General features: G+C 36.5%; 2 protein-coding genes across 3 annotated transcripts in view; both read right to left on the bottom strand.

Annotated features, from left to right (window-relative positions):
• Positions 1-5,460: 5,460 nt before the first annotated feature.
• On the bottom strand, positions 5,461-40,547 carry gch1 (GTP cyclohydrolase 1). 2 transcript variants are annotated; one of them, XM_039741303.1, is made up of 6 exons: positions 39,967-40,547; positions 22,068-22,177; positions 19,132-19,187; positions 16,540-16,571; positions 11,424-11,515; positions 5,461-7,088 (listed from the first exon to the last, which is right to left on the bottom strand). In XM_039741303.1, the coding sequence occupies exons 1-6, from the start codon at positions 40,316-40,318 to the stop codon at positions 7,008-7,010; spliced, it is 723 nt and encodes a 240-aa protein (XP_039597237.1). In that variant the 5' UTR covers positions 40,319-40,547; the 3' UTR covers positions 5,461-7,007. The 2 variants fall into 2 exon arrangements, with proteins under 2 accessions (XP_039597237.1, XP_039597236.1); XM_039741302.1 differs by having other exon boundaries at positions 11,431-11,515.
• Positions 40,548-46,286: 5,739 nt separating this feature from the next.
• Positions 46,287-55,000, bottom strand: part of wdhd1 (WD repeat and HMG-box DNA binding protein 1) — an 87,061-nt gene continuing 78,347 nt past the window's right edge. The window contains exon 26 of the mRNA XM_039741940.1: positions 46,287-46,833. Coding sequence (XP_039597874.1) covers positions 46,651-46,833 — 183 coding nt within the window. The 3' untranslated portion in view covers positions 46,287-46,650. The remainder of the gene's footprint in view (positions 46,834-55,000) is intronic.

The following is a 55,000-nucleotide window of genomic DNA, read 5'->3' as shown; positions in this document are numbered from 1 at the left end:
CGATGATATTCAAGTCAGGGGACTGTGACGGCCATTCCAGAACATTGTACTTCTCCCTCTCCATGAATGCTTTTGTAGATTTCAAACTGTGTTTTGGGTCATTGTCTTGTTGGAATATCCAACCCTGTGTAACTTCAACTTTGTGACTGATGCTTGAACATTATCCTGAAGAATTTGTTGATATTGGGTTGAATTCATCTGACCCTCGACTTTAACAAGGGCCCCAGTCCCTGAACTAGCCACACAGCCCCACAGCATGATGGAACCTCCACCAAATTTGACAGTAGGTAGCAGGTGTTTTTCTTGGAATGCAGTGTTCTTCTTCCGCCATGCAAAGCGCTTTTTGTTATGACCAAATAACTCAATTTGTGTCTCATCAGTCCAAAGCACTTTGTTCCAAAATAAATCTGGCTTGTCTACATGAGCATTTGCATACAAGCGACTCTGTTTGTGGTGTGAGTGCAGAAAGGGCTTCTTTATCATCACCCTGCCATACAGATGTTCTTTGTGCAAATTGCGCTGCATTGTAGAATGATGTACAGATACACCATCTGCAGCAAGAGGTTTTAGATGGTCTTTGGAGGTGATCTGTGGGTTGTCTGTAAACATTCTCACAATCTTGCGCTATGCCGCTCCTGTATGTTTCTTGGCCTGCCAGACCTGCGGTTTAACAGCAACTGTGCCTGTGGCCTTCAATTTCCTGATTATATTCCTTACAGTTGAAACTGACAGTTTAAACCTCTGAGATAGCTTTTAGTAGCCTTCCCCTAAACCATGATACTGAACAATCTTTGTTTTCAGATCTTTTGAGAGTTGCTTTGAGGATCCCATGCTGTCACTCTTCAGAGGAGAGTCAAAGGGAAGCACAACTTGCAACTGACCACCTTAAATACCTTTTCTCATGATTGGACACACCTGGCTATGAAGGCTTAACAAGCTAATCCAACCAATTTGGTGTTGAAAGTAATCAGCATTGAGCAGTTACATGCATTCAAATCAGCAAAATGACAAGGGGACTCACATTTTTGCACAGCCAGTTTTTCACATTTGATTTAATTTCATACAACTAAATACTGCTTCACTAAAAATTTTTGTTCGGAAAAACAAAGCAGTACTAAGATATTCCTAGGAAATGAAAGACATACCACTGTTATCTTTTTTGTTGAAAGTAGAGTAAATTATTATGCAGGCTGAGAGGGGTTCCCAAACTTTTTCATATGAATGTATATGTAGGACAGCAGATGTACATAAGGTTTCACAGAAGACTAACAGATGCACCTCCCAAAAGCATCCAAATGGGACCAAAAGATGAGACATAATAACAAGAGTAGATGAAATGTCAGCTTGTCATTTGTAAGTAACATACATCTCCAAACAAATTCAGTAGCATGACATGTCATTATTACATTTCAGATTCAAAGTAAATGGGAATAAACAGCACAAAAAACAGGTAAACACTATATATTTATTTGATTAACTTTATAAACATTTTCATTAAAACAGAAATTAGACAAATTATATGTACATAGCTTCTACAAGTGGAACAGCACTGCAACTCCCTGAGAATTGCTCCTAAAAGAGGGCCACATTTAAAGGACCTTAGCCACTGAATAAGACCACATTACTGCACATTGGTAATACACACATCAACTTGGTCACCATTGCCAAGACAACTGTCAAAATGATTCAAAAATGATCTTTGCAGATCAACAATCTTCAATACTGTTTACTAGAAACACTGAGATTTGAAATAATTGTAAAAATTTGGCTTTCTTTTAAAAACAGATTTAGGATAGAACCACAAACTCAAATTGTCACAGATCTTTTTAAACCTGTGCTCTCAATCTGGTTAGTACATGACTAAAAAAGCAAATAGAAGCAAGAAGAAACATACTGTACATATCACGCTGTGCTCAAAAATCTCCATCATGGAGTAAAATGGCAATAGTTGTGGGGATATCATCATGGTCTGTCAGAATTTCCTTTTCTTGCTCAGAAACGGTTAATCACGACTTTAAAAAAATGATAGCTATGCACATACAATAAAAGTTGTGCAACCTAAATTGGGTGAGTGCAAAGCACAGGTAATAAAAAAGGCAACAATATGGTAAAGTGCATGGCCAAATTCACTTAACTATATATAAAAATTAGTTGTATTCACAATGATGTAGTGCAGGGGTTCTCAGACTCGGTCCTGGGGACCCCCTGTGGCTGCAGGTTTTTGTTCCAACCAGATTCCTAATCAGTGACAACACCTGATAGCACTGATCTCATTTAATTAGCTGGTATTATTTATCTTTTATTCTACATTCAGAAAAGTGCAGCGGCATGATTTTTACATTTATAAAAAACTTATATTTCTGTTTTTGTTATGGATTTAAATGCTTAACTCTCATTTTATTACATTTCACCCTTTCTCTGTGCAGTTTGCTTCCTTCATTGAATCTTAATAATGACAATTAAAACCAAGCAGAGCAGAAACCCAAGCAAACAACACTCAATCGTGAAAGGCTGCAACTACTTTAGCGTCAGCCCAACAAAGTAGTAAATAACGGATTAATTAAACAATTAGAACACCTAGAAAAGTCAGAATGACAAAAAATATAACTACTTAGTACATTTTAATCCTTTTTTTTTAACAAACTTAGTTTTCTAATTTGTATATTGTTCCCAAAACAGGGAATCTGGGAAACAACAGTTCACTTAATTAGCACAAGAGTCCAATTAAAAACAGAGGCTGGTTGGAACAAAAACCTGCAGCCACAGGGGTCCCCCAGGACCGAGTTTGAGAACCCCAGATGTAGTGGATATGTTCTGCTTCGCAGTTGTCTTCTCTTCCTGTCTATGGGGGTTTTTCTTCATGTATTCTAGTTTTTACTACCACAACCAAAAGACATGTTATCGGGAAGCTTAAAATTGGCCCCATGTGGGGATGTGTGTGACTTTGATGGGTGTACCTGTTGATTTGTGCCACTAGTGGATTAAACAAATTGGAAAATGGACAGATGAATGAATGAAGTTTTGTGAACAGAATTAAAGGGCAAGTGTTGCTGAGCACCAGTCCTCGAGTCCAAAATACAAAAAGCAAATCAAACAAAGTAAATTTTAAAAGTGCTTCACTTTGTAAAAAAATGTTATAAGTAACCATGTGTGAGGGATTTTCTTATTTAGGCCTGAAGACATTTCAGTTTTACATTCCAGAACATTTTAGCCAAATACAACATGGTATACTAACTTTAACTCCAATTCCAAATAATATTAAATTACGGTTGGTACTGCCAGGAATACTTAAACTCCTCATTTTTTAAACAGCTCACTAAGAAATCAACTTCAGCTCAAACTTCAAATTATATAAAATAATTTACTAAGCCTACTTCTTCCAATTTCAGAGTCACAGGGAACACACAATCCTTGGAAGTACTGAACACAAGGCAGGAACCAACCATAGACAGGATGTTAATATATCACATGACAAATGAATGCACACACCCAATTGGCAAAAGCTGAGATGCCAGTTAACACTAACAGAATCTTCTTTATAGGCAATATCTCAGAAAGTAATGAAGAGAACATGTAAACTCAATATTACCTTAGACCTGGACTGGAATTCAAACTGTATCTTGGAGCTGTGTGACTGCACCCAGATACTATACTGCCCATGATCTAAATATGTATAATTTAAAACACAGAAGTGAGTGAACGGACCTCCAAACAGAAAATTAATTTTGCATACTGTTCTGCCAATGAAATGAAATTAGTGAATTTAGTTATCAACAATGAAGAGATACATGTAAAAGACTTGTATTATGTCACCATATATAATGATCAAATTGTTAAAGCAGTGGTTTGCATTTACACAGGATTTGGTACAATAAGATCAGATGAGTCCATTTTGAATTAAATCAAATTCATTGACATACAGGTATAGTAACTGAATGTGTAGTTTCAAGTTTGATTGTCACATACAGATAAGAATGGAACATCATTACCAGCAAGAAGAAACTACAACGGAATATTGACCAATATATACTATACTTCACTTTTGAGCCCTACAGTGAGGCCTTCAGTAAGCAAAGACGTGAGTGTTGCAGAGCTCACTGCAACTCGTAAAAAAGAATAATGCAACTGGCCCCCCAGTCCAGACAGGGGAAACACCACTTCAGTTGCAGATGGTTCTTGTTACATATTTGCAGGCTAGTCAGGATTTCCACGAAAGATTAACCACTGAAAAATGTTCCAAATGCAAGCTAAGATATACTGCGCAAGAAGACTGTAAGCCAATCAAATGAGATAAAAAGGAATAAGGATGAGACAGAAACGTATGCAAATTGGAACACAAGTCATTCTGATGAGATATTAGGCAATTTGTGCAACGAGATAAAAAATGGGCAGTGAGTTGGTTAGAGCTGCTGCCTTAGTAATTAAGCCTCATGGGTTGAAATCATACACTCAGGTAGTTGTTTGTGTGGGGTTTATTTGAAAGCCCCATGTCTGCTTAGGTTTTTTCCCAGGTATTAAAGCATGTGCAGGTTAGGTTAACTGTGAAATATAAACCAGCGGCATGCATGAATGGGTTGGTTTCTGTCTTATGCTGCATGGATAGGCCCCTGCCCCATGCAACCCTGAACTGAATTATGCAATTGTGGTAATCTTCCGATATTTTATGATAATGAGAAAAAAAAAACAGGAAATGGAAAAGATTATTAACCAGGTGGACAAGAAAGTTAGCCACACATGCTCTTAGTCTACATATATTCAGACCTGATGTATATATTTATTACAAAAATTCACCAATAAAACTATATTTTCAAGCCAGAATATTTTCATACAATGTAGTGAGTGCAACATTACAATTGTTATGCTTTTATCAATTCAAACCACATTGACCTACTGGTAGTTACCAGAGTCAGAGATGGTTCCACAGACAACCTAGAGCTGAATATGACATCTACAAGTATATATATAGCAGGCACATATTATAACACTTGTTTTCTCTGGACGCTTTCACAAACCCAACCTGAATGAACAATGTCTAAATGTCTAATTTTAATCTAAATTGACAAATTTGTAATAACTGGGCCAGTGTTACAATTAAAGACTTTAATTAATTAAAGGTTAATAACGGAAATGGGTCAGTACACTACTACATCTTAACTTAAACAGAGAAATACAATGAACATATAGGCTCAATGGGTTGAACAGTCGTCTGATAGTAATATCTTTCTTATGTTTAAGCCTACAATGAAATTCCATCCTTTATTGTTTCTGGTCTGTCTACTTGCTGCCTCGGCACTGCTTTGGTAAGTAGATCTAGTATGTTCTGGAAACATTCAGTTTCCTGAGCCTCAAATACATTTCCTGTCTGTAGCACCCGTTTATCAATTCAGAACAGTATAGTAAATGAGCAAGATAGACAAATCTGGTAGTTAAGCTTGGGGGGTCATAATATTGTGGGCTTTCTTTTTTTTTTTTTTTCAGAAAGCAAGGGCAATCTGAATAGTGCCCAAGGGGTTTCCTTGCATATTGGTCATGCTGAGTGTATTGTCCAATTATAAATCTAAAAACTTGTCTTTCCTCTGCATTTTATACAAATCCATCTATATGTTAGATATTACCTGAGTATAAATTTTGGCCACATATGTATTAATGGATGGTGTAATGAACATAGACTCAACAGGAGTGACTATTACTGTTTTTTCTAAAACAAACCAAAAAAAACCAGTGCCCTGATAAAACCAGCAGAATATGAAACATCTGGGTGAAATGTCTCATAGAACTAACAACATCCCAATTAAGCCTGAGGATACACATTGCAAAATGTATCACTATTAGGAAGTGACAGCGTAGTACCCACTGACCTCCAGGTACAACTGTGTCACAATTGTCAAAATTGTTCCTATGACTACTACTACTAACCATCTCACCTCAACATTTTGTTCCTACATAGTCTACTTAAAGGAAATTGCTCTACACAAACAACCCTGACAATTATTTCAAAGACAACAAATTGTAGACTAGTATTTCACATTACAGACAACAGTACAGGATGTTTCAAGAAAGGGGAAAGAGAAACTACATTCAAAGGACTGACACAAGAGACAGCAATTTGAACATTAAAAGTCTAATTTATACAACATATATTCAGAGTAGTTCTGAAACCTTCATAAAAATAAATAAATAAATAAATAGCAGAGATATTAAACACTGTAAAAAGGGTGTGGTAGTTCACAAATCATTGCAAGGTGCACTACTGCAACCCGCAGGAAACTTGAATGAACAAACGCGACCTGAAGAGACCAACAGAGTGGAGCTTGCCAGACTCCAAAATGTACATATAAAAGTACTGTGTCACATGATGAAGGGGATTTCAACATATCCAAAATTAACAAATGCTGGCCCTAAGCCTGGAGATGAACCATCAATTAGACTTCTCAAGTGTTCATAGGTGATATCCTATATGACATGTTTTGGTTGTTCTCTCAGTTAGAGGCATTCAGTTGATTTCCTGTCAGATGTTGTGATGATTCCCATCTGGAGCTGAAGGTCAAATGTAGTAATGCACCATTGAACAAAGTAATGATACCACTCTGCATATGGAATGTATATGTGTAAACAAAATGGCATCCTTTTTGAAGCTGGCTTTTTATGTGCATTAAGTTTTGAATGATATTCTGTGGAGGCTTACTCATTAAAACTGGATTATTTAAATGTAATAGCCTTAAAGATAACATATATGCTCATCTAAAGAACTTGTTTTATGTCAGTTATTAGCATTGTTGTGCCTCTTCTCAGGATTTCTGGATTCCGGGTTAGAATGTGTGTCTGTGGTGAAGCAATGTCTCTTTTCTTGTATTGAATCTGGCAGATGTCCCTCTTGTTCTGCGGATGGTGGTTTTAGAAGATGTATTTGGCAGTGGCGTTGCGTTTCCAAAAAGGCGGTTTGCAGTAGTGCTGCAAGGTCTCAACTCTTGATAAGTGTCAGAAATTCTTCTCTTGTTTTAGGATCCTCACGGAACACTCCAAGCATTGTGCTGGTCACTGTCTTGCTGTTCATCTTCTGAACTCCACGCATAACCATACACATGTGACTGTAAGATCAACACAGGAATACTACAATTACTCATTGGATGATAAAGAAAAATAAAACCAGCTAGTAAGTGTTAATCGTTCTACAACTGCATATTCTAAGGGCCTGTGCTTATGAGTATCACATTCTGTAAGGTTGACCTATAAATTGTTTATACCAAAAATTCTTAGGTTCCCATTAGAATAGTAGTTCATGTTATAGCTTCCAAAGCACTGTCTTAAAGGGGCTTAGATTCTAATGGACAAGAATTTCTAATGGTCACAGGTTTAAGTTGCTGAAGAATTAAAGAGATCACCTAATGTCCAGTTTTTGTGTCAATTGTCTGGTGGATTTGGTAGTCAATGCCTTCATTCACTTCTCAAACAGATGATGAGATTATGTTTGATGAGCAAAAGGCAACAAACCAAACAGGCCTCAATAAGTGCAGGAGTAAGTGTCCATAAGAACACAAAAGAACAGTTCCTGGCAGATGCTTTCACTTTTATAAATGTTTTCATGAAAAAAAATCCAGCATTCTATTTCCTTATACTGTATATATGTTTTTTTTTTAAATATGTTCCTTATTAAATAATTGTTAAATATTAAATATGTTCCTTATTAATACAGTTTAAATTTCAGTAATGGTTAGGATCTGTGGTATCCGGGGTGAACTCCTCCAGGCTGTCCTCCTGACACTGCAAGCAATCTTTGCTTCCATTTGGGTGACTGGTATCATCCCAACTAACTGGAAAGGGAAGAGTGATCACCTGGATTGCAGCAACTACAGGGGGATAACACTGCTCTCGATGCCAGGTAAGGTCCTTGCTAGCATTATCCATGATCACTTGCTCACCTACCAGCGACTGGAGCAGTCTGGTTTTATGCTTAAGAAGTCTATAATCAACCGCATCCTGGCACTGAGGGTTCTCATGGAGCATAAACACGAATAGCGGCAGTTTTTTTGCAGCATTTGTCAATTTCATAAAACGTTCGACTCAGTTGATCGAGCTGCCCTGTGGGACATCTTGAGACTTTGTGGGATCACCTCAAGATTGCTGGATATCATGGCCAGCCCTGTACACTGGTACTGTGAGTGCTGTACAGAGTGAAGGCAGACCTCTGGGCTTTTCCCAGTTAATTCTGGGGTTCGTGAGGAGTGTTTTGCTCTTGCTCTGTTCAATGCTTGCATAGACTTCGTGTTGGGCAAGGTCATGGGGTCCAGTGGCTGAGGGGTATCTGTTTGCTAAGAAGTCAATGGAGGCTCTGATCGGGGCTCTCGAGAGATTGAGTTAGGAGTCTGAGTGTCTAGGCTTACAAGTGTCCTGGATAAAAACCAAGATTCAGGCCTTTAATGACTTCTTAGGCACAGCCATCAACAGTACGTCTGTCTGCGGAGAGTGTCAATCTTTTCGAGAGGTTGACTTACCTCGGCAGTGGCATTCTTGTCTCTGGTGACTCTTCCTATGAAGTCAGTAGTCGGACTGGGAGAGCATGGGGGGTCATGAGGTCGCTGGAAAGGGGTGTGTGGCGCTCCCGATATCTATGCAAAAGGAAGAAGGTCCAAGTCTTTAGAGTCCTGATCCTTCCTGTCTTGCTATATGGTTGTGAGACATGGACATGGACGCTATCCAGTGACATGAGATGAAGACTGGACTGTGTCTCTTCAGAGAATCCTTGGGTACCGCTGGTTTGACTTTGTGTCAAATGAGCGGTTGCTCTTGGAGCCACGAATGTATGGCGTTATTTCAGTGCCACTATTCTGAGCACACGTAAAAAATATTGGCTGCGTAAAAAGATTGCAAGTGCAAGTGTTGCATTTTGAAGAGAAATTTATTTTGAGCGTACAAAAGCTGAATTTGAGTGAACAAAATTCATTGCTGCGTGCAAAAAATGTATTTCAGTGTTTGCACTTATCCATATACACACACACAATAGCACCCCCTCTCGCTCAGTTTTTTCATTTGCGCTTGCTCGCAATGTGTTGCTTGCGCTTGCTCGCAATGTGTTGCTTGCGCTCACAACATTCTCTGCTGCGAGCGCTCAACTCTCTGTACACCGTTATAAGTGTGCCACAAAACCAACCAATCACAGACTTGGTTTCAAAAATTCTGATTGGCTCTTACGGTCTCCAATCAGCTCGCTAGCTGCTGCATTCCGGAAACAGTCAGTTGGCATGGTTGTGTAATGCAACTACATTATACTACACCAACGATAGTCTTAACAAATAATATATTTTAAAATAAAATAATTAAAGATATTATCTGCAAATTGGGGTTTAATTAAGTTTAGCTGGATTTAGCTACATTTCGGACTGTTTCCGGAATGCAGCAGCTAGCGAGCTGATTGGAGACCGTAGAGCCAATCAGAATTTTTGAAACCAAGTCTGTGATTGGTTGGTTTTGTGGCACACTTATAACGGTGTACAGAGAGTTGAGCGCTTGCAGCAGAGAATGTTGTGAGCGCAAGCAACACATTGCGAGCAAGCGCAAATGAAAAAACTGAGCGAGAGGGGGTGCTATTGTGTGTGTGTATATGGATAAGTGCAAACACTGAAATACATTTTTGCGCAGCAATGAATTTTGTTCACTCAAATTCAGCTTTTGTACGCTCAAAATAAATTTCTCCTCAAAATGCAACACTTGCACTTGAAATATTTTTTTACGTGCGCTCAGAATAGTGGCACTGAAATAACGCCATACGAATGAGGCACATTACCTGCATTGTGAGAGAGTGTCAGTTACGATACTACGGCCATGTGGCGCTAGTTCCTGAGGGTGATCCAGCCCATGGGATCCTCACTATTGAGGACCTGAGTGGCTGGACCAGGCCAATGGGACACCCACGTAACACCTAGCTGTGGCAGATACAGGCTCATTTCTGGAGGGTGGGGCTGGACTGTGTGTCTGCCTGGGGGGTTGCCAACCAGGATCCCGAGCTGTTTTGTTGTGTGGGGTGTGCGGCAATGTGCTGTACCAGTGCATGTTCCCCAACCTGACCTGAAGGGTTAGTTGATAAAGCTACTCACACTATGCACAGTACTATGAATGTTTTGTTAATTTTGAAAAGAATGAAGTGAAATGTTGCTGCATGATTGCTTATTCCTCTGATTGGGTTTACAACTCCAATGTAACTATTAAAACATCAATAAAATTAAGAGGGTTTTGTCTGCTTAGCCAAGTTCAATTCAACTCTGATGGGTTATTATTATTTAATCTTCACAGATGCTCTCACACTCATTATTACTATAATGTACTAAATGAACAAAAGAAGGCATTAAATCCTAAAACCACCGTTAACATGAAAGTTATCACAATTTAGGGACTGCCTTTACAGGCAGTTTACAAGGGTAACTGATTCAATGTGTTCTTTTTATAACAATCAAATCATTCAAAGTGGGCAAAGTCAAAGCTGAGTCAGCTATTTCTTCATAGTTGTAGCATAACATTCATTTGCCCCAGAAATTTGAATTGTTAAGTTAAGAAAATACTTACATTCCCCTGCAGATACAATTGTGGTGCCAGAAGAACAGTGAAACAAAACGTTTAACACTTACCAAAAATGTCGATGTCAAAATGGTAAGGGCTCCAATTTCCAATATTCCAGAGCCCCCTGTCGTAGGAGCAGGCTGTAAATTTCCAACTTTTTGTCTAATCAGCTCTTTAATCTTTGGCATGTTATAGCTGCCTAATAGTGATTATGGCACATACATGTACTATGTGTTTCAGCAACAGGCTGAAAGTCTTGTCAGTTTCACAGTCAGACACAAAATCCTATCTTTTTCACACTGCTTCTGGGTAGGGTTTGGCCCACTATTACCCTCCACTGGATTAAATTTATACATTCACATTCATTTAAAAATGCAACTTTCAAGGGCAAATTAATTTATGACACAACAATGGAAAAAAAACTCAACTTCAAAAATACTGAAATTATCTTTTAAAAGTCCAAGAGTCAAAATCTAAAATGGTACAATAGTTTCTAGAGTCCAAGTTCTAAAACTGTCAATCAGAAATACCTAAAAAAAAAACTTTCAAAGATTTTGGGGGTCACAAGTGTTTAAATTAAGTGATTCTATGGTTTAGTCTATAAAGGTCAGAGCACTGACTTTCAAGAATTCGTGAATTCAAATGGTCAGTGTCCAATTAAAGTACCTAATAAGTGTAACCTATAAGGATTACAAATACTTCTGGTTCTTTAAGGTTTTCCTTCTTTAAAGTTAAAGGTCATGAATTAGAAAGATAAATTAGTGAAATAAAAAGACAAAAGACTTTAAAGAAGTTCCTCTAACCACAAGTAAGTAGTGGACATTCACCCTAGTCCTTAAACCGTTAAAAAATAAAAATAAAAGTAAAATCACTAAGTACGTGGCTTCGATGACAACTCCAACTCCAGCCGGCTTCAGTGCTTCAGTTATGGCCACAGCAATCTGCTTGGTGAGCCTCTCCTGGACTGTAGAGTAACAGAAAGGTAAGTTATTAGTGCTTCTTTCTGGAGACTGGTAAGAAGGATGTGGATGGATGGCAGGATGTTTTGTAAAAATGATTTATGCTATAACTGATGATATGGTGCTTGTTCTAGGCAATGGCTACCCCCTTCACCGAGGACACTTTTCAGAATGCTAGGCGGGCGGGGCTTTGCAGCGGCGCAGAGAAAGGAGAGAGACAGAGCTGAGAGAGTATTACAACGAAGTATTTTTATGGTCCCGACAGTTTCCCCATATGACACGAGTCTATAGAAATCTCGTTACTACGAAGTACATTCAGCTGATACTTTCATTACAACAAAGTGACCTTGAAATGCCTGAATTAATCATCCACAGAGCAGTTAGTTCTGTGGTTGCAGCTCAGTTGTGCACAACAATCCCCAAACAGAAACATTGTAAAAAAATTTTTCTTTCTTCGAAATTTACTCTTATTTTTTTTTTTGCTGTTTTTGTTTTCTGTGGTTTTCAGTGATACCGGTTGCTTATTGCTCATGAACATTTGAAAAACATCCATTGGAATTTAACTCTTTGTCCTCTTCCTATAGAAACGGCAGACATGAAAAAACGATAACAGTGTTAATGTTTGTAATGATCTGTTGGAATGACAACAGCAATGCCTATGTCTTTGTTATATGCAAAAAAGAGGAAAAATCTAGGGTTGCAAATGTATGTGAACTGCTGCATTTGAAGATGCAGAAAAAGCAGTTTTTATGTGGTTCACTGATGCTCGTTCAAGAAACATTCCTATTAATGTGGAACTCATTCAAGAAAATGTGAGGCTTCTAAACTCTCTTGGGACCTCTGTCAACGGGACAAACACGCCAGAGAGCGTCCAAAGTGCGATCACCACGTCTGTGGAAGACTGTTTATCCATTGCTGGGGAAACAGCTGGCTCACAGCTCTGCTGCAGCTCTTCACCAAAGCAAACAGAAAAGATCTTGATGAGTGATGCAAGGAACATTGTAAATGCAGGCAACAGGATTACTTGGCCACTAACCTGGTCACAACCCTTGTCTGACTGCTGTATCTATGTATAGGAGAGTGGCAGATCCCGCTACAAAAAATAACCATGCTGTTTCTGTTTCAAGCTAAATACATAAAGCTGGTTTTGCTAAAGTACTGAGACTCAGCCTCGTGTTTTGGGGTGTAAGACAGGGACTTATAGTGCAACCACAATCTTTTAGGATTCGTTTCTGTGGCGCTTCACTGCAGCACTGTAAGCCTGCTGTTGCCCTGCCCCTGAAAAAACGGACAAACAATCTTACACAAATGCGGCAATCACGCTTCGGAACACACTTCCCATGTGTGACATTCCTGTTGGGTGGGGGGGATTGGGGGGAGCGCAAAAGAGTTCAGAAACCTCACTTTATGAAGAAGAAGAAAAAGATAAATTCGGCTTCTGATTGATAACTGTGCTGCCCACAACATGCTTCTGCATTTAGATAATGTTCGCATTGAATTCCTCCCACCCAATTGCACAGCAGTGCTTCAGCGATTGGGTTTGGTCATCATTCACACCCTGAAATTGTATCATCACAAAGAAATGCTGAGAAAAATTCTCGTCAGCATAACTTGTAGACAGGAGAAGATTAAAATTAATGTGAAAACAGCTACTGAAATGATTACAAACGCCTGGACGCAAGTTAAAGAAAGCACTATAGCAACAAATACAGAATCTCATTACAACAAAATAATTTTTAGGTCACTAGCAGTTCGTTGTAATGGAATTTTACCTGTATTTGCACTACAGGCATACAGGCACTATTGGAGACCCCACCTTTACCCACTCTGCAGACTCAGTATCCAGCCAGGCTGGAGGAGTGCTGGAGGAGCCTGAGGAGGAAAATCTGAGGCAGGGGTGAAGCAGCAGCATGTGGGGCAGAGGCAGTAGATACCTGTTGTTTAAATTGGCAGATAAAGTGGCTGCATTCAAAGCCAAACTTAATTTATGGGGCCAACGAGTGAACATTGTGTCATACGTTAGCAGAGGTTGTTAAAGATACCAAGACAGGGCCTTTTTTTCTCCCAGCTGTTGTATTATCACCTATCTCAGCTTTCAACAGAGTTTGAGGATTATTCCCAACCACAAAAGACCCCCGAAATGGGAAGGAATGAATCCGTGATCCATTTGTGAATAAGCTAGGTGAATCAACTTTGTCTGTGCTTGAAGAAGATCAGCTGCTTGAGGCTGCAAATGATGGTCGCCTTAAAAGTATGTTTGAGACAACTTCAAATCTCCATACATTTTGCATTAAAGTCAAGGCAGAATACCCTGAGGTTGCTGCAAAAGCACTGAGAAGTCTGCTTCCATTTCCAACATCCTATCTTTGTGAGGCAGCATTTTCTGCAGTGACAGCAACCAAAACGAGATTATAGAGTAGACTGAAAATAAGCAATACACTTCACGTGTCACTGTCTTCCATCGTCCCCAGATGGGATCGTCATGGTTGCAGGAAAACAAGCTCAGGGCTCCCACTGATTCTGCATTATGACAAGTTGTATAATTTCTATTACGATATCATAACTTAATAATAATAGATATGTAAATGTAAATTGTGTATAAAACTGCCTTGCAAACCTACCCCGAATCCTCTCCCCCCACCGGTCCCTGGAAAAATTTGCTTCTAGTAAAGCAGTCCTTGGGGTCAAAAAGGTTGGGGCCCACTGATTTAAAAGGCCCTCCTCACCTAAACTACATAATTCTTATTCAATGAAAAATGGATGGTTATAACTATCCACTGCTCTTGTCATATTAAAGATAAAAAATTAACACAATCTCCAAAATAAGTAGACATGGGTCTTGATGTGGTCTTAAAGAAGACTATTGTCTGACATGGAAACAAGTATTTGAATTTGAAATAGTTCTGCAAACCCTTTTAAGAAGGATGTGACGGATGGCCAGGACGCCTCTTTGACACTAAATCTGGGGGAGCAGCCATGGGATTTACGCTATGCCCCCTGGAACACTTGCTGCCAGCCCCCTTGGGTTGCATCGGGGCTACAAGTTTGGAACACCAGAACCCATTCCTGTTGGGCTCCGTGGCCACCGCCAGGGGGAGCTGCACAGTTTAATGAGCCTGTCTGGGTGAGAGCGCAGCCATACCCGGAAGTAGAGCCGGAATGAGGTCAATGAGCACCTGCAGCACTACCGGGTGGGCTATAAAAGGAGCCGAAAGTCACCACTCCAGGTGCCAGAGTTGGGAGAACGACAGCCACGACAAAGCTGCCTGGGAGGACTGGAAGAAGAGTATTTTGTTGTGTTTTTGTTTCACTTTGGTGTGCTTGTGCAGGACTGTGTTGAGCTGGTGGGACACGGGGGAAGACGTGCCCCATGGCTGAAAAAAAATAAAAGTCCTTTTATCTTTGATTTTTACACATGCATCCATTGTCAATCTGTGCCAGGTCGGGCACCTATATAGTGCCTTAAATAAATAAGGAAAAAAATGGTGAAGATATCGAAAGGAGGTGACAACAGATATTAATTAAGAAAACAGCAGATGTGGTACTTTGTGCTACATTCAGTGCATAATATCACTAAGTGTTCTGAAAAGGAACTAATATATAGATTTATTCTTCTCACAATACCAGTGACAACAGTTTAATTCCTGGGCTGGTCACAGTCTGTAAGCATGTTTTTCTATTCTTGTTAGCTTTCTTCTAATACTTAATTTTCCTTTCACATCACAAAATTTGCATTGAATCAGAATGTAAATTCAAAATGTGCTATGTAGATATCTAGTGTTCCATATATGGTTGGTTCCTGCCTTAAGCAATATGCTGCCATTAATCACTGAAAGGAATTATAAATTCACTTTTTAGTAATATTCACTGTTATTATATTCTTGAATGGCAATCCCACTGCATGACATTGTGTATTCTGCACATTCTCCCCATGTTTAAATTGAGGTTTTGCCTGGATACTCCAGTATTCCTCTTAGTAGTTAAATATGTGCAGGTTATATGTTGACCGGTGACTCAAAAAAAAGTGCCTCAGTGTGTTTGAGTGTGAATATATACATCAATATTGTCCTGCAATGATCTGGCACCCCAAGGAAGTTGGTTCTTGGCCTCGTTTTAAATGTATTGTAGCAGAGTGAAGAAGTACAACAATTAATTTGGGTTTTGAAGTGTAATGTCCTTCACCAAACTTGACAAGTGGAGGTAGTACTACAATGTTAACCAAAGTACCTTTTGCCTTGAAAGGTGCAGTTAATGTCATTACACCACAATGAAGAAGAGTGACTGGGACTCCCAAAACTACAGGAATATTCCTCTAGCTCAGTAGGGTTTATAAATTGTGATTTCTGATCTGCAGTCAGGCTGATCGTGTCATAATATCATATAATACTTCCGCAGTTGACTAAACTACAGAACACTTGTTAACATTACATTCTTTGTTTATTACATATTATTTAAGTAATTAAATTTTATTATTGGAGTACGTTGGGTGGTTGTAATACACTTTTCAACAAGGAAGTGAATGAAAGCGTTTGGTGTGTGCTTGTGTGGGCTGTTAGCCTTTCGGAGTTTTTTTTTTTGTTAGTTATAGTTATTTTGTGTTTTAACTGTATATGTACATTAGAATATTTCTGCAATATGTACAATGGTAATAATGCACCTTTGAGCTTTCTGCTACATTAAAATGTTGCGTGTACTGTATTAGCTGTGCAAGCACTTAAAAATCATAATGACTAAATTGTTGTAAATTGTTAAACTGACTAAACTAATATCTGACAAAAACAACTTTTTCTTAAAAATAACCTTGAAATTATTATCATCATTATTAATTGATAGTAATTTGATCTGCAAGACTTAATTTAATTTGTGAGGAGTATGTAATACAAGCTATGACCACTAGATGGAGGCAAGCAAACAAATTAGCAAGCAAATAGGAATCCAAGCTAATGGTTTTGAAATGGAGGCATTAGAATGCAGGATGGAGTAGAGCAGTAATTTTGAGTGTTCTTTTAGGTTATAATTAATTACCTACCTTGCAATCGCCGGCTGTAGATTTCAACAATTCTGGGAAGAATGAACACATTCAATTATTCTTTTGTCAATTCCTTTTCACTGCACATCTTATGCACAAATATCCCACAAGCTCCAGAAGGCAGAATAAAGTCTGAATTTATTTTAGAATTTTTTAGCATCACAAACAGACTCTGCCTCTCCCATTAAAAAGTGAGTTTGCAGGTTTTAAAATCTCTGAGACTCAGACATTTTTTTTTCTGTAAAACTGAAGCATATTAAACCACACTAAATGTTACCATTGTAGAAGCAACCTAAATACATCAGTCTTTGCCATACTTCTGCAGGGTCACATATGCTGAACAACTACTAATTCCACATGTTTAAAGAATCCTCCTATATCTTGACTGATACTTTGATCCAATCTGTCTTTATTTTATATACTTTAATTTTACTATGAAGCTGATAAATTGCACAGTATATTTGTATACACACATAATGTTCAAGTTTACAGTATAAAATTGTGGCAAAGGGATGTTTCATGACTCAGAATCAAAAAAAGACTAGGGGTTGGTTTGATTCTGCAATCTGGTAGATTACAGTCCAAAAACTATAAAAAGATAAGAATATCTTTTGTAAATGAAGAGTCACTTGTAAAATAAAAGGGTGATTTTTTTTCAATATGAAGTGGAGAAGAGCTGGGTCGTAGTGACATTACGTCTTAAGAATGGTCAGTTTCAGTAAATCAGAAGAAGGTAATGTCACTGTCTTATAATAGCATAGCAAGTTTCTAGTGCTAGTACGATTAATAGGTGGGAATCTTTCGAATAAAACTGCTCTGAAATGTTCTAAGAAAGTGAGAAGTGTCACCCTAATATCTATGGTTGTTAGCCTAACTTGCAATTTATTGTTTTTTTCAGACAAAGATACAGAGAAGTCTTGTTCACGCCAGTGACGCTGATGGCACAGCAATTGCTGACCTCAGATTCACTTCAGACTTTAGCAACACTCATTCATAAATTGGATTTTCCTCTACGTCTGCTTGTGATTAAATGTCAATCTCCTGCAACAGACCATGATTACACAGAGAAAAGGCATTCAGGGTTTGAGCTGTGGGACACACTTCAACATCATGTTTTATACAAGGAAAAACGAGAATACAGTGGTGGCAATAAAACATTGCAAACGCCTTCCCTTTCTTTTCACAGCTAATACTTTCAGGACCATAGACGTGTACTAATACATAAATCCATCTTTGATCTTGCACATTTACTGAGAAAATAAAATGAAAAAGGCAATAGTACATGCCTCCTGCGCATGTGGGATTAAGTTACATCACAATATTTTATCAGTAGTCTTGTTTCTCTGATGCTCTTGACATCTCTGCATTAGTAAATGTTTCATGTACTAAGTCACGTATTGAGGTCAGAGAGGATTCTTCTCTGCAGGCTGTTACAAAAAATACAAATAATCAGCTCAGACAATTAAGCCTTGTGACTCACCCAGTACGGGTGACTAAGGACAATAGGTTAGTCTTCAGTACCCCAACAGAAAGGTTAGGTAGAAAAGTGCTGCTGCAAAACATTGTTTATAGAGATGAGAGGAGACAAGCACAATAAACATATGCATGGATACCATTTAGCTCTATAAATAAAACAGATGGAGAAGATGACCCTAATTTTACGTGGGGATGGAGGTTTCTAAGAGACCAAATGCACCTATAGGGTATAAAGGAGAGGTATTTAGGTCCATCCCAACCACAGTCTCTAAAATACAAAAAGAAGGTACTGTACTAGAGAACATGAGAAACATCCAAAGTGTAAATCAGTGGCAATGAGAACCACGTCATCTCCTAAGAGTAAAATACTGTATAAGGAGACGGTACTGAAGAACACTAGCAGAATCTAAAGAAGAGGTGCCCAGGACCACCAAACCTGCAGTGTAAAAAATGTAAAGCAAATGAATTGCGGACTACACTACCTGCAGCTGCCAAATTATAAGGTAAGGTAGCATCAAAGGGCAAAGAATGGGGGTGAGAGGTTTTAAGGGTGGACGTGGGATGTAATGTTTGGGAGCTGTGGCTATTACAAAAAGGAGCTGCAACTTTCAAATATGAAAGAGGGATTTACTGATACAAAAGATAGTTAATGAGGTAAAAGGAATCATTCCCATATTTATGGAACAATAACAGGCAGAGTTTGAGCCACATTTGTGAGAGACGAAAGGTGCTTAGGAGCAACAGAAGAAAGCTGACTTTAAAGGAAAGGTGCTACGAAGGCTGTGTAACATCTAGAGAAAAAATACAAAAGTGACACTGAAATAGTATGATCTTAGTTTCAACATAGTTAGAAAAAAGCTGCAGAATCTTAAAAAAGAAAGAAAAGTAGTGGGAGGAATATGCAGCTCCACAACCTTAGTAATAAAGTAAAAAGAGAAATTAGTACTATTCCTTTGAGAGAAGGCAGATAGAAAAAGGTTTGAACTTGTACCAAAAACATTTTGTTTCCTTGAAAGAAGACTTATTCAAATTACTTCATTGATTATGTAATAGTAAGCAATAAAATAAAAACAATAAGATTCAAATATTGGTCTATTGATATTCAGCAGATCTTACCTGGCAAGTTTGCTGAGCCCCAGAACCCTCTTGTTCGGGAGGTAGCCTATGTGCACCTAAGCAGAGAGGGAGAAAGATATAGGGTGGATTTAGGGGCTTTTTAGGTTAGCAAGGCCCAGGAGTAGGCAAACCCAATGGGCATCTTGCTATTTATTTTGATATGTGGCAGGTTTAATTCACTTTGCGTTTGTAGATCTAAATTGCATTCAACCTAGTTTTTTAACAGAGGTGAATGAAGTTAAGAACATGTTCAGTGAATGTCCCTCTGACTGATTTTTCTTGGAACTTCAATTTTAAATGAAAATGAAATTAATATTTATTGATTTCTCTTAAAAAAAAAAAAACTTTATTCATTAAGTGTAACAAGTGACACTATGATGAAGAATGTTGGGTGATGTTTGCCAGCACTGCAGGTATCACTACAGGGGATAAAGGTAGAAAAAGCAATTAACTACTTGAGTATGGGGTATGAGGATAAAGGATGAGGTCAGACTGCCCAAACATTAGAAAACATGGACAGAGAGATAAGTCACGCTGCTCCAAGGAAGACAGGTATGAGGCGAGGCAGAGAGTCACCTGTTACCTTGCTAGTGTGCTGATGCCTATCACTTGTCTGTTTGGCAAATAGCCAATGGACACCTGGAAAAAATGAAAACATGTTCAAGGTGGACCAGCCCTTTACCTACAGGGGACTCCAGTCTTCTACTTTCCAGTTTGTGTAATTTCCCTACAGCAGATTTGGTATGTTAAAAAAAAAACACAGCTCATTCAATAGTCTGAATAATGTACATGTCTGGGTGCAAAGAATTACAAAGATGGCTACTTATCAGATTTTTTTTCAGAGAGTCATTAGGCTGTATGGGTCAGGCAGGCACTCAGACAGTTTATTCTCCTTGTGCCTAGGTCATATGGGAGATATCGGTATACCTATGAACTTTAATTTGAACATTTTTGCCTCTATCTATTAATAGCAAGCTGTGCAGCACACAGTACACACAGATGCAGAGTAGAGAGGCAAAGTAAGACTGTCTTCTTGATTCAGTCATTGGCTATCCGCCCCCAAGCACTTTTCATTTCCTAGAAACATGTTTTTCTTTCCTGCCACAGGTCTGCAATAATGTTAGTAAATTATTTTCAATAACCAGCTTTGCTATTCCTATATCCTAAAATGCCCCAAGAAGATACAAGAAACACCCTAATAAAATACATGTCATCCAGCTAAAGACAAGATCAACAACCTACAAGGGAAAATAACTTCCTTTAAACACAAACTCAGTAAACTAATATCTGCTGAAATAATCAATGTTGTTTTATCAAAAGAAACATCTTCTGTGTTTAAATAAGGTCATTTACCTCATTCTGCAAGAGTTCATCAGAGCACTGCATTAGGGCTTGAATGCACAATCTGATATAGCTAAATTCTATACCTTTTTTCAAGGCAGCATACTACAGATACAGGCAGAGGTTACTCTGGCATCTCATGACCACACAGTCTGAACTCATTTCATCACTCCATTATGGCCAGCATGCATACACCACTTATTTCTGTACTCAGTAAGACTGGGCGCACAGATAAGCTCTGTACCCTTTCATGACGGGATTGAACAAAGTAGCAAAGTTCACATTTCTGAGTCCTCTTATTGGGTATTATGACTTTGCTCACCTTCTGTTTCCATATTTGGCTGTCATACAGAAAACATTTCTAGTCAGGTAAGACATGTATGTATATTTACGTTTGATGTCACCTTATGGCCAGAATGCAGACCTCAACAGAGCTAACCTCTCTGCTTTTTATGGTAAGCAAGGATCAACAGAGCTCACCTATATACGTCATTATATTAGCAATAAACAGTCTGACACTAATCTTTTTTATATCCTGTATGGCTAACTGGTACGTCCAATAAAGTTTCTTTTCACCGTAAAGTATCTCACTCGAGTCCAATAAAGCTGCATCTTTTACCTAAAAACAGACTAAACATTAATTAGACTTACCTCATACAGCACATACTGGAAAACTACATCCTTTTGATCAAACTGAATACAAATCAATTTCATATAAATTTGGCTTGAAGAAAAAAAAAATATAAAAAAAAAGAAAACAAAAACAAAACATCGGTATTAACGTATTTTAGATGCTACTAATAACCCAAAAAATTTCTTTAAACAATCTTTAGTACTTATTATGTACAGTATATCAACATTAATTAATAAATGTCTTTTTGCAAAGTCCAATTAAAAGATGATATTTTCAAACATTGGCAATTGCTTCTTAAATGCAGATTTCCACAGATTGTTGACATCACTAAGGCTCTGGAAAAAAAAGAATGCTTTGCTTCTGTTTGATCAATGCCTCATGCTGTCGTCAAAGCTTTTTCACATCCTGAAATTGACAGATCTGTTTATTTTGTCTTAAATGGCAAGAAGATAGTAAAGGGATATTAAAATGTCAAATCTGAAAATTAAAATCAGACATGAGCCTTAAGGCAAAGTGACTGTTAAAAGAGCAATTTAAAGCGTCTAGTGAGCTACTCGGCTAAAACAAGATCAGCAAGGGAGAGAAGTGCATTCAGGCCAATCAGACAAAGGGGTGTACATGTGTGTGTAGGTTAGGGAATGGCATTTAAATTCTCCACTCCACTCTTACATAAGCACAAGTATCATTTTAAATATACCTTAGAGCAATCATTCCTTCCAACAATTAACAAGCTGCTAGGAAAGGGTGCTTATCGCTAAAGTTTAGTAGGCAAGAGATCATTATCCCGGAAATACACATACTAAAAATGTATCATTTCCATTGTCTTTAGTTATTTTTTTTATCTTGCTAAACACAAGCAACAAGCCTATGCAACCCTGAACTTGATAATCAGGTTTGAAAATCAAAGGACAGGTTAAACATACATTTTAGAAGGAAGCTCGAAAAGGAATATGTGCACTACCTTGCCAATGAAGGGCACCAGGTGATGCTCACACATGGAAAACATATCAATGTCTTTGACAATCACCATTTCATCATGATCTTCATCAAATATAGCATCATTCAGTACATCTAAAAGGAAAGAGAAAAACATTGGACATGTTAATAGAAAAGTGAAACTATTGTATGCTGTAAAAACTCATCTAATCCTCAGTCCCACTTTTTTAATATAACTGAAGTGAAATTGTGCTCCGGTTTTACAATTCACTGACAAGACTGCATTTAGTGTGTGCAGTTCTGGTCTCTGCATTACAAAAAAAAAAAAGATTTAGCAGAACAAGAAGCCGTGCAGAACAAAACATCTATCCCAACAATAAGCGGCCTGTCCTAACGCCACAGGCTAAGGGATTTAAATCTTAGGTTGCTAACTCAGGTTTTCAGGATTCTCAAGGGCATTGATCAAAGTTTATAAAGCTGAATTCTTTCAGTTAAGTAGCAAACTGTGTTTTCAATGACATTGATGGAAATTAAAGGGAAGTCCATTCAAGACAGAATCCATGAACTACTTCTTTAAACTAAGAGTCATTAAAATCTAAAACAAATTACTAACTGATGTAGGTGAAACATTGACCACTTTTGAAAAGTATCTGGATGAGCTAGCTATTGGGACTGCTTAGCTGATAGCAAAGCAAATAAACATCATGTACAAACATCTTATATATTCAAATATGCATTTGTTGATCTTTACTGAGTGTCAATTTTTAAAGTAACTTACTGTATATTCTGTGAGAACTGCTTATCATCCCTAGACCATATGTTTTAGGGGGTATTTCTACAATTCTGGAACCACAAACTTTCTGAGAATACATCTTTCACCTAAGGACCTTTAAATCTGTGAAATCAGTACTTTGAAAACTGGTCTACCATCCAAGAACTTCTGTGTTACACTTGTACAAATACTATTCATGGACTTTTAGTGCCCATAATATATCTCTACAATCCAAGACTCATAGTTTTGATTAAAAAAACAATGATTTTCATACTGTATATAGCTTTTTTGAGCATTCTTCATCTGACATACCTGTTAATCTGTACATCTGTATTAACTTTTTGCTCTTCATAAACTATTTAGTACAATTAAAATACTATGATTACAGAAGGAGACTTTGTACTGTTCAAGTTTCTTCAGTTATGTAAGGGTATCTCTGCTTTTCATAAAATTTCAGTTTGACACAATAGACCACAATACCACACAGCACAGCATGGAGTATACAGTAGACGCTAATGCATGTCACAATACTCCAGGAACAGCAGATGCATTAGAACAACTGGGTCTTAAACAAAATAGGACATTTTCATTGCATTCCCAGCTCAAGAAAAAATTAAACAATCTTACTAACTTATTGATTACTGTTGTAGATAATAAGTTGCAGATAATATAAAGGCAAAACTCCATAGAAGTATCTTGCTTAATCAGTGGGTTGTCTTGAGGATCTCATATAGAGGAATTTTATTAAATACATCCATCCATCCATTTTCTAACCCGCTGAATCCGAATACAGGGTCACGGGGGTCTGCTGGAGCCAATCCCAGCCAACACAGGGCACAAGGCAGGAACCAATCCTGGGCAGGGTGCCAACCTTATTAAATACAGTGTCTGTAAAAAGTATTTACTCCTTCCAAGTTCAAATTATGTGACTTCCAAAACCAAATGACTACGCCAGTGATGATTTTGGGGTGTCATACAAGTGAGGTGAATATTAATGGAAACAATATGCAAATGTTTAATATTTGCATTTAATTTAGACCAGTTTGCAAAGATCTACTTTCACTTTGATACTAAAGAGTATTTTTTCTGTTGATTAATGTGTCAAAAAAATAAAAAAAAAAATCAAATCCATTGTGTTTCAGTGCTGTATAACTGTAAAATTTGAAGGGAGAATAAATACTTTTTATAGGCATGGTGTACCTATATCATTATCTAATATATACAGTACCATATGTTTTATTTTCATTAGCGTTCAACAGTTCATCATGATTACTTATGCTTGGAGATAATATCAGTACAGCAAAGACATCATGGACCAACTAAACGGATGTAGTTCTGGGTGCAAGTATGGTAAATCTGAAGTACAGAATCAGTACAATAAATACCAAAATGTGTATACTATGGTAATACACAGTAAGTCAAAACGGCAAGCTTATATTGCTAATTTGCCAATGACAATAGGACCCAAAAACATGAGTATGTCTGAATAAAAATAGAGACAAAACATGACTTGGAACTGACAGCTAAAGAGCTCATTTCCAGTTCTAAAAAAGAATACCAAAATCATCACAATTTCTCCTTGTTTTTAATACATTTCTGTTGCAGAGTCATCAAGCATCTTGCTTTTCACTGTTGATGAAAGACAGACCTTGAAAACTTCAGCTAATCTCTCTCAGGGTCACCTCTGCTTTTCCTGTTACTCTGAAGACAGGGATCATCCACATATTCCCCTGGACTGGCTTTGTGTTTGCTAGCATCTAGAAAATAAAACAACTCATCTATTGTTTGTACTCTCAGCGTCACTGTAAGCGTTTTTAATTTCCTGGCTGATCTGCTATCACTCTACAAGAAAAGATCTCCATGGAAACGGACTATGCTTTCTCTGGTATCTTATATAATTTGGTAATCATACACCTGCCAGGTCATACCAGTATAGGACAGGTGGAGAAATCCTCATTGCATGCCTCAGGGAAACTGTAGTATTATCTGCAATTTATCATAAATATATTAGAGCAATCACTGTAGTCAAAAAAAACTGTTGTCTGCTCATTCTGAAATGTTTTCATGGGAGTAGCATTCTCCCATGCTGCTACAGTATATACCACAACTTTAAAGAGTAAAACCAGCTAAACAAATGCATCTGATCCAGCATGTCTTTGTGTTGCTTTCCCAAGTAATGGTTAGAATGCATCACTAAGCTGACACTATTGTTCCTACAAATACTAGTATTTATGGCTATTCACTAAAAGGTTAATCAAGGCTTATTAGAATAAAGTGTCTACACTCAAAGGCCTACTATGTTGCCTCTAAAACACCATAATATAACCCTAAATGAAGATGCCCATTTATGTGAGCACAGCCTATCATCAAAGCAAAAGTTGTCCTTAATTTACTGGCTATGTGTCAGTTAGCTTGCACTTGATGCTGCCAGAATAGACTTTGCCATACCCAACCTTCAGTAACTGAAGGAAAATGACTTTGCTTACTTTGGTATCTTATGCAGTTTGGCAGTCATACACATGCCAGGTTGTTCTGGTAAAGGACAGGTGGAACCATCCCTACTACACAGCTTCAGTTAAACAGTTATATTATCTGCGGTTTACCATAAATATATTAGATTAATTACTGCAGTCTACTGTTGACTGCTAATTCTTAAATGTGTTTTGATGGGAGTAGTGTGCTTAACCCTCCCATACTGCTGATAGCTTTATAAATTAAAACCAGCTAATTTGCTGGCTGTGTGTCAGTTAGCTTGCATTTGATAACATTGATATAGGCTTTGACCTCCACTATAGATTTGGGGTTCAGTAACTAATGTAAAAACTGACCACACTTTCTTTGGTATCCGTCTATGAGTGTGTCTGTCTGTCCCGAAAGTGCAAGGCTACAGCATGAAGCTCAAAGAAGGGCCCAAAAGTGTGAAGCTTCAGCTCAAAGAAAGCGACTCTGACGCCAAAGTGAAACCACCGAGAAAAGTGAGAAACTCACTTAGCCACTAATACAAAATTGAGATGAGCACATTGGCAAAAAAGTAGCAAAAGTAAAAGGGATACCAATACTCAAGCGAGGCAAGCACGTTGGCAAAACGAAACCTCAGAAGAGAGAGACACTTGCTTAGCCGCTAATACACAAGCGAGGAAAGCACTTCGGCAAAACGAGACCTCCTAAGAGAGAGAAGCCCAGAGTAGTTCCTTTCAATTACCTGACATCTCTACATTTCAGGTTTTTTTTTCCTGACGATTTCAATAGTTTCTAGGACCCCAGACTTTTACAGCACGGGCTTACATAGATAGTCTTTTATAATTTGCCAGCCATTCACCTGCCTGTTCACAGGATGAATAGTATTGTAATCATTTCAGCTTCCAAAAACACTTGCTCTTCTTCCAATCTGTTCAGTAAAGTATCTGTGTATCTACTTTACTTATTAAAAAATGAAAAAGAATGACACTAACAAACATCATTCTTGCCAAGACTTTTTCATCTGAATCATGTTAAGTAGAGCTGATGTAAAAGAAAAGTGTAATTAGAAATAACTAGACTAAAATTAATGAAAACCTAAATCTTTCAGCCAGTACTTTAAAATGTAATGAGTGAAACAAGTAAAACTCAGAATAATTGATTGTACAAAGTGTAACATGGATACAGTCAATAATGTCTTTGTAGCTCATCATAGAAGCAGTCAACATTTCCAAGGACACACTAAAAACTAGAAGACTCGTATCTCAAAGTGCTGGCCACAATATTTGTAGAACTAATCTGGACTTTCCTTTCCTTGTACTTACCATAATCTGGTAGTCACATTGCCTTGATTTTTAAAAAGATGTTCAGTTTTCTTTAAATTGAACTTTATAGGATAAGTAACATCAGTGCTTAGGTGGTGTATAGGATATACCTTTAGGACACTATTATTCAACAAGGAAGAGATGAAAGCAAAGGTCGCTCTTGTGAGAATGGAAGAAGTCCATAAGTGTACTTTAGCAGAAGCTCCCTATTTGAGGGTGATACTGGGAAAATACATCAAAAATGAATCACTGTAAATAGCTGTTTTACTGCTGTGTTTTTGTATCAAGCAGGTGTTTTCTGCGAGTTTTAGGTAGCACCTCTGGAGTATAGAATAATTTGATTACTTGGTTGTGTTTGTTCCAGAGCTTTATATGTATCAAACTAATTATGTGTTTGATAAACCATGGCAACCTCTTTCTTAAAATAAACCCTCAAAACTCAGTACACACATACAATGCGATTAAGTGGTATCACAGCACTCATGTGTGATGACTGGATTCTCTAGTGCAGCGGTCTCCAACTCTGGTCCTGAAGTGCTACTGTGACCACAGGCTTTCATTTTAACCCTTTTCTTAATTAGTGAGCAGTTTTTGGTGTTAATTACCATCTTTTTCCCTAATTGTAATTGACTTGCTATTTAAGACTCAGGCCCCTTAATTGCTTCTATTTTTTTCCTTAACTAGCTGCCAAACAATATTAAGATACAAAACAAGCTAACACATGACCAGCAACCTGTGTCCATCATACTATATTTCAAAATTTGCTGAAATACCCAACGTTACCCGGGAGGAAAATAAAGTGTTTTTTTTTTCCTTTTAATTGTTTGTGAAAAATATAATTAAAAAAAAAAAAACAACTTTAAAAATAAAAATAAATTAACAAACAATGAAGACTCACTAATGTGCTTGTCTTGTATGTATGTTACTGCTCGGAACTGGCCAACTCTATTTAATTGGTGCTCAAACATAAAGAATGCTGGCAGTCACCTCCAGTTCACCCTCTGGTGGTTGTTCCGAGTGCCAACTGGATAATAACATGCATACAAGACTGCAGGGTCACCACCACCCTACCCAGAAGGGGGTGGGTTAGGGTTGATTTCACCCTACAGTATTTTTAATTGACGGATGAGAAACGTGTACCAAGGTTCATGAAAATCACTCCAGCCATTCAGTAGTGATGCTGGAACATACATATATACACACACACACACACATTGCACAATTCCCAAAAACATTTCAGAAAAAAAAAAAAAAAAATGAACAGTTTTGGAAATGTCTGCGGTGACAAAATGAGAGTACCAACAAGCCATGGAATTAAATAATGCGTTTAATTAACAGCAAGATTTGGCTTCAAATTATGAAACTAATTGGACTGAAATTGGTTAGAGATTGAGTTGAAGATAGCTGGTCATCTGTTGGCTCACTTGACATCTAATTTCTGTTTAGGTGCTGTTAAAAGAAGAAATGAATAAATTCAGAGGACAATCTTAAAAAACAAGTCAATTAAAATAATTGAAAAAGAAGCCAATTAGCAGCAAAAACTGGTCACTGATTAAGAAAGGGGTTAGAATGAAAACCTACAGCCACAGTGGCGCTGCAGGGGACTCATGTATAAATGGTGCGTACACGCAAAAATGATGTATACCATATGTCTGTTTCCACACTCAAGGCTAGATGTATAAAAACGAAACTTGGCATTACACACATTTTCACGGCAGCCTCAGACCATGTGTACAAATGTTTCTACTTGGTTTCGTAAATGGCCAGCACCCAGAGTCAAAGCAGTGCTACTGTTTCTGTATGGTCTCCCTTTCTTTTGGAGATCTGTATCCATGACACTGGCTTGATCAAATACACTGAACTTAATTGCATATTGTTTACAAATGTAAGGCACTTGATTGTAATCATTCTGTAACAATATAATGGTGCACAGAATGGCCAAACTATTCCAACTACCATGGCTGCTTTAGCGTTGTTAGAAGACATCGCAAATGGAAGAATTAGAAGACAGCGTATATTTAGAGACCATACTGTTTTCGTGTCCCATGATGATGACTGGCTTCTAAGTTGATTTAGATTTCCAAAAGCTATTCTCTTGGACTGTAATTCTCTTGGACTTGAACTGGGGCCAGCTTTACAAAGGCAGATTTTTAGGAATTGTGCTCTATCTGCTCCTTTGCAACTTCATTTCCACCCTTAGGGTTTTAGCCACAGGAGGCTTTTAACGTGAAATGGCTGACTGATCGGGTATTTATTTTTCAGTCATCACGGAGTTGCATCTGTATGGGATGGTGTTATACGCTTGTCATCCAGATATATAAGATTTCTTTACACGGTGGTTGAACAGGCTAACATCAAAGCACAATTTACAGCAGCGTCCGGTATTCCAAATGTAATTGAAGCGGTCGACTGTAAATACATTGCCTTAAAGGCTCCTTCTCAAAATTTGCTTATGTGAATTGAAAGCATTTCCACTCTATTTATGTGCTAATTATCTGTGATGCAAAAATGTACCTCTCTAATGTTGTGGCGCGGTGGCCTGGCTCAACTCATGATTCACTTATTGTGAGAAATAGTAGTGTTTGGAACAAACTTGAAAATGTTGTTGTATGTGATGGCTGGCTTCTCGGTAAGATAAGAAATTTAATATTAACCGTTTGGTCAAAATTTTAAGTTATATGTATGATGTTGCCATATAACATACGTAGGTGACAGCAAGTACCCGCTGAATATGTGGCTTCTCAAGCTACTTGCCAATCCATTGACTGGAGAAGAGCAACATTATAATGACCTCCATTCTCAGGCTCACACCTATAGTAGAATGTACTATAGGGCAGGTTAAAGCACAATGGTGCTGCCTGGATAAGACTGGTGGAATGCTGCTCTATAGTCCACAGAAAGTGTGTCGCTTTGTTCAAGCATGTAGCATGCTGCATAATGGGGCACACTATCATGGCTTGCCCATACAAGAGATGTGTTATGATCAACCTGTCTCTGACTCACCAAATGATCTGCCAAATCGGACAGCGTTACAACTTCGTTTGAATGTAACTAGCAGAATGTAAAAGCAGGTGACCAGAGGTAGCATTTATTTTTTAACCAATTAATATAATTTGTGCTCAATATCACATAGTATACTCCTTATATTCCTTAGTTTATTGGCCAAATCGCTTACAGCATCTACTACTGAATTCTGTGACTTCAAAACAGCGTTTGTCAGCACACAGCCAGATGGTAACCTGACGGTTTCTAAGGCAGATGTGAGTGCATAGCCAGCACCCAAAGATGTGCTTCGCACAGCTGCTCCATCATCGCCTGGAGCTTTGTCCCCGGCACGGTGGTCACCATTTGTAATACTGTCTGAAACAGAATAAACAGTAATAACACATCTGCTGTCTGCTTGCCTTATTACACATGCTAAGTATTTACACGAGTATGGATAATGGTAAGCGAAAAAAAAAAATAGTAACTCACCTTCACCTGTGGTGATTTCGGACTCCCCCACACCCACTGGTAAAATACTATTTATAAGTGTCTTAGCAATACTTGCAACAGCTTGCTGCTCAAACGCTGTGAGCCCAGTAATTCTGCTACCTCCTCCAGTGGTGCCAAGACCCACATGGTGGACTGCGACTTGCCTTTTCATGTCAACTTTGATATATGACACTTCTTTTTTTATTTCAGGCACTGTGCAACTTTCTGAACTTGAACTTTTGAATCCCTCTGCCACGCTGTGCCACACCATCAGTTTCCTTTTGTTGCTTATACCACTGCTTAAGCCACCAAATAGTACATTATGATCCAGTACTAAGCTGGATCTCAATTTTGCATTTGCTGAAATTCATTTCTACACGCGTTTTTGCCATTGTATTTTAACAAAACACTGAACAGAAGGGGCTATTTATATTGATTTGCATATTCAAATTGGCAAAATTCTGGGAGGAGTCAGGGTGGGGCTATAGGTTTTAGTGTGCATTCTATGCAAGGTCTTATACATGAGACCCCAGGACTGGAGTTGGGGACCCTTGCTCTAGAGCTTCCCCTGGAAGTATATTGCTAATGTATTCAAGCTACAGTATAAATGAAAAACCAAAAAAGGATGGTACATATGATTCAGCCTGACATTTAAAACAAGCAGTTCTTAAGACCCCAGAACAATTTATTCAAATGAATCACTGCACTCCTTCACATTTGCAAATACTTCACCAGACGTTTTATAGTAAAACGACCTTTTCTGCAATTGCTTGCAGGAAGACATAAACATACATTTGTTTGATAAGCCATTCCACTCTGTTTGACAGACACTGAATAAAGTGACAAAATTGCAGCAAGGAACAGTAAATATTTAAAATATTTCTAATTGTCCAGTAAGTCTCTATGCTTTAACACACACACGTCAACACTTACGGAATATGTTATAGATTATAATGATATTCTTTGACTCTGCTTCTAGTTTTACTTTGAGCAGTTTCTCACTATGTTGTTCTTTTCTCATTGTTCACTTGGTTGTTACTAATGCTGATTATCAGTAACTTTATCCATCCTCAGTTAATTTGATTCACACATAGACAGTTAAGGTAGGGTGATTTTAAGTGGTTCTATTTCCAGGCTGCCAATGCCTTACACTTTTTTTATACAGTTTTTATAAACTTTTCTATTTTCAGATTCTTCTTTGTTTTACTGTTTCTAACACAGCTGCCATGCCGACAAGGGGATAAATGAATTATCTGTATAGTTAAACTGTGAGAAGCATGTACTGTAAAAATGAAACCAAAACAAATAAAAAATAAAACCAGCTACCAAATCCTACTGAGAGACAGGAACCAAAATAGAAAAAACAGGCAAAGAGGTCAAATCCAATGAAACTTATGAGAACCACACTAACAAAAGATTTTACTTAAGTATTTTTATTTATTTATTTTTTATGACCTGCAGACCTTTTATACCATTGCACCAATTACCGATTAGGACAAGAAGTTACCAGGGCCAATGATGACTTCAAAATTGTGGTGATAGATGGACCTAAGAAATAAGCAGTTGCAACATTAGAAAATATAAGGTAAATTAATGGGAATGCTAATCATGACAACAGCATGTTGTTGCAGTCGACAGATATGTTCTTGGTAATGTCAGTCATTAATAAAATGGTATTGACTCCTGTGAACTTGAGGTGACGATAACTGCCTCTAGTTCATACAACAGACAACCCACAGATGACAAAAAAAAAAAATCCTACAGGATCAGACATTAGTGTGCGTTAAACATTTGTAAGTGGAAGATGTGCCAACCTATCTCTCTGTACAGCTCAGAAAGCTACCTTGGCTACTTTTCAATAAGGCTAAAAAAATGTAGAAATGTGCATTTATTACTAAAACAGCCACCTACAGGATTGTCAATTAGTTATAAGTAAACTACTGAGTCTTCATGCTGTGTTTTGTATGAATATAGTTCAATGAAAAAGTTTTGGCACAAAAGATGAAGGCATTGTATGTCTTCCTAAATCGCTAAATGAAAAGATGTTAATATAGCTTCTACAGAGCACATACTTTATTTAGAATACCTACTGAATTTGAAACAGTGAAAAAAAATAAAACAATGATTGAACATGGGCTAGATTTTGTCCATCTCCATAGTAGGTCCTTAACACGAGCTGTTTTGGAAGAAATCCTCAGTTCTTGCCTTAGGAATTACTGCCCACTGTTCTATCCAGATTTCTGAAAAATTAAATTTCTTATGGTCATATTCTAGAAAAATTAATGGACATTCTAAACTTTTTGATGTGTTTGGCACATATGCTACTCACATTGACAAGGCATATTATTCTCAATTGAGTTGCACTGACCTATTCTTTCAAAAATATTTTTGTCCAGTGTTTAAAACCTACATTTCTCATTTAAGTAACTTGTTCATACATTTTATCATCAGTTAAAGCAGTTTTATTCAAAATACATACAATTTCTAACTAATCAAATGTCAATTGCAGATGTGATTGCAAAGCCCATTCACACATATATGTAAGTTTACTTTAACACAGCAACAGAGTAAAAGACAACCTTCTTTAACAGTGTGCATACCTTGCAAAGAAATGACAAATACTGTCCCTAGACAAAAAATGCACCAGTAGATTCAGCAATTGCTCTTTATTAACAGGCTTACATTATTGTCTGCTTTTTCATTTTTTTTTTTCATTTTTATTACTATTTAATATATTTTTTTTTTTTGGTATCAGTATACTGCTGCTGGATTATGTGAATTTCCCCTTGGAATTAATAAAGTATCTATCTATCTATCTATCTATCTAAAGGTTACTCAAAAGACACTAAAATTAAAAAATGTATGATTATTTCTTGTAAATATATAAATTGAACTTGAATGTAAAATATTTTAAAGCACCCTCAGCTAAGAAATAAAAATGCAGTTATAGTTTTGTAAATTATAATGCGACTATCAGTAACATATCTGACTGGTGTAATTTTTGAGTTTGCATGCTTAATGCAATGTTTATATTGCACTAATAAAATATCCTGTACAGGGCCTTGTGCTTTTTCTGTTATGTATGCAGAGACAGTAATCTGTGATATTACAATTATAGCAAAAATTTTACAGATTGATTACACATATGACCTATTATAAGCCAAATAAGTGATCAAATGAGCAGCACTGTCCTGACAATCTAGTCATTTTAATACAGTCTGATCATTTTACTCAATGTGACTCATGTATCTTTTCAACAGTTTCAGATCTTGGATTGTCTATGGGAGTTCCAAGTACAGAAAGCAGTGGACATATAGTACATACAGCTAAAAGATCATACAGGAAAAAGTAACTGCTATAAATGATGGATGCTTCTGAAGTACAATATCAGGGAGCCTTGGAAAAATCGTATTCTTCCATCACTTGTGAACAAGACCCCAAGATACTTCAACTCCACTTGGGGAAGGATCTCGCTTCCAACCCTGAGAGGGCACTCCACCCTGGCAGAACTGAATGAAAGATAATAATCAACCCTGGATGTTGGATCTATATTGCAGCAGCACTAACCACTGAGTCACCTTGCAATCCCATACAGTACATAATGGCAAATTTAAATCCAAAGGCATGTATTATTAATTACATAGTCACATAAAATGACTGCCTTCAAAAAAACTGTTTTTTTCAAAATGACCTGTTTAGTATGAGATTGATTGTCAGCAAGTGAACTGTGTTGTACAAACACATGAAGACTGCACTACAGGATTAATATGGCTGAAAAACACTGTTCAATATCATTAAGAGATAATTATAACAGACCACAGGGTGACTTTCACCACGAATCTATGGTTCTGTCTGTCACTCTTAACCACTATCATTACCGGAACACTCAAGTCAACCTTGAGCGTTGACATCTCAAACGTAAGAATTTTCTTTTTTCATTTTAACCACGTTCCTGTCTCAACTTTCAGGCACAGATGCTTATTAAGATTCTTGTATATTGGTAGTCAGCAACCAATCAAATTACAGCGTGACAGCAAAAAACAAGTAGACATAATTGCATTGGACTAAAAACAAACACCATGAACACCTAAAGATTAGAACAACATCACCCAATCTGAAATAATCCTAGTTTCTGATTATTCACGATGATGCGAGAACATGGACCTAGCAATAACCCCATGATCTGTCTCATTGGCAAGTGGAATGGTGTGGGGTATGATTTATGGCGAACATTGTGCCTTTTAGTACAAATGACACAAATATTGAATGAATTAGGATATCTAAATATCACTGCTGCTACAATAGTATTTGTGAATATTTCTACAGCAGGATATTTGAAAAAAAGCTGCAAAGCTTGATGCATTTTGACAGTGGTGCTTTGGCATGTAAATTCTGATAGAGCCAGACCATAATTTTGCTTTATGTGTACGGACTTTTCCAATATTAACATTACCTTTCCTAACTAATACATGTCCCTCCTTTGCTAATTACTAGGGAGACTGGCAAATTCACACTTCTTTAAATTATATATGCAAGTTTAACATTGACAATGGTCTAAGCCGGGAGTGTCCAACTTCGTTCCTGGACCGCATTGGCTGCAGGTTTTCATTCAAACCCTTTTCCTAATCAGCGGGCAGTTTTCATTGCTAATTAACTCCTTTTCTCTTCATTTTAATAGCCCTGTTTTTAAGGATTCCATCCTCTGAATTGATTAATTTATTCATTAAATAGCAGCCAAACAAAAATGAGATACGAAGCGAGCCAACAGATGACCAACTAAACTGGAATGACAAACTCCAACCAATTTCACTCCAACCAGTTTCTTAATGAGAAGCCAATTCTTGCTGTTCATTAAAGCTGTTATTGAATATCATGCTTGTTGCTGCGGTGGCAGACTGTTGGTTTTCTGCTTTTTCTGAGCAGACCATCATGACCGAGACCTTCACACCTTTCTTTATTTTCAGGTTAGCTGGTCATGTGGTGGCTTGTTTTTGTGTCGCATTATTGTTTGGCTGCTCATTAGGAAAAAGAAACAACTAAGGGGTTTGAGTCACGTCAATTAAAACTAAGGCAAAAGAAGTCCATCACCAGCAAAACCGGCTCACTAATTAAAATGATGGTTAGAATGAAACCTGCAGCCACTGTGGTCCAAAAGGATCAGAGTTGGACACCCCTGGTTTAAGTAATGGCAGACATGGCATGAAATCATGTTTAATCTTTTTGTTCTGTAAGACAAGTTGTAGTAAATAAATACAGAATAAAGGAGTGAATGTTCTTTATGATTTTCATTCAAAGTCCTCATTCTCCTTGAGGTACTTTGGTGCAATGTGAAATTTTCATACATTCATTAAGCGATTTACTGCAACCTTGAAAAAGTTGAAGAAAACTGCATAAAAGATGTCTCCACCAAATATTGATAATATTTTTTTATATCAAAGGTTCTGAATGCATTGGAAATCTGCATATGTACAGTATTTGCATAGCAAAAAACTGTTTTAACATGCAAGATATAAAAACAACTATATCATTTGAAGCAAATAGGAACACATCATTTCAAGTTAGCACACTGGAAATCTTTACAAGCCTATATGCATTTTTCTAGCTAGTCATACGAGGTCTTCTCTAGTCTGAAATTATTTAAAAAATTGAACATTTAGTTCTTAAGATATTTTAAAATTAGTAAATTTTTAAACTGTAAGCAGTCATTTTGAATAACAAAGAACAAACGGGGACTGGCTATAAGAAATGTGATTATCATATTTCTGTTATCTTCCTTACTTTACCTTATTCTTGCTAGTTTTATGTAATAAAATATTCTCAAACCTGCTCAGTTTATCTCAGTAGGAGTCAGTAATTATTCTGTACACATCCATGTGCAAGGCAGAAACCAGCTATTGACAGGGTGTCAGTCCATCACAGGGCCTACTCACAAGATCAGTAAGGAACAATCAATTAATCTAACCTATATTTCTTTAAGGGTATGGAGGAAGATGTAAGATAGAAGACTGAAACTGTGAGGTAGCAGTTCTTGCTACTGTGCCATCATTCTGTATCTTTGCTTTATATTTTATAGCTATGAATTTCACTGTATGGTGTATTTTGTATTAAAAAATGAATTGTCCCTTAAAGTTGTCTTGATATTATCCAAAATAAAAGGCAGTACATAAAACATATTCACTGATCTCAACTCCTCAAAATTTATTCAAAAATGTACAGATTAATGCACTTTTATTTCCTTTAACAATGAGTTAATACGCCACAAATCCAGATGCTTGGACACCTCCGACACCCTCTAGTTGCTCTTAACGTGGCCTCAAAAATAACTAACTAACTATCTCCAGGTGCCTGAGACATGAAAAGAATTTTCTCCCCTGCTACCCCCAAAACACATACCAAGCAACAGACCTCAAATTATTAGTGATTTGCTGCTTTTCAAGGATTGGTCCTCACTTGTACCAACTGAAAAACGCCCTAAAGTGAAAGGTTACTGAATAAGTTACAGGATAACAATGTTACATCCTTAAAAAACATGGCTTGGGACACTCTTAGCTCTCATTCATATAAATTGTCTGTTTGCCATCACCGGATTTCATGCTGTCCATTTATCTCTCTTGCAAAATAAATTGTTTAATATTTAAAAACAAAAAAAATAAATGGCAAAACATCACTCCATTATTATACCAGCATGTGAGGTATTAGTGTTTATACATATATATACACACACATACTATGTACACACATTATAATTTAATAAAGAGGTCAATAATCATGAATCAACAAATAATGAGTGTGGGAAAGAAAGACAGTAGTGTCAAAAATCATCTTATTAGTTAAAGAGCTTTAAAAGGAAGTAACTACATCACAGACTCGTCTCTTCTTAATAATAAAACAACCTGTGACTGTGTCAGGAGATTCAATGCCGAAATGCTGTCTATATTTTGTGGATGATTCCATTAATGTTTTATGTGAACAAAAGGTTATTGTCTGTAAATGATGTTGAGTTGTAAGAAATTATGAATAGTAACCAATATAACAGATGGGGGGAGAGAGAGAAAGCATTTTCAGACAAAGCTTCACCTGAGATGTTCCAAGTTTGTTCCTATTCATGCTAATTAGTAGCAAAAGGAACTGAGACATAACTTATGGAATATTACAGAAGGTCTTGTTTGCTGTAAGACGGAACCCCAAAATGATGATTAGAGGAAAGAGCAAGTGTAGTGTGTGTGGTAAAGGTATTAGAAGGAAAATCATTCAGTGTATAGACTTCTGTAAGTGGGCGAATGAAAGTTATAGATGTGCAATAAGCACATGGGTGCAAGAAATCATCAAGTTGTATTTTTATTTTTTGTACTAGTGTGACATGTTGAACATGGGTGTATGTGCAGAGTAAGCACTGAAAGGCAGTGTGGCACAGAGTCAAATCTGCTAAATTTTAATAAATACGGATGCAGGTAATCCCCCAACTCTGATTTAATGTACGACACTGAGCAACTCTTTTAATCTGCCTACACTCTAACTAAATAAAAGAAACGTTTGTAAACTGTTGAAATAAAAGTCAGCACCTTAAAAGTACCTTAAAATCTAGTTGCTTGTTTGTAAATTGAGCATAAAATTGGTTCTGGTGCTGTGTACATTTTAACTTGTGAATTTCCCCTTGGGATTAATAAAGTATCTATCTATCTAAAGAGAAATTCCTCGTTTTGTTAGTAGTTGGATGGTGTATAGGAATTAATCATGGACAAAGCAAAGTTCTAAAACCCCGGAGATGAAAATAAGGGTGTAGATGTGTGCAAGTTCTGCATGAGAGAGAAAATGAGTACAAAACTGGCACAAAAGACTGATGTAAATTTGATAAACCATTAGTAACAAGTTGAAGCAATATGGGCATGGCAAGTGGATATGGACTTATATCTAAAATGATACATCTTCACCACATAATAAGGAATATTTCTGTGAAGTGTTAATTTGGACATACAGTGTCTGCATTAATGATAACAAGTGCATCTTCTATTATCCATATATTCACTCGCCCTCCCAAAAGCAATGGCTATCTTTTTAATTAAAAATGTCAATGAATTAAAAATCACAGATGGCTTTATCTGTGTATACACCGACACTACATATTGGCTTATCGTGTCTTTTGAAGAGGATTCCAGTAAAAAGCATTTTGTTTCAATGTGGGGGGTCAATACCTTGCTGTGGGTGCTCAGTGATTTGAAGACAATTCTCAGAAACAGAACAAAGCTTATTTTATAACATCACAGGGTCCACGCTGTAAAAGGCTAACCAGCAAAATAAAAATCTCATGGATTTTATGAATGGTTTTATTGTTGCAAAAAGGGAAAAAAAATAAAAATTTTTGGATCACAAGATACACATCAAAGCACTTTTGATAAAGGTTAATTAATGCTGCGTGAGCTGACAAAATAAGCCTTAGTAAATTGAATTAAGCCCTCAAGTTCATTACTCAACACACACTGGTCAATTCTTCTTTTATGACCCTTGAATTATTTGTGTAAACATGTGTTTGTACAAAAGGAAATTTGACCTCAAATATTGTGCAACTCTGATGTACCTGCAATAAACTGCATACAAGCTGATAACGCAGACCTGCTCAAAACTGCTAGTAATTGACATGAGAACAAAAAAAAAACAAAAAAAAAACAGACATATGGCTAACAATTATGACATGTCTGAAAAGTGATGAAAGCTGATCAAAACAGTTGTAATAATTTGATTCAATCGTTTAAGATGTTTCATCTGACTTGACAAGTCTAGTCAATTTATTAGACAAGCATAAAGAGAATAATCTTTTTTTTTTTTTAACTTATATTGGCAGTTTTTACTTTTCCTAAAGGGAACAAATTGTTTAAATAGGGCAGCGCAATGCGTTTAAAATGGCTCTGCGTTTTGCACTATTTATTTCTGTATTACTTTTTTTGTATTTTTTTTGTATTTGATGTGGGTTGTTGATGCTGTGTGTAATATTTGTGTATTTCTTGAGCGTCTGTAAAAAAAAAAAGTATATTTCCCTTTGGGACAAATAAAGTACTACCTAGAGTATTTAAGACACATGCAAAAGCGTTCTGGAAAACTATGTTACTTGCTCAGTGGTCAGCATATTTCGGGAAATCCCCTCTAATGCTGGAAAATAGATATCGCAACAGAATGAAACTCCTGCTAATCCTTATTTAGGGGGAGTGCTACGGTTTGGTTTATAGGCTTATCGCACAGAAGAGCCACTTTATTTTACTTTCTCTTATGGCGACAAGGAAAGACTGCGTTCGACTCTCGACACCATGTGCAGATTGCATATTCCTCCTTTCCTCACAGGCGCCCAACCTGGTGACTCAGATTCTCACCACAGGTTACTGGTGATTACACTACGTAGTCTCCGAGTAAATGGGGAATTTGCGTTCTTCCTTGAACTGTCTTCCCGGTAAAGGTTGACACCTTCCAGAGTCTCTTGCAGCAGGAACACGTCCGGTTACATGCGTCGGTTTGCTGAAGAAAGCTGTTGAGACGTACGAATACATCCCTTTTGCTGTAACTTTCTTATTTTTATAAAAAGAATATTAACAACAATATGCACAATAGACAACAAGATACATTACAGTAGCCGTCCATTTAGTACACAAGTACCTACGTTACTTACTAGTTTTACTTTGTCATATATTATGGACTATTCATACCAACATAATAAACACAATTATTTATACGTTAGTAATCTTAATGTACAACATTGCTGCATGAGCAATAAAAGGAATGATAATTTCATAACGAAGGAAAATAACCAGTATTAAAATTAAAATATAAAAATGAGTGACTTGGGCTCCCGCACGTTCTGCGTCCATAAAGATGCCGCTAAACAGTAAAAGGAAGACGAGTTGATTCACCTGTTATCTTTTCCTGGTAGCCCTTTGTGAAGTACTGCATAGCAGTTGCGGCTCTCCACGGAGTTTTAAGGAGACCCTGTCTTTCGGGGTCCTCTCCAAGCCCCCTCAGGATGGTAGTGTAGGCAGCAGCGAGGCTTGGCAAACTCATCTCGTTATCTTCCAAGCTGCGGGTACGCTCCTCCTTCCAGCTGTCGGGCACTGTTGAGAGGGGTATCCCATTTTCGCAGACCCCTTGGGAAGACCCAGTCCGTGCGGGATACTTCGTTGTAGCTAACCGCTCTTCCAAATGCCGGTTGGCAGTTTGAGGAGTGCCAGTTAGGTTGTCCGACAGATTAGCTTTTGTGCGCTCCATTGCTGAACCTTCTGGCACTGGTTAATAAGAGGTTGATTATGTTACGGTAAGCCGAAGTCTGGGGTCAGCGTAAGACCGAGCCGGCGAGTTTAAAATTTCCCGGTTTCAAAACACACCACCGCAGGTTGATAAAAGCTTTTCCCTTGACTGACAGGCACACATTTGCTTTTATAAACGTAGGGCGGCCCCAGCTCCATGCGTCATGCACATTTGCTGCTCTGTAAGTGGAACAGGCAGAAGACACCGCCTCAACATAAGTCGCTAAACCACGCCTACATTTAAATAGACGCTTTTCCATATCCCGCCCCTTTTTGTTAAACAAAACAGGCGGGTAATACAATGTAGATGACGACTTGAAAATCACGCCCATTCTACGTTTGAGAAGCTGAATTTCTGCTCAACGTGATTGACTATTGACGGGTATGCGTGAAATTGGGAAAGCGAAGCATCACGAGCCCGTTTACATTAACGCTGCCAAATAGCTTCAGTTGCTTTCCACTGCCAGTGCTAGATTTGCTTTGACTATAGGGTTGGATGATTAATCTCCATTATTGGCAGGAAAATCGCAACCAGTGTAACTAATGTCTATATGACAAATGACAAAACCAGTTTAGACATCGGATTGCTATCAGGAAACGTCCTTTTACTGGAACTAAAATGCCTCTTTAAATATAATTTTATATGCACGTTGTATTCTTTATTAATCTTTTTCTGTGCTAGATTTTACATTTTAAGGTCTAAGAAACAAGCAGCTTATTATCATTCCAAGCAAATGAAAAACCAAACAATGTTTGTATCAGTGTACTGCCAAGCACGCACAGAATTGAACAGTTTAATGTAGCCAATCATCGCAGCATCAACTTTAATTGTGAAAAGAAACACCAGCTTTTGAAGAAATCCATGCAATTTACGAAATATGGCGTGAGATCCTAGTAATCACTGGCAGGAAAACAGGCAAGCCCCACAAAGAAAATACCTAGTCAAACAGGTTTCTGAATGTTGTTAAGGCGCATCTTAGCCCAAACTGTCACCGTCCTGAACATTATTTTTAAAATTAATAATTATCAGCGATTCCTAATTAGTACTAACTACAACTCAGTAGAATAGTGATATTAGGGTACATCTTCTGCAGGTAACATTAAAAACTGTTTGTAAAAGTTAGAAAGAAATATTGTAATATTTTAAAACTAAGCTAACATTCAAGGTTTAGTAAATACAAGGGGCACAGGAGATAAATGCCAGTATATGAACTTTTAATGAGATGGACTTAGAAGCAATGCAGTTCTCACTTTAAACTCAAATTGCCATATTCTGATGATTTTCTTTGCATGTTTTTTCACTACTCATTACATCATCTAGCAGACATTTATTTATTATGCTCAATGAGCGGTGTGAAATCACTTCAGTTTATGCCTAGCACCACCTTCTGTCTCACCGGTACAAGAAAATCTCCTACATACTATTTCATGCATCTTGATACCTATAGTTCTGCAACACACATAAAACCCATATTTTTTTAGTCCATTTTTGGACTATTTTGTGCAGGAAATTGCACCCTTATTATAAATGGTAAACCAATAGGTGTCTTCAGCAAAAGTGATCAGAAGGACTTACGAGTTGTGCATGCCACATCAACTGGCCCCAGGGGTTCACCATCTTATGGGATACGAGGGGCCAAAGTTACTCCTTTTCAAAAAAACTTTGATTGGTAATATAGATGTGTGGAGTATTGTTTATGCCATTATAAGTTTGCTCATCATGGGAACAATATTTTTCATATTTGAATTGTAACTGGTGGTACAGTCTCTCTAAGAGCCACTTCAAGGTTAAACATGACAAATTTCAAACATAAATATGTGTGGTATCGTTTTAGAATATTTCAAGGTCAGTGATTACAAATATGATGCTATTTTTAATCATTTACTAGCTTATCTTGCACTTTATGGACCTTTATCAGAAGATGAAGAATGACAAATTTCTATTACAACCAAGAATATTAAGACTTTAAACATTTAAACTGAAGCACACATTTTAATATTTGAAATATTAGACACAACTACTCATTTATTATGTTATTCTACCTCATGAAGTAAATCATACATTATGAACAGTTCAAATTAGGTTTGCTTACAGTAACTGAATTTAAGATTTTATACATTACCTCAAGACTTGCTGGAATGTTTTCCCTTTTAAACGGCACATATGAAACACTTGATAAAATATTGTATGTCAGCATCACAATGAGTGCCTGGGCTGAGGTGTGAACCTAGGACTCCAGAGTTCTAAGGAAGTGCACTAATACAACATTGATGATTTGTGTTTATAGCGTCGAAATGCTGAATTATTTGGTTTATGATTAAATTTCATTTTACTCTCACCATTACACAGGTTTTTAGGCCAGCATGTAATAGCAATTGAAAGCCATTTCCTTTAGTTATCGGTATCATAAACAAAAAAATGATACATTTTACTGCCTGCACCACACTGCCAGCTTGAGCAGGACTGGTTCCTATCTTGTGCAGACTGCTTCTGTGATAAGCTCTGTCTCTCTGTGTCACAGGCCTGGATAAAGACAGCTTACAATATGGATTGTGCCCTACCTAGTCCAGGTAGAGATCCTTAATAGGATACAATTTTTTGTTTTCCCTATAATTAATGAACAGTTTTTATATATATATATATATATATATATATATATATATATATATATATATATATATATATATATATATATATATATATATATATATATATATATATATATATACATATATATATATATATATATATATATATATATATATATATATATATATATATATATATATATATATATATATATATATATATATACACATATATATATATATATATATATATATATATATATACATATATATACACATACATATATATATATATATATATATATATATATATATATATATATATATATATATATATATACACATATATATATATACATATATATATATATATATATATATATATATACACATATATATATATATATATATATATATATATATATATATATATATATATATACATATATATATACATATATATATATATATATATACATTATATATACATATATATATATATATATATATATATATATATATATATATACATATATATATATATATATATATATATATATATATATATATATATATATATATATATATATATAATATATATATAAACTTTTAACATCAAGGTATGGTCTCATAAATTTACATAGCTTATTGAAGCATGGAATAAACATTAAAATTCGACAGTGACAAAAATTCAAAAGCTTTACGATATTAAAAACTTCAAAGATTTATTCTCTTTGACCAAAATAAATAACATACAGATTTTATCCATTCTTTAAATGTTCCATGTGACTCATTTAAGTGTAAAGTAGTTTGTTTAACAAAGTCCCTCAAGATTATTCCATACTAGATGCCATGTTTCCTCAATAGCCTGCAGCTGTGTTATTTCAGTACAAGAGAACATCCTTGGACATTTACAGCTTTAGCGCTGGACTTTAAAGCATGCTGCGATTACATAAACCTGACACGTGTTATACTTTATGTGCCTTTGCAAAACCAGCAGGAAAAAATGTAGTTGATTCATGCTTGGTACAAATTTCCAGAATGAGACCAAGTCTGTAACACTTCCTGGATTTATTTGTGTTTATTCTTCTAACAAAGAGTAACATGAAGTTACATTTTTAGATTGAACGGATCTGTACCTTAAAGATAGTTTACAAATCTTTGAGCATGAACCGCAATGTAAAAAGAAAAATTACTTTATTCAAGGAGTGGATTATTTTCTTTATTCTGAATAAATATAAATAGTGCTAAGTAAAAAGTTAACCTAACAAATTTTTCTTCTAAAATATAAACAGGTGTGGGAAATACATTACCCATAATCAAGCTAGAATGTTTCTATTTCAGTTACATTAGAAAGAAGCTGTTCAGATGCCTAGATAAAGACTGTTCTCCATTGCTGGATGAGTGAGTGTTGTTATTTATACAAAAATGGAAAATCTGATGTCTTCTTGCTAAGCTACGTGATATCAAAAAGAAAAACCAAGGCTCCAGCTGGCTGTTTATAGAGTGGGCCTGTCAGATGTTTAGGCAAACACAGAAGAAACAAGTTTCAAACAAGAAAACCAAAATATTGTTTTTTTCTACTAAAAAAAAAAAAAAAAGAATTAACAGTTCTGTGAAAGCAACTGCAGTGTTCAAAGCAATAAAACAAACTAACAATGTAAAATACAGCAGAATCATAACTTCTGGCTTTTCATTACAAATACAGTGCTTTATAATGACTAGCCTATTTCAAACTTTATGGGTAACGTCATTTACAAAAACTTTACATGTAAACAAAAATTAATAAAAGAACCTCCAGCGCACTGTACTATAGGCAGGTAGTATAGCCTAGTGGCTAATGCTGCAAGTTTACTCCTAATCGATGACTCAACCGTATGACCCTGAGAAAGTCACTTAGCCTGCCAGTATTCCAGATGCTGCAAACTGGAAATAATCATTGATATGCTTGAATCAAGGTATTAGCTAAATAATCTAAACTGCTGTTTATTTATTTATTTTTTAAACTATTTCAACTATTGCATTCTCATTACAGGGCCACAGTGAAGCATGGCTTGTTCTTTTTAGGACCATCATGAGCAATCCATGAACTCCAGTGAGTGACTTCACATTTACTCATACTGTGAAAACTGGCATGTTTTAATTAGCCAAAAGGTCTTTTTTTTTTTTTGGAATAAAAAAAGGATTCAAAGAACATATAGAAAACTTATTCAAATGTATAGTAGTATAAATGCAACTCCTGCCATGGCCACTTAAACTGGGGATATTCATTTACAGTTCCGGAGGGCCGCAGTGGCTGCAGGTTTTTGTTTCAAACAGTTTCATAATTAGAAGACAGTACTTGTTAATAATGAAACATGGTATTTAACTATAATGCTTGCTGGTATTTTCATTTATCCAAGACAAATTTAAAATGTCGAATTTAATACTTCTGAATAGCATCCATTCAAAAAACAGTCCAAATATTTAGAGTAATAAGCAAACACAGTTTGTTAACCATACTTATGTAACCCATTACCCCTGAAATATACTGCACAATGACAAGTAATTTGTATCAAAAAATATTAACATACTTTCATGTGTACAGAGTACAGTGAAATTCTTACTTGTATGTCTGACCAACTCCCCAAAGTACATAAAAAAACTTAGATGTTAAAGATATTATAAATAAATCATCAATGCATTAAACTGGCATTTGTGGAAAGTCCAGAAATTTTAACTTCAGCTAAGGCAAAATAAGAATGCAAATCCAAAGAATATTTTGAGTAAGACTATTTTCACAATATTGCCTCTGTGTTTGAGACCCTACACTGCAATTTTTTTGCATCTCCCATGTGTGAGAAATCATTTTATTAGGTTAGCCATGTGATTAAAAAAAAAAAAAAACCTCACATGAAGAAACCTAAAGACAACATTTATTTGGTAATTGACTGCATTTAGAAAACATTAATACTTGTCTTAAAATGTCTTAAAATATAAAAAATTTGAACCATTAATTTTCCTACAATTTTATTAAAATGAGGAAAAATTAAGGAAAGTATCTGAAATCGCAGAATATTGATAACAGAAGAATGTGAACAAATTCACCTCATACCCCAAAAAAACTTCTTTTTTTTTCAGTTCTAATGTCACCCTCGGTCCCTTTTAAATTTTTATGTTTACCAGTTCTGGTATTGGGGCACTTACTCTAAGGACTGCTAACCATCTCTCTTGCAAACACAGATGGATTTTGAAGATAATTTTACTAGTACCATGGTGAAAGCCTTGGTTTCGATGATATTACTCTGGGGCCACTGGGCTTTGAAATTCAAAGTCAAATAATTAAGGAATATAAACTTCCCAAAAATACATTTTATTAGGTTTATAAAACCAGTTTCTATACAAATCTTCCATTTGGTATTATAATAAATGTACTTTTCAAAAATTATCATTAACTAGACAAACAGCTGAATTTAATTTTTCATTTTCTGTTTCTGCCAGTTTTTCAGTTTCAATACATTATTGATTAACTCTGACCTTGGCATTTCAAGCATGCACACAATAAAAAAAAAATCACTCTAGCATTTGAATGAACTAAACATAAAGCCAACCAGCTTTGTTGAAACAAACATTTATAATAAAACAGACACACACACACCTAAAAACACAATTTAAATATTTTCATAAGCACTCTCACTTACACTATGAAAGTGTGACTCAGAAAGATTAGTCCTTATTAAATGCAAAAGCAGACAGCTTTGCAGAAGCATCAACAATTTTCTTCTTTTTGGGTCCTTCATCTGCTTGGCTTCCATTCACCTGATCCTTCTCTTCTCCTTCAGTCCGTTTCCTTTTCTTCAGCTCTGTGGGATCTTCAGCTCTACCCCTTTTGGCCTTTTCTGTCCAAGACTGTAAGAAAAACAAAACCCATTCATCAAGGCACGAGGCGGCACAGATGTCAACTGCAAGATAACCCTAGTGATTATAACACATAATGGAAATGAACTGGACTGCCAGTTAGAAAAGGACGAGTCATCATTTTAAGGAAGCAAATAAATATTTTTGAAAAGAAAAGCAATTAAAATACATAAAAATACTAAGCCGCACCAACCATGAAATAATCTTTTAAAGAATAATGATAAAATGGAGATCAAACATTTTTGTTTAATTTATAGAAATTATTGTTGCTCAAATCATTCAAAGCAATGAGATATATTAAATTTGATTGTAGAAAATCTAAGAGTCCATACAGAGCCTCCATGTGAAAAGATAGAGAAAATGCAAAAAAAGAAAACAATGACCAGTCTGTGGGTCAACCACAGGTTGACCATAAACCTGAAAGATGGCAGAACTAACCAGTTTGCCAGTGATGCCAAGCCTAAATCACTTTTTACTTATGAGGCACTTTTTATCAAAAAAAAAAAACTTTGGTTTGTAAAGCTATCTATGCAGAAGGTGGCATGCAAGTGCAGTCACAGATAACTGGAGAGGCTCCTTTCAAAGGTCAGTGGGTCAAAGGAATGACAGTACTTGCAAAGTAATCAGAAACAAGGAAGCAGAGGAGTTAAGCCAAAGGAGTCTTGCAAGAAGACTCAGCCAATAAGAGTTTAGTCATGAAGCTACAGAATTTTTTTTCTTATAAACGCAATATAATTTTCATTGGAATTATATGAAAACCCCATATTATCTTTAACTATATGTTATAGCTCTAAATATTTCTTGAACTTGAAATTCATTTTCTTTCAAGTATTTAGCATGTATTCTGTTAAAAAAGCCATATTTAGTAGAAACCTAACTCTTATTACTAATGAAATTTCCATTAGAATTTAAAAAAATAAAATTCAGTTGATATTGTTCTGCCGAGGTAAAGCTTACTTTTACATACTGTATTTTCTTGGTCCACATAAAAAATTGCAGGTCAGTTTTGATTTTTATTTAGAATATATGTATTGTATTTCTCATTAAACTACAATATATAAAGTAATGGCATATTGTATAATTAGGAATAACAATTATTTATCATCATTTTTATATTGTATACTGTATATTGAACAGTGTGGCACTGACACAATTCAAAGAAGAAATACGTTAAAACCAAGCAAACCATTGTTTTCCTTGTGAAATTCCCAATAAGTTTGATGTGTCACATGACCCTCTTCCTATTGAAAAAACAAAAGTTGGACCCAAAATGGCCGACTTCCAAATGGCCACCATGGTCACCACCTATCTTGAAAAGTTTCCTCCCTCACATATATTAATGTGCCACAAACAGGAAGTTAATATCACCAACCATTCCCATTTTATTAAGGTGTATCCATATAAATGGCCCACCCTGTACTTCCATGATTTACATGACACAAAGAGCTCCAAATATGAATTTCTAAACTTGAAACTTTTAAAGAAGTAAGGGCAGTACAACTGCACAGTAGGTAGCTCCACACCTTTTAGATTTTCTGAGTGGAGTTTAACCATTATCACCACGTCTTTGGAGGGTTCCCTCCCAATTTCCCAAAGATGTAATTGTTGGGTTAAATGGCATTTCCAAATTGGCCCAGTGCAAGCGTAGGTGTGGGTAGGCTCTGCAACTGAGTGGTGCCCTGTGCCTTGTATTCAGTGTTGCTCTGTCACAAAGAAACCTGGACTGAATTAAATGGGTTTGAAAATGTATGAATGCAAGATAAAACTTTGCAATATGGAAGCTTTAGCTTTAGGCAATTTTACAGTTAATTGTTAAATTGGTAGCTTTTTTTTTTTTAGTACATGACTAATACTGGTATTGTATTTTACATTAACAATAAAAAGTATAGCTTACACCTAATAAAAACAGCTACAAATATAAACAAAGTACAAGATTCACAGAACCCATCACCTTTATTTTTATGTACTTATGTTACAGAAATGGCTCAAGGAATAGCTGAGGTGTGTAATTCAAAATGAATTGCATGTCTTTTGTTATTAGGAATGTTATTTGCACCATCAAAATAACCTCCAGTCCTATAGTCCCACAAAAAATGTCCTGCTAAAAAAATGGTCAAACAGTCCATCATATGAACTGGGTGCATTTGCATCACAGTGTACCACTTGGCTACACTGCCATATTAGCTTATAAACTTATCACAGAATGACTATTAAGGGAAATTCTCCCTGCTAAAAGTAATCATAAGTAGGAAAGAGACAGGAATGCCTGAGCCATGAGGCTTTGCCAAATTTGGATTTCATGTGTCAGTTACCATGTCCAGCCAGACTGGCTGTAAAGCTACTAAGGTGTCATTTTGAAATAATAACTTAACAGAAGAGGATATTTCCCAGAAACATCTGACATGAAATTGTGAATGTTATCAAGCTTTAAAGTTGCTATAACTTGACAACAACGAATGCATTGTGTGGTGACAAAAAACAAATCTCTGTGGATTGTTACTGTGCACACACACTCAAACAACTATGCCAGTGGGAACCAAGCCTGGTGAGCACTACCACCTGCATTCCTCACTTCACACTCTTTATTATTAACAGTGGATTGCAGGACTACATTAGTAATGATCATGCAACAGGACTCCAGTCTGTCTGCAGTAAATCTCCTGCAAATATTACAGAAGCCAAGAAAACATTTGTAATTAAAGGCTGGGTCACCATTACAGATAGACGGACACAAATACCATTTTTTAAAGGTGCACTGTATTGCCTTTTGCCTGTGAGTGGCACAATATAGTGTGATATGCGTGAATTTCCTGAAAGAAACAGAAACTCATCTAAGATGAAATATGGGTCATTGTCTGTAAAGACATCACACCAAGCAAACAATTTACAGTTGATGTTCACTGTGACTCTGGCTGTAACACAGCACATTAAATTTCATACAACTAGAAATGTAGATTTCAATTCAAAATCAAAAAATGCAGTTTGTGAATGGTCTTAAAGTCCTCCACATGTTATCAAGCTGAAGGCCAAACCAAACGTTGAAGAGGAGGAGCTGGCAAGTTTATCTTGCCACTTGTAAAGCAGGTTTCACATTACCAGAAAAAGGCTTCTGTAATATAATACTGAGCCACCACAACCATGGACACCATTACTGCTTTACTTTTAAGACCTACTGTAGTACTACCTCTGTGTAGTACTTTCCCAATTGTAAACGTGACAGGGATCCAGTGATCTGGACATGAATTCTGCATCTAGTCATCTGTGTGTGTCTACATGGGTTTCAACTCCTAAATCCCCAAGATGTTCATGTTACACCAACTGGCAGGTCTGCAAAGTTGTGCTCTTCATGACCTTCATTTTTCCAACTAGGCAACTTTACTTGTATTAGTGTCATGTCAAGTAAAATATGTTTGCTGTTTAGGGAAAGTTAAGTTATGTTCCACTGCTTTTAGTTAAGCTTGCTAAAATTAGATATTTATTAAAGTGTCCCAATAGTTGATCTATCTACAGCAGGGGTGTCGAACTCAGAGCCTGAAGGGCCGCAGTGGCTGCTGGTTTTTATTCTAACCCTTTTCCTAATCAGTTGACCAGTTTTCACTGCTAATTAACTCCTTTTCCCTTCATTTTAATAACCTTGTTTTTAAGGATTCATTCCTGAATGCATTCCTTTCTTCATTAAATGACAGCCACGCAGAAAAAAAGATGTGAAACAAGCTAACAGATGACCTGGAATTTCAAACTCCAGCCAATTTCACTCAAACCAGTTTCTTAATTAGAGGCCAATTCTTGCTGTAAATTAAACTCGCTCTTTAATTACATTGCGTAATTGCTGCTCTCCTTCTTACATAGCAGATATTTCTAAAACTGTTGATTTTTCTGTTTTTTTCTAAGAACACCATCAAGATGTTTTGGTGACCCGAGAGATCAACCATCCCGAGACCTTCACCTTTATTTTCAGGTATTTTGTGATGGGCACAGGTGAGCTGGTCATGTGACGGCTTATTTTGTGTCACCTTATTGTTTGGCTGCTAATTCATGAAGAAGAGACAACTAAGGGGCCTGAGTCAAGTTAGTTAAAATTAAGGCAAAAGAAGTTAATTCCATCATTCTCTCCTCATAGCTCATACCTCTCAGTCATAGAATCAACTAATGGCTCTCCTCTGGACTTGTTTGACTCCGATTTGTAATACAGAGACCAAAGCTGAGCTTAATATTCCAGGTGAGGCCTCACTAGTATGTTGAATAACTTAAGAATACATTTCTTTTACATATACTTCACACATTATGATATATAACTTAACATCCTATTAGCTTTCATGATCATTTCTAAATACTGGCAGCCTTCTGTTGTGTACTTAAATTTTACATTTCTGTATTTTAATAATACCTTACACATTAAATTTCATCAGCAACAAACCTGCCCAAGCCTATATGTGTGTCTAAGTATCTCAGCAATAATTTAGCCATTCTGCATTGTATATTATTTGACTATCGACCAGGTTTGGTATCAACTGCAAACGTAACAAGCTTCTTTGTCTAGATCGATTTCTGGTGTAGCTATTGCTTTTATGAGTAATGTGGAAACCATGTGTGTGGCATTAGGCATAAGGTACATGAAGAGTACTACTGGATGGGAAAATAAAACAAATAGCAATGAAGGATATTTGTATAATAGACAGCATCCTTCCACACCATAAAGGAGAGCTCTGTATTATTGTAGAACAACTTTTGTCTCCTTCCATACAGTATGGTTCAGTGATTAAAGTATATAATAAAATTCGCAGCTGTGTTTTCAGAGCCCACATTTAAGAAGGAGATTCTGAGACTGAACAGGCAACTTAAAAGAATTTACCAAAAATAGCATGTCAAATTTGTAACACCACAAAAAACAGCAAAAATGAATAAATTTAAATCATAAACAAAAGCTGCAGAAAATTAGTCTATTAAACACAGAAAAGAAAGAGAATGACTCCAAGAACTGCCTAAGAGTTTAACCCACTGAAGAGGGTGAATTAAATTAATCATTCTTTTTCTGTTATTAAACTGGCAAACATGCACGATGTAAATGGACAACACAAAAGGATATATGCAGGACACAGAAGTCGTCGTCATTTCCTGGGGAAACAGTATAATAGACTGAACTGCTGGAAAATGTTTAGCGCAAGAAATGTGGTTCAAAATTAAAGATTTGCTTCAGATACCCAACTTTTCCCATCATTTTTTTTTTTATTCTTCTGCGAAAAGTAAAAGAAGAAATATTGCAGTAAAGTTCACTGTCCTTGAGAAGTGCACATTCTGATCTGATCCTGAAGGTCTGTTTGCAGAGAGTGGCACAAACATATTAGCAAATGAAAGGGATCAGAGTTCTGTGTGATTTTGTGCGTCCAGCAGTTAATATTCAAGGAGCATTCAGCCTCCACTTTCAGATGAGTCATATGTGTCATTGTGTGGCTGTACAAAACGTATAAACCTAACAAAACACATTTTCCACCCCTCCATTCAACATAACACAAAATTGCCATGTGTCTGCTTTCACCTCCTTGTTTACTCTTCCTGTATCATTAACATGCATTCAATAACTGTCCCACACTTTCCTCCGTTTCCAAGCAACAGGCACTTCAAACCCATTCAGGCAAATTTCCTCCTGCCATTCATACATGGTCAGATCTATCATTACTGAGGGGATGCTCTTTTGCCAGCTCAGACACAGGTGGTTATGAGAAAAATCAAGTTTTCATTTGATTGCTGTACAAAAACAAATCAATACAAAGAAATATGAATGTAACCTATTATTAATAAGTATTATGTTATCTGCCAACTTGGTAAAACCTGTACCATTAATTACATGGTACAAAATGTGCCTGCACGAATAAAACTCCCTCATAGTCATAGCAAAAGGCATCAAAAGTTTGTGTTTAATAAAATTAATGGAAATCATAATTGAGGCTTTTCAAGATGCCAATTTCTTTATCAGGGCACTTATAAATGATAACAAATAATGCAAGCATAAGGAGAACATAAAGCATTTAATAAATACGAAAAGACAATTTATACCATCCAGCTCAAAAAGTAAGCTAACAGCTTACATTTTCCTTAATATCTCATCCAGATACTTAAAAAAAAAAAAAAAAATGCCATAATGTTTCAGTAGTCTTAGAACTGTTGAGATGATGGGAAGCCTGGTTTCAGACCAAAAGAAAAGTATAGCTTTGAATGTCATCTATGACAACTGACAGGTTCTTCAAAAGATATAATAATGTTTAACAAGCTCACACACATACAAAAGCTGCAGATTGAGGTACATGTACAGCTGACTTTGTTCCTTAGTTATGTCAACATGCATCGATGTAGCTATACTCTGGCTCTAATGTAATTATGTATATAGAATGCATTCTCTTTTGCAAGTCTACTATACTTATGATATTGATCAAAGGAATTAAGAGACACAACACTGGGGTATTGTAATAGTGGTGATAGTAGTAGGATGGTGCTAGAGGTGACCAATGAGAATGAAGTGACTAATTTAGAAATCTGGATTGGTCAGCAGAAACTAATGATTTTTGAATCACACCAAAAATGATTAACATAGTGAGACTACAGTTAGGTCCAAAAATATTTGGACAGAGACAACTTTTTTCGAATTTTGGTTCTGTACATTACCACAATGAATTTTAAATGAAACAACTCAGATGCACTTGAAGTGCAGACTTTCAGCTTTAATTCAGTGGGGTAAACAAAATGATTGCATAAAAATGTGAGGCAACTAAAGCATTTTTTTAACACAACACCTTTATTTCAGGGGCTCAAAAGTAATTGGACAAATTAAATAACTGGAAATAAAATGTTCATTTCTAATACTTGGTTGAAAACCCTTTGCTGGCAATGACAGCCTGAAGTCTTGAACTCATGGACATCACCAGATGCTGGGTTTCCTCCTTTTTAATGCTCTGCCAGGCCTTTACTGCATCGGCATTCATTTGCTGTTTGTTTGTGGGCCTTTCTGTCTGAGGTTTAGTCTTCAACAAGTGAAATGCAGGCTGAATTGGGTTAAAATCAGGTGATTGACTTGGCATTCAAGAATTTTCCACTTCTTTGCTTTAATAAACTCCTGGGTTGCTTTGGCTGTATGTTTTGGGTCATTGTCCATCTGTATCATGAAACGCCACCCAATCAATTCAACTACATTTACCTGGATTTGAGCAGACAATATGTCTCTGAACACCTCAGAATTCATTCGGCTGCTTCTGTCCTGTGTCACATAATCAGTAAACACTAGTGTCCCAGTGCCACTGGCAGCCATGCACGCCCAAGCCATCACACTGCCTCCACCATGTTTTACAGATGATGTGGTATGCTTTGGATAATGAGCTGTTCCATGCCTTCTCCATACTTTTTTCTTGCCATCATTCTGGTAGAGGTTGATCTTGGTTTCTTTGGTCTGTCCAAAGAATGTTTTAGATGTTCTTTAGCAAAGTCCAATCTAGCCTTTCTATTCTTGAGGCTTATGAGTGGCTTGCACCTTGCAGTGCACCCTCTGTATTTACTTTCATGCAGTCTTCTCTTTATGGTAGACTTGGATATCGATACGCCTACCCCCTGGAGAGTGTTGTTCACTTGGTTGGCTGTTATGAAGGGGTTTCTCTTCACCATGGAAATGATTCTGCAATCATCCACCACTGTTGTCTTCCGTGGATGTCCAGGTCTTTTTGTGTTGCTGAGTTCACCAGTGCTTGCTTTCTTTCTCAGGATGTACCAAACTGTAGATTTTGCCACTCATAATATTGTAGCAATTTCTTGGATGGGTTTTTTCTGTTTTCGCAGCTTAAGGATGGCTTCTTTCACCTGCATGGAGAGCTCCTTTGACCGCATGTTGTCTGTTCACAGCAAAATCTTCCACATGCAAGCACCACACCTCAAATCAACTTCAGGCCTTTTATCTGCTTAATTGATAAGACATAACGACAGACTTGCCCACACCTGCCCATGAAATTGCCTTTGAGTCAATTGTCCAATTACTTTTGAGCCCCTGAAATGAAGGGATTGTGTTAAAAAATGCTTTAGTTGCCTCAAATTTTTATGCAATCATTTTGTTCACCCCACTGAATTAAAGCTGAAAGTCTGCACTTCAACTGCATCCGAGTTGTTTCATTTAAAGTTC

This window comes from Polypterus senegalus, chromosome 18 (genome assembly GCF_016835505.1).
Source record: "Polypterus senegalus isolate Bchr_013 chromosome 18, ASM1683550v1, whole genome shotgun sequence".
Classification (NCBI taxonomy): domain Eukaryota; kingdom Metazoa; phylum Chordata; class Cladistia; order Polypteriformes; family Polypteridae; genus Polypterus; species Polypterus senegalus.
Note: the sequence above shows the minus strand (reverse complement) of the source record. Positions and strands in the feature narration are given on the sequence as shown.

Coding starts and splice junctions, on each gene's coding strand:
- gch1 (XM_039741302.1), bottom strand. CDS start 40,318: ATGGAGCGCACAAAAGCTAATCTGTCGGACAACCTAACTGGCACTCCT. Junction 11,516..16,539: donor CTACAGCCGGCGATTGCAAG/GTAGGTAATTAA, acceptor GTTACTCTACAG/TCCAGGAGAGGCTCACCAAG. Junction 7,089..11,430: donor GGAGTTGTCATCGAAGCCAC/GTACTTAGTGAT, acceptor TTGATCTTACAG/TCACATGTGTATGGTTATGC.